At 42.3% G+C, this 72,089-nt stretch overlaps 2 protein-coding genes across 7 annotated transcripts; one reads left to right on the forward strand and one right to left on the reverse strand.

Moving 5' to 3' along the window:
- Positions 1 to 2,716: 2,716 nt before the first annotated feature.
- tead1b (TEA domain family member 1b) lies at positions 2,717 to 52,658 on the forward strand. Of its 5 annotated transcripts, XM_079997657.1 has the most exons (15): positions 2,717 to 2,866; positions 3,350 to 3,454; positions 13,810 to 14,062; positions 34,924 to 34,988; positions 38,539 to 38,601; positions 38,693 to 38,755; positions 40,718 to 40,729; positions 41,687 to 41,818; positions 42,593 to 42,639; positions 42,743 to 42,804; positions 43,678 to 43,802; positions 44,707 to 44,880; positions 47,002 to 47,142; positions 47,253 to 47,405; positions 48,841 to 52,658. In XM_079997657.1, exons 3-15 carry the CDS (start codon positions 13,906 to 13,908, stop codon positions 48,952 to 48,954), a joined length of 1,308 nt encoding a protein of 435 aa, XP_079853783.1. In that variant the 5' UTR covers positions 2,717 to 2,866; positions 3,350 to 3,454; positions 13,810 to 13,905; the 3' UTR covers positions 48,955 to 52,658. The 5 variants fall into 5 exon arrangements, with proteins under 5 accessions (XP_079853783.1, XP_079853784.1, XP_079853785.1 ...); XM_079997658.1 differs by lacking the exon at positions 40,718 to 40,729; XM_079997659.1 differs by lacking the exon at positions 38,539 to 38,601.
- An 11,215-nt stretch (positions 52,659 to 63,873) lies between these two features.
- On the reverse strand, positions 63,874 to 70,810 carry btbd10b (BTB (POZ) domain containing 10b). Of its 2 annotated transcripts, none has more exons than XM_079997059.1 (9): positions 70,655 to 70,810; positions 69,623 to 69,792; positions 67,785 to 67,978; positions 67,265 to 67,583; positions 67,036 to 67,138; positions 66,461 to 66,581; positions 65,796 to 65,993; positions 65,562 to 65,672; positions 63,874 to 64,947 (listed from the first exon to the last, which is right to left on the reverse strand). In XM_079997059.1, the coding sequence occupies exons 3-9, from the start codon at positions 67,933 to 67,935 to the stop codon at positions 64,616 to 64,618; spliced, it is 1,335 nt and encodes a 444-aa protein (XP_079853185.1). In that variant the 5' UTR covers positions 67,936 to 67,978; positions 69,623 to 69,792; positions 70,655 to 70,810; the 3' UTR covers positions 63,874 to 64,615. The 2 variants fall into 2 exon arrangements, with proteins under 2 accessions (XP_079853185.1, XP_079853186.1); XM_079997060.1 differs by having other exon boundaries at positions 67,785 to 67,981.
- Between the last annotated feature and the right edge of the window lie 1,279 nt (positions 70,811 to 72,089).

A 72,089-nucleotide genomic window follows, 5' to 3' on the forward strand; every position in this document is an offset into this window, starting at 1 on the left:
AAAACTATGAAACACAAATTGAAAAAAGGCGGAAAAAACATTAAAAAATAAATATCTAAATTATATCTATGAAAACAGTTAATGTAGATGAGAATCCATTAAATATAAGTGTTGACTCCCCATATGTATCGGTGTTAAGAGGCTCATCTCATCATGATGATTTACAGTTTGAAGAATCCAGAAACAAGCAGTGTGCAGCTATTAGTTTAACAGCAGTAATTAAAAACAAGATCCAGAATGTTTGCACATGGACACAATATGACTTAGACAATGTTTTGATTTAAGGAAATAATCTTTAACGGAATATGAAAAGTCTGGTAGAATACAAGATAATGTTCCAGGAAGAGATTATATTGCAGTAACAGAATTGCCAAGAAGACAAACTATCTTTAATACAACATTCCAAATAGCGTATGCTGATCCGTTTACTGGCTGTATTGGTGTAGATCACTATGACTCTGCGTTGTATAATATGCAGTAGCTATGCCAATTGAGCAATTCAGAAATCACTGTTAAGTAATGATGATGCATGCTTATTAACTATTTCTGGTTATACATGTGCAATTATCAAGCAGGGATCGAGGTAGGCAGTTGTTGATTCACACGCAAGGAGCAAAGTTGGACTTCATGAGAATGATTCACTCAGTGATTATGTAGCTTACTACAAGATTGAATCTGTCTCTCTGCATTTCTGTGATACCAATAATTATTTCAGTCAATGTCAACTGATATTTGAAATCACTGGACTACAGGTAGATGTTATTGACCTACAACGACAAGACCGAGTAAGTGAATACTACGAAGCATCCAGTAGCAAAGAAATATGCAGAAGACAACTATTCCACCCCACAGAATTCAAAGGTAATTGCGATAAGTACAATTCTGTGCCAACAACTGTACCAAAGTCATGTGGCAATATAAGAGTCCCTCATTTAGTGTCATTAGTGGCCATACTGGCAGTACTTTGCACAGCAAAGAAATAGAGTGCACAGATAGTAAGAGGAAACAGAGTGTGTGTAATGGAAAACCAGAAGAAGAAATTATTATTGGAAAAAAAAAATCATATTTAGCACACACAGTAAATACTTTGTAAATACTTCAAATATTGCTGATAGAACCAGACATGTAACCAATTTAAATTAAATAGATTTTATTATAGTCAATGATTATGACAACACGTTTTAAATTCCTTCATTTGACAATATATCAACAAAAGAAACTTTGTTTAAAATGTAAAAACTATCATTCGGATGATAATTTTAGAATAAATAAAGCTATAGTAATGAGTAACCATTGTGAAACAAAACCCATTGTAGCCGACGGTAACTGCTGCTTTCGAGCATTATCATTGCAATTAGTAATAATGAAGAAAATCACAGACAAATCAGACTTGTGGTGGTCAAACACATGAAAGAAAACACCAATGTTTACAGTAATTATTTAAATATGACTCCTTATCTGTTGAAAATTATTTCCAAGTATCACAAATTAAATATGTTTGAAGTTGGGCTTATGGAGTTGAAATGCAGGCAGCAGCAGATATCCTTGGTGTACATATATTTACACATAGTCAAAAAAGTGGTTAATTTATTGTACATCAAAGCTACAATTTAAAATGGAGACAGGGATTTACTTAAAACATGTCAATCAATGTCATTATGAATTTGTTAGATGTGTTAAATTTCGAAATCCAGAAGTTTGTGCTCATAATGACAACTCTGGCAAAGAAAAACTGTGAATACTGTAAACAAAATGCCATGTAGATGAACTACAAAGAAAAGCTATCGAACAAGAGCAATTACAAGATATAATTCCAATAATAAATAATCAAAGAACAAAGCAAACATAAATATGCAAACAATAAACAGCATCAGTTAAATGTGAGAAAAGTATAGTATAGACAATTAAACAACAACAACAACAACAACAACAGAAAAGTCATACAATATGATATAAATAAATACAAAACCTCTAAAGCTTATGTTGAAAATGTAAAGCTAGGAAATAAAAAAAAAAAACAGAAATGGAAAAGAAAGAAAAACAAGGAATTAATTAGGTTTGTTAGAGAACAATTTGAGGCAAAAGATAAGTACTGGTCCAGAATATGTATGTGCATTTTGCATTTTGCAGTCTGATATGATAATATATATAATAATAATAATAATAATAATAATAATAATAATAATTCTTGTTATTATTATTATTATTATTATCATTTTTATTTTCCAGCCACAAATTCCTCTGCTTTTATCAATATTATTATAATTAATATTATTGTTGTTATTATTATTATTATTATTTATTTATTTATTTATTTATTTTCATCCCTGTTGCTTTGATTTTATTCCAAACGTGTCACTTTTCCAAACACTAATTCCTCTCTTTTATAATAATAATAATAATAATAATAATAATTATAATTATAATTATAATAATTACTATTGTTATTGTCGTTATTGTTATTATTATTATTATTATTGTTGTTGTTGTTATTGTTATTATTATTGTTGTTATTATTATTGTTATTGTTATTATTATTATTATTATTATCATCATCACTTTTTTCCCTCGCCGTGTCCTGTGAGGTCACCCTCCCGTGTGGTGACTGTGGGACCGCGGTGACGTCGCGCAGGCTCCGCCCCCTTCTCCCAGCTCCGCTCCCTGCGTTCATTTCATTCCTGCTCTCATTCCGAGCATTCTTCGCATCTCTGTCAGCAAGCCTGCGACCCACGTACACCCAGAATCATTACATTAACTTAACACAGTTTAAAAAAAATAATAATAATCTATAAAATCACATAAAAAAAAAAAAAGAAAGAAAACAAGGGGGTGATTTGTATGAATGTCAATAACGGAGGTGTTTGAGGTAAGTTTCGATGTAGTTAATGATATGCAAACAGATTTTTTTTTTTTTGCCGACTTTTGGGTCATTTACCTTTGACAGTTTTGTTTTTGAGAAAAAGCATAACGATATACAATGTGCTGTACAGTTCACCACGGATGGTTATTATTATTATTATTATTATTATTTTGTCTAAGTAATTCCATCGGTGTGATGGCCGGTTTCGTGTCCGTGTGGCGCTCTGTCCCCCTCGGTGTTGCGGCGCACCGCACTCACACAGCGTCCGGGGGGGGAGAAAAAAAAAAAAAAAAAAAATCTTCCACATTTTTGACATTTTTTGGGAAGACGCCCGATCATAAGTTGACGCCCTGCGAACAACACACGACGCGGCATGTCGAGTGGCGGGACGACGGGCGGGAGTGGGAATCCGCGCTCGGTCCGCGCACAAACTACTAGTTTTGGACAAGATGACGGATAAACACAGCCCCGGTGTTCCCCTCTCCCTAGTTGGATCGAGTTGGAGGTTCCGCTGGAGGGAGAGCCGCGCGCAACGGAAGACTTGTTGCTCCGAACCCACCGGCCGCGATTTTCCCACCCGCAGCTGAACTTTGAGTGAGTATATTTCCCGATATTTATCCCCCGGAAAGATCCGTCTCCACGTCACGCTGCCCCCGAGACGGCTAGCGAACGGCGTTTCCAACTCCCCGTCTCCCCCCCCTGAAACTGTGCTGTTATTCAGGCCGGAGGAGAAGTAGCCTCCTACAGGTAGTTGGCTTCAGCGAAACAAGGCTGTTTTATTTTTATTTATTTTTTTATTTTATTTTATTTTTTTCCAATGGCGATTTCTAAAACAATAAAGCCGTGTCAGCCCGCTGGTTTCCCTCGCCGTGTGTGCTGTTGTAGTCTGTGTGCTGGTTTCCATTTTCCCCCCCTGATCCGCCTTATTTTGGGATGTGCCTGCTCAGCTGAACATGCAGGGGACTAGGTGTAGCTGGCCATTCGTGGCAGCCATGGCTTGGGTAACAAAGTTGGACTTTCCCGATTATTCGAGCGCCACTACGGATTATAGTTTAAAACAGAGGAAATGCCTCGCTGTGTGGCACCTCCAGGTTGGAATGTATACGCCACAGTAGGTCGTGCACTCTGTGGTTGTCACTCGGTGTGCAGTCCCGAAGCACCGGGAGTATGATAAGTTAGTCCAAGGCTGACGAAGAATCAAACCAAGTCCATAGTTCCATAGTTTGCAGACGTATGTTTTTGTAACATTTGTGTTGTTAAAAAAAAAAAAAAAAAAAAAAAGAGCCAAGGGCGATCATGATCTCTGCCTAATCACATTTCTAGTTAACCAAACTAGGGTTCTGTCCAGACAAGACAAGGCCTTTATAGTGTGCCGATGGTATTATCGGCTTAATAGCAATAACTAGTTGTTTATTACATTGTATTATTTTAGTGGCTCTAATCAATCCACTTAACAAGGGGACATGTGAATGCCAGTTCCCCAACTGTTGCTATAACAAAATCCACTCTTTCAATTAGTGTGTACAGCGTAAAAAAAAAAAAGCCTGCATAGGGCCAGCAAATTGTCCCGCGTGTCAAAACCAAACATGTTCTATTGTCGTTATTTGTGGATTTACCATTCACAGACGCGGCGTTGAAAGAATGTCACCTTTTCCTTTCATACCTTTTAATCTGGCTGTTATCGTTTATAGTAAAGCTGGGACTCCAATTAGATCCAACCCAGACGTGTCTCACTTGTAAGAACTAAATCTGCCTGCTGGAATAATCAAAAAGGAAAAAAGAAAAAAAAAAGGAGGAAAAAAAAAGAAGCGAGCAACAAGATGCTTTGTTTTCAGCTTATGCAACCGGCGGACCTGTTGGACGATGGCTGGCACAACATTTTCAATGGCAAGCATAGGATATTGTCTCAATTGACCATGAGTTTTTACTTTGAAAAGTGGGATTTGAGGTCCATCCTTGAAAACGACGGCTTGGTCCCAGTGTCGATGGACAAATGTTCCACGTTCTACATTGTAACATAGACATACGTTCATGGATTAGGAGCTGAGGATGACACATTATTAAATGATGTATTATCAGTTTTTATGGCTACACGTCTGTCTGCTTCTACCTGTTTATGACTTTGTCAATGAAATTCGCTCTGCAAGAAGAAATGCTGTGTCTAACAGGACTTGTGCTTATATAGTCTATACCTTGTGCGTGTATTTCAAACCGATATGCAAATCTACTGCAAAGTTCATTTGACGAGGCTATTTCTTCTTGTTTGTTTGCCTTCTCGGTTCAATCAGTTTTTTTGGGGGGGGATATTCCCAAAACATTAGTCTGTGCAGTTATGTTTCATTCAGACGCATTATTATTATTATTATTATTATTATTATTATTATTATTTTTATTGAGAGATATCAGTGTGAGCCATAAGAAAGAGCGACGTGGTAAAACCTTTAATACCACTGTGTTTGGATGCAAACTCAGCTGCCAAAATCGAACTTGAAGCTGTTTTGGTGTCATGTACATGTAGTGGTGGTGGCAATGGATCAAGATTATTAGGTTGAAAAAATCTTGACCTTGAATGTTTGGCATTCTTGGCATTTAATGCGTTGGCTTTTGGTATTGGGCTTGCCGTTGCTTTTTTATTTCAACTTGCTAATTCATGTAGATTCTGTGTTTTCTCTGACATGTTTTGCGCTTTTGAGCGTTAGGGAGTGTAATTCATTGTAGAATCAGACTAGACGCTTAGGAGGGGTCATGTCGGGCAGCATCAAAACACCAGCGCTTTTCAACCGTCAGGGCTGGTTTGTAAAGAGGACGGCCCTGTGTGCCTGCAGACCGCGGCTGCCCTGAGGTAAACCCGGGTCTAGAAAGGGAATTTTAGAGTGTGGGCTGCTGCTCAGCAGTTTGAGCAGGGCCCCTGTGAGGCCAGCGCAGAGTGCCACCAAAAAAGAAAAGCTGGCTCAAAGCCACTGACGTCATCTAAGTAAATCTGGTTCAGTACTACAGCCATAAAATGACTGCGAGCTACTGAGTGCACTTTGGCCTTTTCAGCCACCTTAGTGGTTAGAACTGCAATACGACTTTTTCCTCTTTCTGCTCTCATGGCAAACATGCTACGAATGTCATTTCCTCTCATGTTTTGACTCCATTCTAAGGAACCCATTTATCTCCACGGGGCCCGCAAGCACGTTTTATAGCGAGCTCCAAAGGTCGGAATCCTTCTTTGACCGTTTTTATTTCAGCAAACACCACCTCTGAATCTTCATGTCACTTCCTTGAGCCTTCAAACACACATCCCAGGGCCGTCTCCCACAGATCGCACATTAATCCGCCCGTTATGATAGAGAAGAGCATTTGCGGAGTTGTTTGGACGCTGTGATTTGTTAGTGACATCGCCTGCTCCTATTTGGAGGAAAACAAATGGAGCCGAGCGATGTCCTTGAGATCAAACCCAGATGAAAAGAAAGGAATATATAATCCATGTGTCATTAGATGAGTCAGTTTTCTGAAACCGCTGAAAAGTGTTTGGAGTTCTTGGCCACGGTCGGAGCGGGAAATCTCGGCTTTCAGGCGACTTCCCTTCCTAGTTTGGGCTGCCGCGGCACTGCTGCCGCCGCGTCCCGCTCGCACGTCCAGCGGGCGAAGCCAGCGACTGGCTTCTTCTGCTCAGACGGTTCATAATTTGTGGCTTGTATTTCAGTGCGGGCTCTGCAGTCTTTCTGGCACCATGCTCCCCAGTCTCTGGCTCCTAGTAGATCCCAACAAAACCTTTCATCGATGGCTGCGGTTTTGTCAGTATCACAGCCGATGCAGATTAACTCCCAACATTAGGATCGTACAAATTAGTTAGAACATCAGCTCCGCAAAGTGCTTCCTTGTTTTTGCATGAATGTATGTTTATTGGTGAGTATTGGGTTTGGAATATGATTCCATTTTATTTATTGACGTGAAAGGAGTACTCAGGTTCTTGGTGTCAGACAAAATTGAGCCCCAGTTGATTTTTATGATTTTCACCGAACCATATAGAATTGTGATGGGTGTTTGGAGTCATAAGAACAAAGGACATAATGATTGTTGTTTTTCTCCTTAAGTAAACATGCTTCTACGTGTCAAAAATTACCAGGGAATCAAGCAAATTTTTTTGTGTGTCCATGTTGTAGCCTGTCAGGCTGAAATCTGATACATTATCAATATCATCGCTAAATAAGTTAGTCTGATTAGGAAACATTTTATATTTTAAAACAGACTTATCCTGTTTTATTCTGACTTATTGTTGAGTTCACCAATGTTACAAGGGAGCAGCTTTGCGGACATTTGATTGTTTTGGGAGCACGCCTAGGTATTTTGTCAAGATGATTTCTCCTTAGTTGGACAGTGCTTATTTTTATTTTGGGTCGTCACACAGACGTACAGTATGTCATGCGCCGATGGCAGGTGGAGCCATTGTTCCCTCAGTGTGATTGCCGTAGGTCAAAATAAAAACATAAATATAAATTCCGCAGTTTCCCAGGTGTATTTCTCCCCTGCCGCGACCGCACTTCTTCACGCCAGGAGAACGGGGAGGCAGAGGTGGACAAGCAGAGGAAAGGAAGAAGTAGGGGAATGGGGAAGACCGCAGTGTGGGTTTTTGCAGGCGGCGCTGGCGGGGGCCTTGGTTCCCGTTCCCTGATTTCTTCCTCTTATTATATCTTTTTTTCCATCCACACGTTTTCTGGATGAGCCGGCAGCCAGGTCTGGTGCTGCTCATAACTGTCAGCGCACCCTTTATCTGATGGACCTTTATTTACACCTTTAATTTCCTGAGCTTTATGTCTTCCCCCTCTTTGCTCTACGCGCGCGTGCAGCCTAAAATGCACACGTCTTCTGAAAGAAGATGATTTTCTTTCCTTTTCACACATTCCATTCTGTTTGGAGGACAAATTGTTTAGGTTTATTTTATAATATATATCCTTTTTTGTGTGCCTCGGCAAACAACCCAAGGGTAGGTGATGAGGACGTTTCTCACTCTCTCGGCTTTGTTCATTGGTCTTTTTTTTTCCAGCGTCGTAAAGACTTAAACTGACACCCGGTGCGTCGGCCGTTCAGGCCACGTTGGTTCCATTCAGATTTTTTTTCTTCTTCGTCTTCTTCTTCTCCTTCTTCTTCTTCTTCTTCTTCTCCCTCTCCCTCTTCCTCTTCTTCTTCTTCTTCTTCTTCTTAGGTAGGGAGGGTAGGGAGGGCTTTGTGACAGCACCTGTAAATCAATCCCATTCACCCACAAACAAAGATTGATTCCAGAGCGGCCTGATGGTGGTCCAGGTTCTCTGGGATTTGAGTGGGATGATATCAGACAGATACATGGCATCGACGCTCGCCAGGTTAAAGAGGCATGAAATAAACACAAAAGCCTCCGCCGATAACAGAGGCGGCATTAGCACGGGGCGCGAGCTACTCCCATGGACCTCTTGGAAATTGGTATTGAAAAGCTTCTCCACACCCAGTTGATTTGCTCATGAAGGCCCCAGGGGGGGGAATACAATACCAGGACAATCGATAATTTTTTTGTAGTTTGTACGGCTAGACATTCTTATTTAGTTTTAATATTGGAGTCTTCAGAAATACTTACCCTATTTCGTGCACTTCTGCCGGGGCCGCAGCACGACAACTTCTGTATGTCCTCCGGATTTAATTGACGATCAATTTAGCTTGTTGTAAGTTGTCTTTTATTATTTTTTTATTTTCTTATTTTAGACAAACTTTCCCCTGAATGTTGCTTTCTTTAAATGAGTGAAATTCAAAGCACATCTCGGTAGATTCTTACATTAACATATTTAACATATTTTTGCATGAACAGAACAACGATTTTTTTTAAGATTCCTCTCAGCTTGTAACACCAGGGTCCTCGCGGGTGGATGTCTTTTTTTTTTTTTTTTTCCTTCTCCTCCTTTTATTCCATAAAGACGCTATTCCACAGTTAATTAATCACCAGCTGAAACTATACGTGGAATTTCAGCTATGCCTGTAATTAAGAATGCACATTATTTTGGGGGATGTATTCCTCCAACACAAAGTGGAATAGTTTTGGCCGGCGCTGCGATAATTAAGCTGAGGCCGGGATATGTCTTTATACGACACGCAGAGTTTTGTAATCGCACTGTAATTACAGTTTTTTGCCGGGTGTCGATTTTAACCGCGGCCGTGCCATTATGGGCTCCGCAAAAGTCATTCACAGAATCGTTACCGCACCTTCTGAGATAAGGGCACAAACAACCCCACATGATAAATTACATTTGGAGACCTCTCATTCTGCTATTTCATTACCTGGCTCCTCCGCCTGATGGGTAAAATGGGTTCCTCTTAATTTTAGGAAGCCGGATTCAATCTTGGCAAGGGGTTTTATGTAATCGGACGATTAGTCTGATCCCTCACATCACGGCTACTTCCCAAACCGGCCGACACGTTCACTTGTTGCTTTTGGATGATACCCCCATCCCCCAGCCCCCACACACACCGCACAGAGATGCATCTATTTCCATGGAGCCCAAGACAAGAGTATGCAATTATCCACTGGCCTTGTGTGTTTCCACGGGTGACATTCATACATTGGTCCCGCCATCATAATTTGTCCTTAGACTCTGGAGCACTTAGTGACCACCTTAATAGGGAAGCCGCTCGGGTTATTCACACGTGTCTCGTCTCACCAAGTCTCTATCCGATGCCACGGGTTACAGGAAGGAATGAATGTGGAACAGTTATCATCTAGTATTTATATAGTTATTATCATCACAGCCAGACGTGGGTGTGACGAAAAAAAGCAAGTCTTAAAAAATATATTGTGTTTTAATAGATTGACATTTGTCAAAGTATTGCTGTTGAAGAACACAACCTTGCTGAAGACGTGAAAACACTTAATACATCCGTAAATTTGGACGAATACGATGTGAAATTTGGAGAAAGCAGCGTAATTGAAAGGGGAATTGGCGACGGTCTGTGCTATAAGGTCCATAAAGATAATTATTAATCTCAATTTAACAGTCTATAGACTCAGAAGAAAAGATCTAGCGACCTAACCCCAAACTACCACAGGGGACACTTGGATGAGAAGTGCTTGTATCATAATTGATATTACAAGCCGCTAAATTAAGAGACACTAATGTGAAAAAACGATGCCTGTGACATCGTTAACCATTGTATCGGTGATCCAATATTCAACCTCAATGATCACATGCACCCGGTTCCCTTTTGTGTCCTCATATGAGCAGCTCCGTGTGAAGTTACCCACGGCGAAGGTTGTAGCTGTCCAGTCCAGTCGAAGAAAAAAAGAAAAAAACAAACGTATCGTGACGCGGGTCGTGATGAAAAGGAAGAGAGAAAGAACAAAGCATCCCGTATCCTGATGAAACGATACAAGAATACTGTCCAAAGTGATCGTTTCACCCTCAAGACCCAAAGGACACCAGGCCACAAAAATGTAATGAAATTCCATCCGATCTTTTGCAAGATAGGTTTTTTTTCACAAAAAAGAAAACTGACGAAATGGAAAGATAACAAAATACACTATATATGCATAGGACAGTCCATATAAGGTCAATGGAATTAGGGGTGATGGGTGACAGGTATTGTTATGGTCAGGCAGTTGAAATTATTAGGGCTTTGAGTGATTACGTTTTAGTTCAAACTGTCCATTCATCCAGAAATGTCTGAGTTGAAATCTCAGACTTTCCCCCATTTAAACGTCCGTAATACCACGTACTTCCTGACCTGAACCACCATTTATATTCAGCATCGTCATCAAGTGATATCATCAGCGATCACGATGAGCAGATAAAGGATTTAGAAGTTGTAAAAATGGTTTCCCCACCAAAACTATGGTGGAAATATTTCAACCTGCGCTGTCTTTATGGGGATTTCTGTTGAAGTGGCTTTTCCGCGTGGGATATACCTCAGCGTTTTTGGTGAGCCGCTCTTCTGTCCTGAAATAGTGGTTATAGTATGGCGGTAATGTACTCTGCTTCTCCGTGTGGTCATTTGTTTTGTGAGAGGGCAAAGGGGTGAAGTGGAGGGTTCAATAATTCATCGCGAGCATCACAGTAACAGTATTAATTTCCTGGTGTGATGTGAGAGGAAACCACCTGTGACAGCTCTGTCAGCGGCAAATAATATTTTGTTTATTATTTTGTCTATATTTATTATTTTATATATGTATATGTTTGTGTGTGTGTGTATATGTGTATGTATATATATATATATATATATATATATATATATATATATATATATATATATATACACACACACACAAATATATATATATGTAATTATATTTGTGTATATATATATATTATATATTAGTGTGTGTGTGTATATAATATACTGTGTAATGATCCATCAAGGTCCGAACTGCTAGTCAACCTCGGACAATGTTTAAAGAAGACTTTAAAAATTCTTCTTTAGAATTTAGAGAGTTGGCCATCTTTAGAATTAAAATGGCCAACTCTGTGCCGAGGTAAATAATTCATTTGAATCACAATCAAGATTTATTTGAAATGAAGTGCATTTTAGCAGCAGTAGCTCATCCGAGTGAAAATGGGGAAAACAAACAGGAAAAGTAAAATCTTTCCCTCTTCCCAAGTGAATTGTCGCGATAAATCATAATCCGGCGAAACAAGTTTTATTTTTAAAATACAACTCCATAGTTATTGCAAATGTTACCAAAATCCAGGTGGCTCAGTCTGCTAAAGGAGTGAAAAAGAATATTTTCCTGGTGTAACAACTCATTGTGTGTGAAATATAAGACTGGAAGTAATTACTGGTGTTGTTAATCATTCAGTGCAGTGGAGGGGAGCAGTGTCCATGCCTTTTAGTGGTTGAAATGGGAATTTTTTCCCCTCCCTCATCAGTTTGGGAGTTGGTTCTGCAGTGTCAGCAGTAAGCGCACAAAAACGGAATTCAGTAAAAGCTCTCTCTCTCTCTCTCTCTCTCTCTCTCTCTCTCTCTCTCTCTCCCTCCCTCTCTCTCTTTCTCTGTGGGAGTTTTTTTTTTTTTTTCCAACAGCTTGCTCCCATCCCCCATTGCCCCTCATGAATTGATATGCTAGAAGAAACATATGCTGCTATTCCCACTTCCCAGCAGCTTGTGCTGCTTAAGAAGAGCCGTGCGTGGCCGTGGAGGATGGAGCCGCCTGCGGAGGGAAGAGGCAGATTAAGTGTAGAGAAGATGCAGGAGAGTTTGAGGAAAAGCATAAACATGAGAATAGTATTTCCTCTCATTTTCATTTAAAGTTCCAGAGTTTGATGCCCTAAAAAGTACTGATTAAAACTTTTGTTCTACTCTCTAGATGACATACCTTTGAAGGTTTGATCGGGCAAAGAAATACATAATTGATCAATTTAATCTTGATTTTTGTGCTTTCAATCAAAAAGATGGCAAAAAAAGATAACAGATAACAATCTGTTATCTGAAAAAGAGATAACAACAAAACAACAACAACAACAACAAAAAAGATAACAATCAAAGACTTCCAGCCGTGGCAGGAAAATAAGCAATTTTGGCAGTTCCACGAAGAATGCCCATTTCAATGTGACGCAAAATAAAAGTGCTAATGCTGAGTTCAGACTACGTGATTCTGGCCTGATTTTCTGCTCGCCGGCAGGTTTTTGGACATCACCAAGCAAAGCCGCAGATCGCAGGACGGGCGTGTGGTGTGAATGGCTCACAGCGCACGGCATCGTGTCACTTTTCGTGTGTGTTTTGGTGACAAAACGTAGTTTGGAGGCCCGACAGAATTGCCGGGGATTCTTCCTGGTGAAAAGGCTCGTAACTGTGACTGCCTGTCGCCGATCATTCATAGAGGGTGAAACCACAGCGACTGCAAGATTCCCGATCACAAGACAAAGTTGTGTTGTGTGAACAGTATAGTGACCTCACGACTCTGAAAGTTTTTAAAGAAAAACAAAAAATAATTTATAATGACTGTCAAAGGTCAGTGCTTTTGACGATGCAGATCATTAAATTCTCAGACAACAAATCAAGGCTGAAAACCTTCAGCGGACCTTGTAGAACTTTGACAGAAGAATAGATGCCCAGTGTTAAAGAAAAATTAAAAACTGGAAAACCATTTCAAACAGTATTTGACATGAATGGGGTTGCTTTGCCATTGTTATTATCACTCCTCTGATTGTCCAAATGAACTTGTTGTCGGTGGCGACTGTCAAGATGTAAAATAACTGTTATTTTAGACCTGGATTTCAAAGGTCATTGAATTACAAAGTGGCTGCTGCTGGGCAGCCACTTAAGGTAGTTTGATGGTGACTTTTTTTTTTGTTGTTGTTTTTTGAGCGATTGACCCGAAACCAAATTTCTTATAAAGAACTGGAAAGCGATGTCAATGACTTTGGCCAAAAAAAACCCCATCATTGTCAATCATGCAGGGCAGACAAATCAAAGCAATTTATAGATTAAAATCCCCTTTCATCGGGTTCTTTTCACCACTTCATTCAGCAATCTATTCACTCTTGACACAAAATCACAAGGTCAGAAAAAGTGAAATGTAGTTTGTTCATACTCTGTCAAGTGCATTGCCAATATTTTGTAATTTATAACACAAGAGTAAAGGCTTTTATGTTTCTTTTCAAAATACAACCCATGGGTACTAACTCATGTAAGTCGCCTGCAGCATCACTTAAAGAGGAGTTTGTGAGGCCTGTAAAAGATGATGCTGGGATTAGCTGAGGAGGAGGCTCCACTACTCGACAACTCAAAGTGAGGCGACAACCGTTATTTAAACCTTGGAGCATCCCTGATAAATCAGCTTGACGAAACGCTTGGCAAACGCTCCCGGTGTTTGGCGGGGTCTCCTCCATGTTGTGCCGTAGAGCGGGCGGCCGTGTGTCCCGTCTTGTTTTTTCCTGGAGGCGGATGACTGTGTGTCCGCCATGGAGAGTGACGGGTGGCTTCTGTCTGTTTTTGGGGAATTCCAGGTCTCCCCCTAGTCCGCTCCAGGCCTCGGCTTGGAGAGCCCGACCGCCACCATTGATCCCAGCAGCTGGAGCGGCAGCGAGAGCCCTGCCGAAGACATGGAGAGGATGAGCGACTCGGCGGACAAGCCCATGGACAACGACGCCGAGGGCGTCTGGAGCCCTGACATCGAGCAGAGCTTCCAGGAGGCTCTGGCTATCTACCCTCCCTGCGGGCGGAGGAAGATCATCCTCTCCGACGAGGGGAAGATGTACGGTGAGTAGCGCTGTTATGTAGGTTTTTTTTCTGCATGCGTACATCTCAGTTTTAATTAAAAACACCAGAGTTTTCTTGTCGCCGAAGACTGGTCGAGATTTCCTTTCAAACTCCTTTAAGTTTTAGTCGTTAAACATGTTGTATAAACGCGGTAGCTGGCTGAAGCTCCTCGCTCAATGCTGGATCAATTGAAAAGATTCCGATGCCAATCGCTCCGGTTGACTCCAACTGATCGAAATATAAGGCTCAGGGTAAAGAATACCATATTTTTTCCTTTAACCACCCCTCCCCAAAAAAAACAAAAATAATATTGAACCCACTAAAGATGTGCGGGGCTGCCAGTCAGGCTCAAGCCCCCTCCTGGCTCACTGGCTTCCACCACTCGTCTGCTCCACAGAAGTTCAACGCTGCACGGAAAGCAGCATGGAGCTTTAGTCGGTAGCAGATGGCGCTGCGGCTTCTAGCAGCTGTAGCCCCTCGCTCCCATTCAAAGTCCCAGATTCCTGGCTGGGTGATGTCATGGAAAGACAGAATATCTTTTTTTTTTTTTTTTTTTTTTTTTTTGCCCCCAAATTTTGACCGTCTCACAGCAGAAAGCCCCCTCTGGGCCTTTGCTCGCAGCTGTCATGTGACCTCTCCGGCCAAACAAAATGTTAATTCTGAGTTGCAGTGAAGCCAGAGACGGCAGTCGTCCCACTCACTCACTCACTCACTTGCTCGCTCGCTCACTCACTCACTCACTCACTCACTCACTTTGGAATGACGCGGGAGTTTTGCTGCAAAAATCCTGAAAGGACATTTTCTTGTGAACTAAATAATGAATTCTACCAGTGGAAAGATGTTTATGGTGTTTAATATGCACTGCTGATCCATAATTAATAAGGACTACCTTGACAGAATGTTCCATAACAACCCAAGCCATTTAGCAATTCAACTCGAGATCCGTGTCCCAAATGTGTTTAAGTCCTCTGTAACACAATCGTAATATTTTATCAGCGCACGCCTTTGAAGATATTGGGATTTGGGGTCACTGCAATAGGAATCTCGAAGTCAAATTCCATGGGCTTATGATCTGCGCTGCTTGTGTTTTCGTTGGGCGTTGCAGGGAAGGGAAATCCAGACAGACAATTGAGTTCTTCTTGATGTGGTTTTGGTATTAGCGGGTTTGATGTACCTGCCAGAGTGGAAGGCTGTCCTGCCAGATGTGAAGGGGATCTGGTTGCAGACTCCACGGTCGTTCCCTGACTCAGGGAGACTGAAGGGTTTTGCCGTCGACAGTCCAATGCTCTGTGGTCGTAAGGTCCCCTGCGCTGAGAGGGCTGAACGCATTGAAAAGTCTTCCCATGTCTGAGTACTTGTTCCGCGGGTGGGTTGTTGTTGCTCAGCCCTGCAGCTGTTACCCGCTCCCTGTGCTGAGGCCATGAGACCATGAACTGTGACCGACCCCCCCCCCCCCCCCCAAAAAAAAATCCACGGGGGCTTTAAAAGTGCTTTAGGTACCTCTGGAAACGAAAATTTGGGCGACATTAAAATTTCAATAGATGGATTCAGTTAATTTTCAGTATGAATACCTTATTCAAAAGCAGAGTAAGAAATAAATTGGAGAGATTAGAAATGCACTGTACCAGCAGAAATGCATCAGCACAATACACTGCTATGCTGTCTTTTCAAACGTGGCGTATTATATAGTTTAAGGCTTGTCATCTAATGCTAATAACATTGCCCACTCTGTACTTGTTGCCGCCTGGAAGAGGGATCCCTCCTTTTATGGTCCATTCCCAGGAATTCTTTATTTTTTGGGGTGTTTTTTTGGGAGGATTTCCTTTGCCTGGGTGGAGGTTAAGACTCGGGGATGCTGTTATATTCTATGTGAAATGTGAACCTGGTGAAGCCCTTTGAGACTGTACTGTGATTAAAGCTATAAACTTGACTTGACTAGATATGACATTTTTAAATGTATTTGTTCTGTGTATGTGTTTTATAGAATTGCTTGTTGCAGCGTATGTATTACACCAATACCATTTTTTTTAACCAAATACCATTGGGAATGCTGACATTTTCAGGTACAATAATAGTGTATCTTGATTTGATAGTATACTATATAGTGTAATATTGATTTGAAGACAAAGACTGTTTACAACTTTCTTCAATTCATTTATTGGTGGTTCTTTTCAACATAATACTGTTGCTTTGGCTAGGTAAAAGGACATTATGTTGGTATGTATGTATTGTAGTTTATTATGAGTATTAAAAGTATATGTATTATTGTATTAGTATTAAAGTAGTAATAGGAGCTCACAGCAGGGTCAGGTTGAGTCTCATAACCAGCAATAACAGTATTATACTGCTGCTGCTTCGTACATCTGTCCGTACAAACAGCGCTGCTTTGTTTAGCATGTGTTCCTTGCTGCATGCATCAGATTTCCATTAGCCAGGGGCTCCTTGGTTGCAGGGTATCTCTTCAGAATGCCATCAGAGATGATGAGAAAGCCATGAAGTGGTCCTCCATACTCTCACACCACACTGATTTGTCTAAACATAACAGTGATCCATCTTTGAGAGAGCAAGGGCTTGATTAACCATGCCTTCTAATCCAAGTCCGTGGTTTTCATCAGCCGCGCGGAGACAAAACCACTCATGGCATCTGACATGAAAGGAGGGGAGGATGGGGAAGCAGCTATTTTTTAGTAGCGGAACCCTAGGGACCGTACAGTGTTCCTTGCACACTGCTCATCACAAGAGCAATCGCCATGAGTGCCCTTAAGCCCTTTGTTACCCTGGGGCAGAGTGCTGTTAATTAGCAACAGTCTCTATAGCAACTGACATACAGCACAAAACAATGTCTAATTTCTCCTGCTTAGCTTATTGCGGTGTTTACCTGGAGTGTTTTGTGATGTCCTGAGACTAGAGGTAGCTGGCGCAGTGCCCGTTTGCTCAGCCTAATTGGAACTTGGGAAACACCACAGCTGCCTAACAGCCACTGCCCAGCCTCCGCCATGGCCCCGAAGTTTAGTTGGGATTAGATTTGAAGGCAAAAGTGGGAAGTCGCCAAGGACCATAAGGTCCTGCACTTACATAATCCACCTGCTGTGCAAGGCCGCATTTATTTATCCAAGAAATTGGTTTGATCTATGAAACAACACGATTCACTCCCATCGTATGTTTATTCATTGTTATGGATTTGCACACTCCCTCCAAACTAAATAGCATTGGCAATTTAAGACCTGTTACTGTTACAGTTAGTATTGGAAAAATGACAAAAATTGCATATTTATACTGTTGTATTATATTCATCTAGAATAATGAACACGGATTAATCAAAACAGAATAACTTTGCCATGTTTTGTATGCTCTTAAGTTTTACATACCTTTTTGTCATAACAACCTCACGGTAGACAAAGCACCATTTTAGCTCAAATAAATCTATTTTAATATTCAACAGATTTAGGCTTGGGGTTTTTGTATATTGTAATGCAACAGTGAAGCAATCCGTTCACAACATCCTTTCTGAACAGTTTGTGGCTGTGCCAGTCCGAGGCCTAGTCTGATCTGGTTTTAGATATACAGTTTATCCAGTTTGCTTCAGCGTGTTGATTTCACCTCCAGTCAGACTATCGCCATCAAGCTAATATGTTAACCTCATGGGCCGGCCTGCAGCCTGTGGTTTTCAGCCGGTGTTATGCCTCTGTCTTCACATATCTTTTGATGTAAAGCTTTTCCTATTATCTCTCTGTGGTTGCTCTGCCATCTCATCAGTGATCCGGCGTAGACCCCTCCTGTGGGGAACTAAGTGGCACTTGGTTTGCAGGGATGCCAAGGATGAGTTAGATATAATGAGCAGGCCTGGCTTGCCCCAGATGGCCCAGCACCGCGCTCCTCTGGGGCTGGTCTCGCTGGGCTGAGCATGCTTTGAGCCAGAACGAGCGGAGCCGGGGCTCCCCGCTGAGCGGATAATGAGGAATTCTGGGATCAGCTCAGACTCCCCGAGTCACCTGCATTTACTCCGAATGGAGTGAGGAACTTCAGTTCAGGAGAGACATCACACCCTTCCAGAATAATCCCTCATTTGTTCCCTGCTATTGTTGTCGCCGTAGCACTGCCATGTTTTCACACATGTGCCGGGGGGTGGGGTGGGGAAATCCAATTACTTCATGTCTTCATTCCTTGTAGGAGTTAATGTCGCCGTGGATGGAAGCAGGACGACGGTGGAATGGTGAGGGAAGCAGGGGTTCATGATATAGTGAAAGGTGGAGGTAGTGACAAAGGTGGTTATTTACAGGTAAATGGTGACTCCGTACTACTTCTATTCTCCTTCTGTTCTTTCCTTTATGCTGAGGTTTTGTTTTCAAAGAGACTGCACTGATGCATTATCAAGTGCTCAATGGCACATGGCAGCATAGCTGGTAACATGTTGATGAGGTGCGCCATTTTCATGTGGTCTTTATGCTGTCACTTAAAACAAAAGGTCTTACTGGAGCTTTCTGCACCTGTTGTTTGTCCCCCCCGCCTCCGCGCCAAAGAGAGAGAATCAGAGAGAGGAGCTGAGGATAGAACCGGCTCTCCATCGGCTAATGAGCCAGTGGTAGGTTGCTTGGACGACTGTTCTAGAAACTTTGCGGATGGCCAAATAAAAGTCAAACATACTTCTCCATAATTGTTTTGAGCCCTTCATTCTTTCCCGATATCATCGGCTGATTTTCTCCGTTTCTGTCTTGTTGGCTGAAAAAAAGAAAAGCAAAATAAATGACAATCGGAGATTAGATTCGGGGCTGCACTCTTGCTGAACAGCAGAATGGACCTTTAAGTGCATATTATTTTATAGGGGTCTTCTGGGGGTTGAATATTTCAGTTCCAGCATCTCTCCAGGTCTAAGTGACCCAAAATTTGTAATAGTCAGCCCTGCTGCCGCTCGCCGCTCCAACAGGCAGCTGCTTGCTGCTGCTTGTTCAAAGGACTCTGGGCCAAAGCTCCAGCATTTCAACTTTCATACTTACTTAGCAAGCGTATTACCATTAACAACAGCCCAAGGGGTACACCACACAACATGACTTTTTGTATTACTTTTACTTTGTGTTTGTATGACCTTTTCTTATATTCTTCTGCTTCGCTGCATTTGTCCCCAGCAGAATGAAACAGCGATGTTCATTCAAGGCAACAATGGCATGCTTTTTAAAATGAAGTGTATTAAAAGGTATAGAACAGAAACTTCGACGAGCTCGGACAGACATGCAATGCAAACATATCCCGCAGAAATCTGTTTACATTGTGTATTTATCACCGTGTTATTTCATTGGAAAGTTAAGAAGGGGTACGCCACAAGTGTTTTGCGGAGACGCCTTCCTATCCGGTGTAGTCTCTCATCAGTTTTAGCACATTTCTGAATATTCTGTATTAATAGATCATGGTTATCCGAACAGCAGGCCAGGGTTGCTCTCTGTCTGAATGAGCAGCGTACGGGGTGTGTCCCATTGCTGAGGTCTGTCTGAGGCCCTGGTAGCTGAGCTTCTGGTTTCAAGTTGCACGGCCCCGATTGGCTGCCTTTGTTTGACTTGCACACAGTTGAACTCTGGGCTTCTTAAAGATGCAGTGTCACTCCTGTGACGGTTTTCAGAATCCGTCCCTTTCACAGCGATGACATCCTGTTCTATTGGGGAATTGCTTCTATACCGACCGGGTCATTTCATACTGATGAAGCCATTTAGTAAAATCAGCACGGGGATTGCCTCGAGCTGACAATTACTTAATCATTTGGGGCGACAGCGAGTGATGGTGCCCTGTACTTGTGTGCTGGGCATTGGGAGAAAATGCTCAAATCTGGGTAGAGCCTCTGTCGAGGAATATATAACTATTCTTCCTATAATTATCAGGGCGACATTGGTTATGACAATGGCAAATGGTCTGTCACCAGATGCGATGCATGGCCGGCCCATCTTGACCACCGAGGTCTGACTTTTCATTTCTACATATTGGTCACTGATAACACCTCTTCCTTTGTGCTCGGATGCAGGATTGATCCTGAGAGATTGAAAATATTGATTCGACTCGGTGTCTTACTTTTGTTGCGGGGAAGGCAGAGAGTGTACCTTTCTGCCTGTCGGCGTCATGTTCACACATTGGACCCGCTGCACGGTCTCTTCCTCGGGGGACTCGTAATTACAGACGTCCTCTCAGATTAGCCCAACAAGCTGTCCAGCTGCAGTCTGCCTCTCTGGTTATTTATTCCCTTCCTCCTGAGAGGCACACCTCAACACAATGACCGGGCCGGCCTCTGCAGTAATGTATGTGATGATAAACTCAGCGGCTCCTAATTGATAGAGTGATTCAGACGAGGACTGGCTGTGCAAATTGCTCCCCTGTGAGCGCGCCGCACAGAACTGGAATCGGCAGGATTTCTCCTCCAGCCTCGCCTGAGGACGGAGGGGTACCGGGCAGGGACGAGGAAGAGTGGGCCCCGGGCCACTGAGTGATGAAGGGGCCGCCTGGATCTCCTTGACCCCGCTGTCGAAACATCGGCACGGTTCAACAGGGGTCCGCAGCCGTAATGTTCCGCACGTCTCCGGGAAAAGGACGGGATTAGTGACCCCGTGCTTTGTGATGTCTTGTAGGGTTTTGAGGGAACAGCTCACCTCTCACCCCCATGCTGTGCAACTTACACATTACTCAGCCGCCCCAACCCACACCCCGCAATAAAACCTTTTATCCCGCTCAATAATGTCATTTCAAGTTAAGTATTGATTTCTCATGGTGTCCAGAGGGGGTGGGGAGGGAAGATTTTTTTTTTCTTGAAGTGTTGTTAATTGCAATTAGAGACAGCATTACACAGATTCATTCATTTCACGGCAGATGGATTTCTCAGACGCAGAGTGAAGATTTGACTCGTGAATCAACTTCGTCATCCAAACAAGTGTGGGTGGGGTGGGGCTGTGTTCAACGAGTTATAAAAGTGTGAGTGTTTAACGTGCCACTTGGTAGACGGTGAGAGCGGTCACCGAATACGTAGCGTCCCTTTGAGCAGAAAAGATATGATTCTACTGTGTTCTTTGTTCTACTTGGTATTCGAATGGAAAAATGCCGCACGGAAAAAATAATAGCTCTCACCCGCCGAGGAAAGCACCGCTCTCCTTTATCCAATTAAGTCAGTTTGAGGAAAGACCAAAGGGGATTGTGAGCGAGCTTCTTAAAAGCAAAGAAGAGGTCCTTACGCAACAGCTTTGCCACCGCTTATAAGGGTTACACTTTCACGACGTGGGAAATCAAGTGGATTTCTTTTATTGGGCACAAAACTTTGATCGGAATCAGACTAAGAGACGTTACACAAAAAACTCGAGAATATAACCCTCTTTAAATATTTCCAACAAAAGGAGAGACGGAGTGCAACAGGCAGCAGCCAGAAACGCACAGCATTCCTATTTTATTTTTCTTCTCAAGGTTTTTTAATATATTTCTTGGTTAAATTCTGCTTTTATCATTATTATTATTATTATTATTATTTTTTAAATGATCAAGAACCCTCATCCTGTCCCACGCATGGTATAGCGTCATTTCCGGTGTCACTTGTCGTGTGTGAAAGATCTTGTAATGTGGGACCCGCTGTCAGCAATCAGTCATGTCGTTTGCAAACCACAAGACAGATCACAAGACAGAAAGTTGTGTTGTGTGAACAGTACAGCGTTGTCGCGACTCTCAGCAGTGCGTCCATTACATCACATTACACTACATGAGAGGCTAGAAACAATAAAAGCATACATCGACCAGTGGAGCCACCTCAAACTCAAAAGTCCCTGTATAGCAACAATAAATATGTGTTCTGAGTTTGTCACACCAAAGAAAAATGTGTTATTAACCACCCAGCCAAATTTGAATGATTACAAAAATCGACAAATATATAAAATTGGGTTTGAAAACTGAAAAAAAGGCAGTTGCCTCTGTTATGAGACGCTGGGGGTGTGTCCGCTGAAGGCGCTGAAACCACGCCAGATCGCGTTAACCGTGTAATTATATAGAAATGTTTACATTGGAGTAACTTCCATTTTTTAATGTTCTGCTGAAACCAGTCTCGCGTTTCTAGTTGCTCGCCTCAAAGCGCCTCTGTCTGGCTGCCGGATTCGCCGCTCCCCGTTGCCCCCTGCTGGCTCCTCCGCAGGCCAGGTCGGGGCTCCGCGGCCTGCTAGCATGCAGCTAACGCTAACGTAGCCAAGCCCCACACTGTCAAACCAACGGGACGGTTCTTTTTTGTTCTGGGCGTCCGTGGCATGAGTTCACGGTGTGTTTATTCCCAAAACAGCGTTTTTAATCCCAAACTCTGTTATCTTAGATTATTTCACCACTGACGGTCCGACCTGGTGTTTAGGTATCGGCGCCATGCTGAGTATGACCACTCTACATCAGCGAATCATGATTTAGCCCCGCCTCAAAAGATCCAGGGCACAAAACAGTTGAACGGTCAAGATAGTTGCACGGGAATCAGAATAAAATATTGTTATGTTGTTATTAATTACATTTATATATATATATATATGTATATATATAGATATATTTTAATTATTTTGAAATTTAAGATCTGACTTGGAATGTCAATCATCTGTCCTTCATCTCGTTTTATGAGGGAGGATGGAGCTGTTGGAGTAGCAATGTCCTTTTTTATAACAGAATGTTGGAATCTACTTGGGCTAAAATGATCAATTGATTCCGCCGTCTCACAAAGAGCTGTCATTCCGAGCCTCAAATCGCAGATTCTTCTCCTGTTGGCGAGCAGTATTTCCCTATTGATTTTTTTTTTCGGTAAGTAAAAGGTTGTCCCTGTTCCCAAACCTGGCAGTAGGGACCCTCCTGCTAGATGCCTTTGCACTGTTGCTATGGCCCATTGTGATGCTAATGTCTGCCTGAGACCCTGGAATCATCCATCACAAATGACAGGAAGGCCAGGGCCATTGTGTGGGCCCGCCACTCTGGACACAAGCATATACACACTCATATACACGCACACACACACACACCCACACACTCATACACATGCACGCACACGCACACACACGCACGTACGCACGCACTCACACATGCACACACTCATATACACACACACACACACACTCACACTCACGCACTCATACACACAGAAATTCAAGGTATTCCACATAACATTTAGGAAGATAAAACTAAACTTGTTGCAAACTTGCTGGACAATTGCATTTCTCCAGTACACAAATACCGTATATTGTATATTAATGAAATGACGAATGATTTGAGTTTACTTGAATGACTCTGAAAACTTCGTAAAAAGTGATATAATCTTCAATCTTCGAAACAGGTGCGTATTTATCTTATCGATGTGATTTCTCACAATTCTAGTCTAATTCTCTCCCTCCAAATACACTGTATAGTGTGAGATGTAACCTGGCCGATGTAACCGGAGATTGAACACGATTGACTGACATTGATCCATTGGCCCCTTGACAAGCGCTAATCGTGGCAGGATGTTGAGGAAAGAATTGATGCGAGGCTAATAGATCGATATTCTGCTTCAAGTGTTTGTGTCCGTGCTCCGTCTGAGCTGCACGGCTGAGCAGAGCAGCCGACTTTCACAACTGGATGTAAGTGTCGGCGCAGCGTGCCTGTGATTTACACGTCCATTGTCCAAACCACTGTTGTGGATAACAAAATCTTGTATTAATCTGAATTTACACTTTATCTAGGATGTAAATCTTTTTTCAGCTTGTTATTGTTTTTTTTGCCATTAATCACCAGCGCCCTGGCCGCTGAGCTGCAAATGAGACGTGCGAGACGAGGGTCCGGTGCATGACAAGGACTCTGTACGCACTGTGCATGAAATGGAGTTTAAAGATTGTTCTTTCTTAGACTAGATTGAATGCTCCTTTATTATTTCGGGCAGATGATGAAACCTGTCTAAAGTGGCGCCTCTGAAGCATCAGAATAAATGATCACAGAGTGCACGCGTGAAACCCGTTAAAGTTACTGTGTAATGCTTCGGCGTCCTGATAGATCCCCCGAGGTGTCTGGCACCAAGACGTCCACAGCAGATCCTTCAAGCCCTGTATGTTGCGAGGTGGTGCCCACCAAGGATCGGGCTTGTTGTTCCAGCACATCCCAGGGATGCTCAGGTCCTTACGCTTGACCAATTTTCCTGCTTCCCACACACCAACATCAACAGCCGACTGTTCACTTGTGTATATATATATATATATATATATATATATATATATGTGTGTGTGTGTGTGTGTGTGTGTGTGTGTGTGTGTGTGTATATATGTATGTGTGTGTATATATATATATATATATATATATATATATATATATATATATATATAATATTTTTTTTATATATATATAAGTGTATAATACAGACCAGCCAGGACTCTCCTTGATGTATTTTGTTGCTATTGATAACATGGAGTTAATGGTGGGTTGCCTTGTGCTCTTTTGGTGCTTTGGTCACCAGAGCAACTAAATCCCAGTGATGAATGGCCTTTGAGATGGGAGCGGAGACTTGAGGTTTGAGCATCTTTCGCAAAGTCTGCAAATGGCCTCAAAGCAATCCTCTGGTTCGGGTTTTTAATTTGGTTTGAAAGCAAAATTCTGCCAGATGGTCATCGTCGTATCTTGTTTTGCTTTCAAGCTGTCCTCTGTGTTCTCCCTGTGAGTTGACTGGTGTAATGTCAGTACTGTAGGTAGTCATTTGATCAGTAGTTAATACCCAATTTAAGAAATATGGGAAAATGATATATGAGGGCAAATTACGAGTGATGACATTTTATCACCAATGGTAAAAAGATAAAAATATGTAATATACTCTTTTTTTTTGCAGCAACAAGTCTTAACATGGAAGGGGGGTTTGATTTAACATGTCATCGTTGTCATTTGAAATGTTTTTTTTAATAGATATTTCCCCTCGTGTGAGAAGGTATCGTGTTGTTTTTAGGAATAATAATCATATTAGTACACATCTACACAGCTTGACAGAACTGGAACAAAGTCCTGTCGATCACTGCGGACCTGAAGAGGTTGGGGTGGGCGGTGGGGGGTGGGGGACTTGACTCCCAGATCTGTTGGAATAAGGATTTTTGGATTTAATATTCCCATTCAAAGCCGCTGGGTGGAAAAAGTCCATGAATCGTGTCAATGGAAGCGGGCCGTCTGGGCCCTGCGACGCTCCCAGTTTCGGCAGGAGGGGCCGAGCGGTGGCAGCCACATGAAAGGTCCGCTGTGCGTCTCGGCGGCCAATCTGATGTCAGATTTCCACCGAGAGGCTTTTTAACGTCCTCTCACATCACAGCGGAGCGCTTGGCCGGATGTGGCCAAGGCTGCGGCTGTGCCCGGGTTCGACTGGGCCGTGCTTTAAAAAGGGAGGAGACAAAAAAAAACTCGACTCGAACAAAGCCGAAACGTATTCCCTCCATTCAGAGCATAATCAAGGAGATTAAGGTGTTTAATATGTCGTTGCTTTAACAAGACTTATTGTTGCGCTGCCGCTCGAGATTTACTGCTGTATTTATATTCGAACATTCAGTTAAAATGCTGCACTAAGTCATTGTTTGTTCTTGCACACACAGTATGACATTTCATCAAATGCTTTGACGTCACAAATAGTTTCAAATCAGATTTTAGTTTAATGGAAGGTTAGATTTTTTCCTTCTACAAATGCTATTCCAATAAGTAATTTACTAGACACACGCCGAGATGAATCACCTTCTACTTTCTCAATGATGAAAAATAATATTCCACTGAGGTGTCTCCTTTTTTTTTTTTTTCTTTTTGTTTGTTCAGAGGAGTAAAAAAGCAGCCGGCGGTGGCGGCAGCAGCACAGAGAATAGGTGTGAGAGTGGGAGTGGGAAGAGCTGGTGGGAGGGCGGGGAGGCTCGGTGGGAGGGAGGGGTGGGAAGGCTCGGCGGCTGAGTGGAGGTGGAACAGAACGGGGACCAGCAGACGCAGCAGCTGTGCAAACTTCACCATTCCAAGGATGGAGGATGCACAGGGGGCCACTGCAGCTGGGCTGGATAACCAAACCCGCCCCTCCCCTCCCCCAATCTACATATGTGCATAGCTTAAAAATTGGGTGTGCGCCTCACCTTGAGAACTGATTTTAACTTGGATCAAATCAAGCTGCACTGTTCAATACAGTGGAAAAATTAAAGCCTTGACATTTCCTTTTCTGAAATTCAGACTTAGATCCTAGGGTGCTCTGATTGGGCGTCCACTGACGGAGCACCATGCTATGCCGAGGCCCATTGTTACGTTATGAAAGAGTCGCCCCATCCTGGGATCCTTGGGAGGACGCCGGAGGCCAAATTGGATTTTCAGACTGAATGAGGATTCAGCTGCTGTAGGGGGGACAATCTGTGAGAGAGTTGAGCCACCGTCTCACTGTGGGGGCTGCTGCTGGAGTGCCATTCATCTGTCCTCAAATCTGCAGGGACATTGAGATGCGGGCGGGGGGAAAAACATGCTTTCTCCAGCTGCTGAGCAGCATGGATCTTCTGAGAGGTCATGTTATAAATATCTGATCCTTTTCCTGCTGCTTTGAGTGACAACAGAACCTCCCCTCAAAGAGTTAACTCAGCGACTCCCCGCCACAATTACTACTTTACTCAGCCCTGCTCCGTGCCCAACAACAGCACAGGCTTTCTTTCAAACTATTAATGACAGAAGGATATTTTTAGGGCTTCCCCCAAATAGTCAACCAAACGTGAGTCGACGAGGAGGGTCTTAGTCCACCAAGTTTTTCATTGCGCCTAGTTAAAATTAACCTTAAAACCTAGTATGGCTGGACCACTAGAAGGCTTTTAATTTGAAATAATTTTTTCAGTTCAGTCTCCTTGCTGATTGTTCTGACACATTCAGAAGAATAATTATAGCTTTTGCCGGTAATTAACATGCGGTCGAGTAATGGCTTGAACTGACAAATAATTGTCGACTGGGAACATTTTTAGTCGGACGCAGCCCATATATATTTTACACACCAGCAAGGTGGAGTCCAATCAAAGACTACAAAAGACATATATGCAGTCATACACAATTTAAAAGTTTAGGCGTACAGATGGTTTGGGCAGCGGTGGCTCTCACTGCGCTGTACTAACTTTTAGAATCCATCAGTGTTTCGTCCAATGTCCGGTTGAATAGTTTCAATCTTTTCAAACTACATAGAATGTAACTCACTTGATCTTTGTCTTGTTGTGAAGGCTGAATTAGACTAAAGCGCATTTTTTTACATTTGAGTAGAATTTCCAGTAAGCTTCTGTTTTTTTTTCTGTACTGTAAGTTCGGTGTTAAAGGATTTAGGCTAAATCTGCTGTATCGTGAAAGGATCTGTGGTTTATGCAACGTACACATTGTTCCTCTATACTCAGTAGGCCAATATGTTTACATACAGCACAGTAGTATGGAGGGTTGAGGGCCTGCTGCAAGAAAGAGTAAGAACAAGAGAGCTACAGTACAAGAAAGAGTTTTCTGGTTGATGCCGCATTGAGACAGATTATGCTTCTATATTGATTTTTGTTTTTACATCAGTTCGATTTGCCACCAGCAGATTGCGGCCGATGCACTGATGTTCTAAAGTCTGATACATAATGACACGGACAGCACACATCCATGATGAAATTGCATTTTGATCAGAATCTTTGCCATATTCGTAACTAAAGCTGCATATACACTACTGACGGGGGTTGTAGATCCTCTATGTTGGATGTCATTTTCACATGGATTCATAGAGTAACTTTTCTCTTGCAAAGTTAAGCAGGATATCGGCTGTACGTTGCATGTTTTGCACTCTGAATGCAATCACTCGTTGTTTTTTATATGTGCCAAATGTGTCCGGGGGAAATGCAAAAATGAAAACAAGGAGTGCAGACTAGCCAGTTCAAAACAACCTTCCTGGTGAAATAATAAATAATGCCGCAACAGTAAACAAGCTTTCAGCCGCCCATTCGTGTGCTTTGATCTGGGAATCAGGCGTTTGCATGAATGCTTTTATTGTCATGCTATGTGTACACAGTGTTTGAATTATTGAAAATGGCGTAGGCCCCCGAGCTTGGTCTGAAAAAGTTGACGCTGCCGGACAAACTGAGCAACGCGGAGTGCAATTGTAAATCCCCAGATGCTGTGTGTATTTGTCTAGACGCGTTTGTCACATGACCGGCCTCACCTGAACGCGAAGCCCGAGCGTCCCTCGGGTTGCCACCTTTTACAACATCCAGCTCCTCCCCCATCACAGCGACTCGCAGCAGAACAACAGATGTCAAGGTGTGGCGGAACATGGCGTACTGCCAGGTGTTAGACACAAAGAACACCATTTTTTACGAGTTATGTTTTTGTCCTAGTAAAATACCTTTCACTCAGAAATGAACCTTTGCTTGCAGATAGGAACTATAGGCTTTAAAGTGGTAATCCGTGAAAAGTAACGCCACGTTTGTTATTTATCCCTCATTTAGCTGCCACTTTAAAAGAAACAGCCATTCAGTGTATATTTATTTATTTATGTGCTCCTCTATGTGCTGTTTCCATTGTCGGTGACTGGGTCCGCCTTTCTCGGGTATACCTGAACCACCTCAAGTGGTGACCAAGAAAAAAAAAAGAAATCAATCTTTTAGAAAAAGGCAATCTTTGGAGAAAAGAAAGTGACCGTGTTCGAGCAAAGAGTGAAATGTTGTCGTTTTGAATGTGATACTGAGACTTGTAGTGTAATCCACCCAACACAACCTCATGGATTTCTAGGGCTGTGCCTGACTCAGAATTTTTTCATTTGAATCAGATTCGGGTGGGGGGAATGGAGGAATGGGGCGCGAGTGCCTAGCGTTGGGTACCGACCGACCCAGTATTAAACGGGCCCCGGGACTAAATTATTAACCATTACTTTTATTACCGTAGTATTGATAATCTCCAAGGATACCTGTACTGTCAACAGTGTTGGAGAATGTAAGAAAATAGATTTTCTATTTATTTGCGATTCGACTCGTCGACTTTCAGGGAGCAGCCCTATGGATTTGCACTTTAAAGAAAGTCATGTGAAGCGGTGAGTTTGAAGGAAGAGTTAAGGGTATCGCCAGACAATCCCTCGTCTGTCGACGTGCGATGGGCACTTCGCTTAAGAATCGAATCACTACCCAGATCGGCCCTGTCCTCCATGTTGTAGAAGAGGAGTTACACAACCGCCGGAGCCCCGAGGATTGTTGTCCTCATGTTCCTATCGGACAAAAAAGTCGGCACGCTGCACATAACTCGGGACTATTTCTCAAGGCGTGTGCATCCTGCAGATGCCTGAGTTGCACTCACATGCAACTCATTTGGAGACATAAAACAGCGAGAAATTATTTGATTCCTCTTAAAAGAAATACCTTGACTTGAAATGACTGATTACAAGAAATACTTTTGTTGAATATTTAGTGTACTTGTTCAGGGGTGAGGCGTTGAAGGTGGAATGTTTTTAGAAATAGGGGGAAACGGGTAGGATCTCTGTGTTTAGGAGTTTATAGAGAGTGTAAAGCAGCTCTATGGCATTTGTTCAGCTACAGCTGGAGACATAATTAGAGCCTCCTTACCTATCATTTTTGTAATACTTTTGGGTTGGCGGCATGTCATTACCATATGAAAAGGCTAAGCAGGGGTCATTGTGCATCGTTTTTGCAATTAGAGCAGAGCTAAGGACACAAGAACGCTGGTAATTGGGAATCTCTACAAAGCTATGCTTTGATTATAATTTGGTGAGAGCAGCTCTGTTATACACAAATACGTCTCCGCTGCCATTATTTTTTGTAACAGTATGAATGTCCAGGTCTGTTTCCTTTCACAGTGCCGGGGCTTTGAAGAGAATGGAATTAAATTTGATTAATTTGAAAGGCTGCCGCGATGCAAAGGGTTTTCTTGGTAATGTAAGAGAGTATAGTGGACAGGTTTGTGTCACATGAAATTGATTTACGACCCTGACCGAGTGACCGAGTTGAGAGGTCAAATTTAAGGCTCATACAATTGCGGAAAAGTTGTTATTGGAATTTTAATGGGTTTTTCACGGGATTTTGACGCTCCTGAACGAAGTCATCCACCGACAGCGAAAGAAAGAGTGCTACAGATGTCAAGTCAGACGCCCCAGGCAAGTCCAGCACGGCCGTTTGTCGCCGGCTGAAGAAGATCATGCCGAGAAACATTTTGATGAGCTCGTCACCCTCATGTTGACCCCACCGTTCATTCCTGCACTACACCAGATCTCGACAAAGCTCAACAAGTCAGTGTGGCGGACACAGGGACGTGGTCAAGCAACCGCTGCTGACGACAGCACGGTTCCCTTTTCCCGCGCCGGAGCCCCACATTGGGCACCACTTGTGGGGGTCTCTCCCCACAGGTAAGGGTTTCGGGAGGGAGGGGGAGTCTTTCTGGCCGTGGTGCGCCAACATGGCGGGAGTTTTATTGTTCGTTTCAATCATTGGTGGCACGCAGGCCGCAATTATATATATCACTGAGGAGTCTTATGGTAATCGTGGGTAATAATAGTCCTCTCAGGCGTAGGAGGAATGGTGTTCCTCTGCTGGGCTGCTGCCGATCTCCTCTGTAAGACAAACAAAACATTAAGAAAACGTCCTGCATCGAGTCGGACCAATCATCGCCGTGCCGGCGCTGATTGGTCCGATTCGCTTGGTGCTTGGTGGTCGCGGGAAAAGGGAACCGTGCTGTCGTCTGCAGCCAGTGCTTGCCCACGCTCCTTTGTCCGCCACAGTCAGTTACCCCAGCCACAATCCAAGGAGCAGCGGAGGCTTTTATTTATGATTTCAAATGCTTTCGTGACCTTTGGGGGGGGTCTGAGTACGATACCTTTTACCTTTTGGCTCAGCGGTGAGGACGTGGAGGAGGAGTTTCAAGCGTAAAAAAAAGCTTTGTGACCCCTTCCACACTATTATCCGTTATTATATGACCCAAAAGATTGCAGTTCTTTTAAGACGGGCTATCGCCGAAAATGTAAAGGATGAGGATCATTTCCACTCTTTTAACGCTTCGATTATATCTTCACGACGGACAGAACATTGGGTGAACATTACTGATTTGAGCATCTGACGAATCCCATATCGGGGCACGACGGTGAACCCGTGCTGAAGCAATGTGCGTAATCCCCGATAATGACTTTTCATCGTATTTTCTCCTTGTCAATGTATGAACTATTAGACTGAAGAATCAACGTACAATTAATATCAAAAAATTCGAGAATTTAAAAAGATGTAGTGTCGTGATTGATGGTTGATACACATCAATACAACTACATAAACGTTAGTGTGAGAGGTGAGCGTATCGTTTCACACCATGTCTGTTTGGTAAGGAAGGCTTTTTAAAATCCCAACCGACCCGGATCTTTCGCGGGGTTAAGACAAGTTACAGGAGGCGGTGGAAGATGAAACGGGGAAAGGTTGAAGGGGGTGAGGTGAGGGATCGGCTGGCGGAGCAGGATGCTTACGCTTTACACAAACCGCCGCGAAAAGTGTTTTCACCTCAGACTATGTTTCGGTTCCAGGCCGATCTGTCTGACATGCAACAGATTAAAATACCTGCGAAGGCTCATAGACATTTTTTCCCAAAAAAAAAAAGCCTATGCAAGGCTTTGAAAAACACGACGGGGGGGCGGGTGACCAGGGCGTTTCGATCCATTTTTGCGGAAAGCGGGATTCTTCTCAAACTGCAGACGGATGAGGGCAAAGCATTTTTCAACAAGGCATTAGGTCATCTGTTAAAGAAGCATAACATTACACATTTTGCGACAGGGAGCGATTAAAGCGTCCGTTGTCGAGAGACTTAATAGAATGTTGAAAGGGAGAATATACCCCCAAAAAGCACCCAACACTTCATAGACATTTCGGATCAGCTCATGACGGGGTGTAATCACAGCTTTCACAGTAGAATTAAAAATAAAACCGTCGGGAACTGACCTCAGACCTCAGACACAGCATTTGAGAACTTGACGGTATCTTTCCTCTCCTGCATCGGTCGCCGAGCTTCAAATTTCATGTCGAGGACGTCGTAAGAGCTAAATACAGTATACTGGAGTGTTTGATAAAAAAAGTCAGCATCCTACGATTAAAGCGGCAGCTTGATTGGGAAAAAGGTCCCTTTTTCCATAATGTGCCTCGGGCGTGGGCCTCCTTGAAGCAGCTGACGAGTGTTCACGCAGTAACCGATGAGCAAATAGCTGAAAGAACTGGAACAGTCGATCAGAAATTGCCCTCGGACCATCGATGCATGCCACATCAATGGAGGGTTTCGGGTAGGGCCTGACAGAGAAAAACACCGTTGAGTGAGTTATAAACTCCTTGCTCCAGGATGAAAAGCGCAGTAATAATTTTCGTTCATCCGGATCAGTAGCGCGGTGCTGGTCGTTCCACCAGATAAGTACAAAGTCACATGGCTCGACGACCCCGAGCTGAATCGGACCGGACAATTTGATCCCCTGGCGTTGTAGCGCTCGTCAGATAGGGTCCACTCGCGCTCAGACATTTCCTCAGTCTTCTCTGACTGTCAATGTCGTACGACATTGGCATTTGCATGTGGGTGGGGCCCCTCATCACGTGGGTGGGGGTGGCGCCCCGGAGACACATTTAAACAACACATGGGAGGTGCATTGTCGGCCTGAAAAACCCATTCAAAGTCCAATAACGACTGTCCCAAAATTTTATGAGCCTGACCTTTGACCTCTCAATTAGGATCAAAGGACACCTGTACCCATTAACAACTTTCCCACAATTTTATGAGCCTGACCTTTGACCTCTCAACCTGGTCACTCGGTCAGGCTCGAAAATCAATTTCATGTGATACAAACCTGTATCACACCTGTATCACTCTTCTACCGCTAAACTCTCTCACTTGTGTTCTTATTGCACCATCAGTTATAATCTAAGACATTTTTCTCTTTATAATGATGATAATTAATGCAAAGAAAATCCATAGATAATCACTGAGGCCACAGTATATGTACAAACGAAGGAAAAACTTCAGAAAAGGAAAGGAAATCACTGGTCGTGTCATCACCCATAGACTGAATACAGATTATTCACTACTTTTGACCAGCGATGGACACTCGTCACCAGGTCCCCGGGCGCGTCCACGAATGCTGCCCACTGCTCCTGGCTGCCCCTCCATAGGAAGGACAAGTCAGGATGGGTTAAATGCAGAGGCCTCATTTCACCGGCCACCATCCAAAGCATGTGCGTGTGTGTGTGTGTGTGTGTGTGTGTGTGTGTGCATATGTTGTAGTGTGGTGTTCTGTGTGACAATTAAAGATTCTTCTTCTTAAAAAAAAAAAGTAAGAAAATGAATAACAACAGAAAGTTGATATCTGCCAAGCAGCCGACAATGTGATGTTTGGGCCAGTGGCAGACGTGGGGGAGGTTTACAAACTGGCGAATGGGGTCACAAACACACCACATACGAGCTCTAAACACAGTCTGTTTGTTCTTTTTCTAATTCTAAAAAGTGGCTTTTTTTTATTACCAGAGAAGTTCTGTAGGTTCTGTACCTTTATATTAGAATAATCCAAAATTAAAGCACAATTGTCAAAAAAGCTTAACAAAAGAATTTAAAAAATGATAAAAATAATAATAACATAAAATAGAATAAAACAATTTTATAAAAAAAATAATACAATTATAATTAAAATAATAATGTAAAAATAATAAAAATATACATTTAATTGTCAAATATATACAAATAGATAAAACAATCAATTCAGAAATATTCAGATAGACAAAATGAAAAATTATGCACAGGATAAATAAATTATTGTTATGGGTATATAGGGTATAAATTCTAAATGTGAATTTTACTATGTCCGAACTAGATTATTACAGTATTTACAGTGTAATACTAGTGTTATTGCAAGTATATTATTGCACACATTGTGTTAATGTGTGAGAGTGAGTGGGTGAAAGGAGGGTGGGGTGGGTGATTGAAAAGTGGGGGCGGGAGGGTTGTGATTTGAGAGTTGTGTTTTTAGGTAAATCACACAAAATATGACAAATGAAATATTAACAGATACTCATGCATTCCTACCAATTCTATGTTGTTAATAAGTCAGATCCAAATGTATTATTTCAGAATTCATAATTTCCTCAACAAACATGATGTATCATGATTAAACACGGTTTATCACTCTGGATCAGATAAAAATTTGCATATTATAAGATTCCTCTTGAAACCAAGTGTTGAAATTGCATCAACAGTGATACTAAAGACATCCCTCTGAACGTGTATTCCAGGAGAATTGAGCTGAAATTGAGTTTTCTACGGACAAATCTTGTGGGCCCACCTCTTGTGGGAGGTGCCATTAGGTTTGATGACGTAGAATACATAAATAAATGGTAAACGGACTGCATCTTATGTAGAGCTTTTCCAATCTTGCGACCACTCAAAGCGCTTTACAGTACATGCCTCACATTCACACAAACTGCACGCTGCCGGGGAGGAGCCGGAGATGGAACCGGGAACCGTCTGATTACCAGACGACCCGCCCAAAACGATCCGCCCAAAAGACTAATTTGTCAAATAAAGACGGTCAAATGAGAGTTTAACAGTCAACAGTTTAGAGACAGTTTAACACTTTAGAGAACAGTGTTGCCACCTCTCACCTCTGTTTTGTCACCTCTCAACCAATTGGTGATGTTGGGTCATCGTTTGCACTCCCATCAAGCCTCTAGAGTGGAACATATCCCCGAAAAAGTGAACGATACGACGGGGGAGGATATGCTGAAGCTTCTCTTGCTGCATATATGATGTCGGTTCCCCTGAGGAATGGCTTGGAAAACCAGAGAGGAATCGTCTAACTTGACTATTTTAAATGTAATATATATTTTTGTTTTCCTTTTTTTATTTTTTTTTTCCAGGACGAAATGAACTCATAGCCAGATACATCAAGCTCCGGACCGGCAAGACGAGGACTCGGAAACAGGTAAGACCCAAAAGTTTGGAAGAATTGGCATGGAATGAATTTTAAGCGACGCGGCTTACACCCTGCTGCTGCAGAACAGAAAGAAATCCCAAAACACACACACACACACGCTCACACATGCGCACGCATGCAAGCACGCTCACACATGCGCACGCACGCAAGCACACACACACACATGCAAGCACACACACGCGCACGCAAGCACACACCCGCTGTCAGTGAGTGTCGAGCCATAAGACGAATCACTGCATGTCGCCAGTAAGAGGTTCAAAAAGTCTTGCATAAACAGATATTCACGAATAACTGCGATCAAACCAATGTGTCATAGATATTTAAAACGTGCTGTGACGCGACGGCAAAATGTTTGATCATAATTAATTTAAAGCAGACATATTTATAAAGCATTTAATTTGCTTTATAATCCATTGATTCCACCCCCCAACATGTAACCTTTTATCAGTCACTACCTTTCCACTTAAAATGTCACATTTTGCCGTTACTCTCAACCATAAATGACAGTTGCATACACACAGAAAAACAGAATTGAAAGGCGTTGAAAGAACAAGGATGGAAAACCAGATTCTTTCAGGCGGATGAATTGAGGTAGCGCACTTTCCTCGGGCGGAGGCTTTTCATCTGCGAGCAGGTGGAGGCACAAATAGAGCGCCGGGCTGTCGCTGATCACACTCGTAGAGCGGCGACGAGGATCTTTTCTTCTTTTTTTTTCTTTTTTTTTTCTCTTTTTGTACTGCGCTGTAAGTCAGCAATCCAGAGTGAATCCCCTGGTGCGCACGTCCTCTGGAAACACCCAAATTGCCAGCCGCCGCTCGCCACTCCAGCTGCAGTTCAGTTCATTCCAGTTCAGTTTAGTTCGGTTCAGTTCGGTGTAGTCCGGTTTTTTTTTAGCCTGCGTCTATGGAAGTCACTGGAGGCACAGTGTTGCGTGTTATTATTATGTTATTATTATTATTTTCATGATCCGTTAAAATGGGAGATATTTACAGCTCTGCCCGAGACAATCTGCAATCTACAAATTTGATCAAATTAATTTGCGCTGTCTAAATTCAATTTGTGGGTTCAAAAAAGAAGAGAAAAACACTACGAAATCATATAAAATCAACATAGAAATCGTTTAAATTTACAAATACGTGTATTTTTAGATTTTTTTTTGTCTTTATTTTACCAGGTTAGTCCCAATGAGATTCAGAATCTCTTTCACAAGCAAGACCCGGGCCAAGAAATTGGAAGAAAATGTTAATTAACACACAACATAAAACATGTAAAACACATAAAAGACAAAGCAGTACAGTATAAAACGAAATTAGGCGTACACATTTTCGCATTCATATAGATTGATATGATGACAGATAGATATATACTTTATTAATCCCTGTAAGAAATTGCAGTGTCTGTAACAGCTTTCCTAGAAAATAGATAATAATAATAATAATAATAAAGCAGTGGAATAAAAAATAAATGAAGAAAATGGCAATAGATGGCAAATGTGGAAATATACAATGAAACCTTGATAGTTGACTGTACACAATAAAACACGAAAATATACACTAAACCTAATGATAAACAACAAAATATGGAATAGGAAAAAGGAATTGTCCTGCACCTAGTAGTCGTTATGGTGATAAAGTGACGGTGTGAGGACCACTGAGTTTCCGGTCCTCTTCAGCTTCTCACTCCTCACACGACGACTCAGCTCTCAGGACAGTGATGAAACACTGCGTCGGCGCAGACCTTCGATCGCTGCAGGTGAATGGATCAGTCTGGACCAGAGCGGCCATGTGGCTTGTTTTACTGTAACTCTGTGTCTGCTCTGAGCGGACGGACGCACAGAGTGCGCTGCTCAGACGGCCATACCTGGTATGGTAGCGTTTAAAAAAAAAAAGCCTTAAACATAGTATTTGTCATATATTCATGTTAAGTTTAGGCCTGATTGTGTTTATAAACACATAAAGTGTGGATTTTATTTTATTATATATTTTTTATCGTTGCCTATAGATAAAACCGTCTCAGTTATTTCGATCTTTTCATGAAATCGTAAAATCGGGGATTTTGAGCCAATGTGTGAGGGACTGTTCCGTCAGACACAGGAGTTGCAGGGAGATTGAGGCCATAATTTGGATGTATTGGTCAAAAAAATATAATCAACTTAGGATGGTTTCCAAAACAAGTGCAGGGGGAAACTTAAAAAAATTTAACTTAAGTATGATAACGCTAAAAATGAGGTCAAACGAACCGAAACAGGGGTTAACGTAAAGACAACTGGACACACCAAACGGACCTGACCAAATGAAACAGGAGGGAACATATATAGGGACATACATAAATATCGGAAACAAAAATGATTTAACTCTAAATATTATAAAACAAGGGACTAAATAACACAAGTGTCCATGTTTAAATAAGTGCAAAATAAATGCTAAACATTAATCTATAAAAAGAGATGATTGTTAAAGTAAATACAAAAGAAACCCTCCCCCGCCATGGGGTCGAACTAAATGGACTCCTCCACGGCACGTAAAGCCCTGCAGCTGTGCAGTTCTTGTCCTTTCCAGCAGGGGCAACAAACTTAAATCCCAGCAATAAAATATGTACGTTATATGGAACAAAGCCTGTGTGTCATTATTATGTGTTTTAACTTTTTATGTGCTTTATGAATGGCGGGTGTAAAAAGATCAAATTTTAACAAACAAATATATAAGGCCGGTAAAAACAAACTGTGTTAGAAACGACGCAACAAATTAAACTCATTACTGTAGGTGCGTTTCCATCAGTTTTTTATGTTTATGTTTTTATTTTTTTTATGTTCCAATGTCCAATGTCAATCGGTTTCTCTTCTGCGATGGTCTGATAACATGTGTTGTTCGATAGCGACATCAAATGAACAAAAAAGGACACATTACATTGTTGATTGCAATTATTCGCATGACAATTGATCGGCAACTGCATTTTCCCGATTGCCCGATTTAAATCCCCGATGGTTTAAATGGGAACTCCCATCACACCGCGCCACCGCGGTGTCACGCGCCGGATCGAACTTGCGCCGTCCATCCCTAAAAACCCCAATTCGCGGCCCTGGGCATTTCGCACCGGGGGCGCGGAATGAAATGATGGCGTGCAGTCTTGACCTTTCGTCGAATTTTGCCGGTGAACCCGTGCAAACGCCTCCGAATATCAGGGTAGCGCGCGACTGATTCCTCGCACAGCGGATCCCATCTGTGCCGCCTGCATCCTCCTTAATCACCTCACTTAGTGGCCGCGACAGGCGGCGAAACACTTTATTGGCTGCGGCTGTTTGCTGGAGAGACGCTGCCGACGCGCGGCTTATCTCCCTCGAGTGTGATTATCTTTTCTTTTTATTTTTTTGTTTTATTTATTTTTTTAACAAAGACATTCGTAATCCACTTTTTTTTTTTTTTTTTTTTTTGGTTTTCTTGTTGTCCCCCCCCCCTCCCACCCCCTTTCCCCCCTCCTTTTCTTTTCTTTCCTTTTTATTTTATTTTTTTCCTCCCTTCTTTATTTTTATTTAATGGAGGTGTCTAGTCACATACAGGTCTTAGCAAGAAAGAAAGTTCGAGAAATCCAAGCGGCCATTAAGGTACGTCTGGCTCTGGCCGGTTGCAGGGGGGCTTTCCGTTGCCATGGTTACAGGCTGTCCCTTTGTTTTCCTCCCCTCCCCGACCCCACAGGTGTCTAGTCACATTCAGGTTCTTGCCAGAAGGAAATCTCGTGAGTTTCATTCCAAGCTGAAGGTATGCGCTTTTCTGCTTCTGGGCTTGTGGGGTGGTTCTGCCTGTGCCTCTACTGACTACTTCCTGTTTCCCAGGGTGACGGAGTGAATGGCTGCCGCTCCCCAAACACCCCCCAACCCCCACCCCCCACACACCCCCGACTAACCCAAATATTCCTGTTTTCCTCTTTATCGTGTGCTCTGTTTAGAATTTCTAACCCCCTTCCTTCCTCCCTCCCTCCATCCCATCCACCGATCCCCTCTTTCCTTAACCCTCGCTCGCTCCCATCGTCTTGCTCGTGCCGTAGCATTTCTCCAAATGAATTTCAAGCACCTTGGCTTTGAGATCAACGTTGGCTGGGCGATGTTAACTTAATTAGCACTGTTAATAACACTGTTTGATTAAATAATAATTATCATTACTAATAATTAACGACTACAGAAAAATCATGTTACATTTTTTTTTATCAAATTAAAAGCGTAAAAAAAAAAAAAAAATTTAACTACATTTAAAAATAAATGGATAAATGATGAAATGAACAATATTCTTATTTAAGAAAAAATTCAGTCAACATACATTTGAAAAATTAAAAAAAAAAACCCATCTCAAAGCAAATGGTGCCAATCCGTACAGTTTGGCGCTCGGCCTGACGGAGATACGGGCGTGACACCGGACACGGGGTGTGGGTTTTTTTGGGGGGGGGGGGGGGGGGGGCGGGGCATGCTGGCAAGGGGCACTGGCTGCTGGTGAGAGGCTGAGAGCTGAGAGCATCACTTACATCTCTTCCCAGGCAGGGCCGCGCCTCGTCCAACAGCTTTACGTTTCAACTGTAAAGACCGGGACCACCCTGCCCCGCCCCTTCCACGGGGCCGGGAGACAGGCGGCTCGGCCCCCTCCGCTCTCCGTCCGTGGCGCCCGAGCCCATTTCGGGTTCATCCAATCCGTGAAACACTTGCAAAAAAATAAAAAATGAAAATAACACTTATCAAGTGCTCCGCACTCCATTGTGAAGGAAGACATCTTGAAATGCGTTGACCTGATATTCAAGTGGCCTTTAAAAGAAAAACAAGGATTGTATTCTAACCATTTCCTCGACCATGGGACATTTTGAGTTGTCGGCGGCGACTGTTCCTGTTGACTTCCACACTTTTTCTCCCCGCCCCTCGAATTCGGCAGAGATTAATGGCCCTCTCATTAGTTTGTGTGTGTGTTTATATGTGCGTGTGTGTGTGTGTGTGTGTGTGTGCGTGCGTGTGTGTGAGGGGAGCCAGATAGCGTCGGCCAGGCAGCTCGCCATGAATGCCTGATCTTTCGGGGGGCGCGGGCGACTGTCAGAGTGGAAACAGGCGTCTTTTGTGCGGATCTCTGTCTATTCTCATCGGAGGCAAATTAGAGCAGTGCGGCGCGGAGGAGCCCGGGCGCGCGCTGCCTTTTCTTTTAAGGGCCATTGATGAAGACGCGCCGCCGCCTCCGCCCCGCCACGTTCTGAGTGCAAAACAATAACCGTCATGTCGGTTCACGTCTCCGATGCTGGAGATTATTTTTTGCGATTATTTCAGGGGGAAAGATTCTTTGCAATTGTACAGTACATTGGACTGGAGATGTGACTGTAGCCGTTGTTTTACGGGGATATCAGGGCAGTAAATCTACTGTCGGTTTACTGTCGCGGCTCTCAAGTGATATGTGTGAAATCTGTGTTTGTTAAACATGATAATCCTTGTGGTAACTATACAGGATGACATGTTGCTGTATAAGATGTGTGTTAATATATCTGTGGTCATGTTGTTGCAGTACAGCGCCAACTATTAAACTGTAAGCATTCCTGTAGTGTTGGACTGTTAGCATTCCCGTTAGTTAGCATTCCTGTTAGTTAGCATTCCTGTTAGCGTTAGCCTGTCAGCATTCTCTGAAGTCTCAACAGAGGGATTGCAAAAGATGTTTACAATCAATCCTTGTTTGTTTGTTGTTGTTTTTTTAATCTAGGTTACGAGTATGGTAAGTATTTGTTTTGCTGTCCTAGCTCTGCTTGACCCAACCGCTAGTTAAGCTTCTGCCATAGTGTTGGTGTTGGTGTTGGTGGTGTTGGTGGTGGTGTTGGTGTTGGTGGTGGTGTGGTTCCTTTTGCACTTTGTCAGCATCCCCGTGTTTCATGTTAATAAGCTAATTTTTCTGCAGAAAAAGCTCTTGCCCGCATGTTTACCTGCAGCTTCTGCCTGCAGGGATGTTCCTGCTGCATTCAGAACATGGATATTAATGAAGGACTGTGGTCCCAACGTCTGTGGTTTTGAGCGACCTTTAATTTGCGTCGCAGCAGTTTATAGTTTGTCTTTAAAAAGACCATTCGCTTGAAAGGTTCACGTTGAAAGTTTAACAATATTAACAACTGGCGGTTGCCCGCATGCAGCCTTTTAATTTAAGACCTCTCATCCAAGGATAAAAGCGAGCAGCTAAGGGCTGCAAAAAAATAAAAAAATTAAAAAAGCCTCTTTAACCAAGTGAGACGTCTGTCCTTCGCTTTCACTTCAGCAAAATTCTCGGCATGATGTTTAGACGCCATCCCGCAGATGAACAAAACCTTGATCGAAGCGGCTTCTCTGAATGAGATATCGGAAAAAGGAATGGGATGGACCTGGAAGAGGCGGGAGAACGTCGCCATTCCTTTCTGCCAAGAAGCATCTTCGGCGGTGGATTAAACAACAAACAAACTTTTTAAAGTGCATACCAGCCCTCGCCATTGTACCACGGGGAATTTTATTGCCATTGTTTGGCACATTCCTCCCTTCGAAAAGTACGCTTAAATGGCTGTGGCGGTCGGCCTTTTTACCTGCTCGCTGTTTACTATTGTGGGAGAGAGGTCGCCGTGGCTTTGTGCGTGTCCCTCAGAGTGTGTTTATCGCCGCTCCCCCTCTGTTCTCGCGCTGAATGCTGAGGCTTTTGTCGTTGTTGTTTAAGGACCAGACCGTGAAGGACAAAGCCCTCCAGAGCATGGCCGCCATGTCCTCCGCGCAGATCGTCTCTGCCACGGCCATTCACAACAAGCTGGGGCTGCCGGGCATCCCACGCCCAGCCTTCCCCGGAGCAGGGGTAAGAGGACCAGCCATCTACCCACCCATCCACCCATCCATTCATCCAACCAACCATCCATCCACCCATCCATCCAAACACCCATTTGCCCATCCATCCAACCCTCCATATATCCATCCATCCAATCACCCATCCATCCTCCATCCATCCATCCAACCACCCATCCACTCATCCAAATACCCAACCCATCCAACAACCCATCCATCCAACCACCCACCCAACCAACCAACCATCCGTCCAACCAACCAACCATCCATTCATCCATCCTCCAAAACATCCATCCGCCAATCCAACCATCCATCCATCCATTCATCCATCCATCCATCCATCATTCCAACCATCCATCCTTCCATTCATCCATCCATCCATCCATCATTCCAACCATCCATCCTTCCATTCATCCATCCATCCAACCATCCAACCATCCATTCATCCATCCATCTCATCTCACCCTGGCCTCACCCTGGAGGGGGAGAGCCACGGGGGCCCGACCACCCCGGCACCACCGCCAAATCCCATTACACAGCACAGCCCTGCACCACCGCTCCCATCTGATAAGAGCGGCCGCAGAAGGAATGGAAGTCGAGATAAAACACTTTGATCCAAAGTGCTGCTGATAGAGAGCCTGTTTTTGTTTGTTTTTTGTTGTGTTTTTTTTTTTTTTTGTTTTTTTTTGACTCGTGGTGATATACAGCCGTACCAAAGGGCTTTGTGTGTTATTGGATCTTATTGTCATTTGATCCTTGCTGTTTATTGACTTATCTAATTCTCCAGTTTTGGCAGGGCATGATATCCACGGGTCAGCCCGGATCTTCGCAAGAGTAAGTGAGGAAAAACAACTTGAGTCGGAGAATCAGCTTTTCTCTTCGCACATAATAAGTCTGTTCAACAATCTCTGCCAATTTTCTTATTTTTCTGTTTCAGCATCAAGCCTTTCGCCCAACAGGGATATCCCATCCAACCAGCCGTCACAACAGCCATTTCAAGTGAGACTTTATCATATACACTCAAAGATAGTGCCCTTCTTTTTCTCAATGTTAGTAGTTCCAGTCCAGCTGCTGTGTATTGATTGAGGAAATCCCATTTCCAGAGTTTGAGATTTGCACACTGTCTTAACTTGCAATTTAAATATTTGTTGGCCAATAAAGCCACTTTTCGGTCAGAAAATTTTCATCACTGCTGACATTTCTTCATTGACTGACACATATTTGAATTAGTGTGTGAAGGAGAATTTAACATTCTAAAGCATAACCTGATATTTTAACTCACGTGTTGATGACATGGATCTGGTTGCTGTCATTCTTCTAAACTAGTTAAACTAACTACAATAGTTTACCGTTTCAAGCTCATCGTGCTCTTTTTGGGTCTCTATGTTTTCTTCGTTTTCTTTGCATTTACCTGTACCAAATGCCAGCTTCTCTTTTAATAATTGAAATGTGTTGATAAAACGAGAGCGCCACCTCTCCAAGGAGCGATGCTGTGGCTTTGCATTTGGACTATGTTTCCCATAAAGCAACACGCCTAATGCAAAGGTCCAAACTCTGAAGCCTGTCAAAGCTGTTTTCTAGTAACGTTTGTTTATGATAACATATTATAGTAACATATATAGTTTATAATTTAATATCATTAAAAAGTTGCAAAAATCTTGGATCAGGAATCAAGTATAGACTGCCGCCGCCGTGGCAGGAGAAATATAGAGAAACAAAAACCATAAGATGCTCATGTACAGTACATCCAGTGTCATGACATATTAATAACAAACCTCTACTCACAGCAATGATCATGGTGTGTGTGTGTGTGTGTGTGTGTGTGCGTGTGTGTGCGTATGTGCGTGTGTGCGTGCGTGCGTGTGCGTGCAGGTTACGAGCCCTCGGCAGCCCAAGCTCCCACAGTGCCGGCGTGGCAGGGCCGCTCCATCGGAACCTCCAAACTGCGACTGGTGGAATTCTCCGCCTTCCTGGAGCAGCAGAGAGACCCCGACTCGGTAACGGAGCCACAGAGAAACAACCAAATTATTTATTTCCCTTTATTGCACGTCATCATTCAGTCCCCTTTCGAGATTTACACACAGCTTCCCAGCCTCTGCCGGGCCTGAGCCGTGCTACGAGCTTATTTCACCGCCGCCAGAACGCAATGCCGCACCTTTTTTTTTTTTCTTTTCTTTTTTTTTTTTTTTACCGCTTGCTTTAATAAATGGGAACGATTTGTCAAGGTTTGCATTCGGTTTATTGAGATATTTTTTCCCCCATGACGTGACAGCAGGCATTAATATTGTGTTGGGCGGAATATTTGGAATTGTTGCATTCTCGTGAACCACGCCCGCCGGCTAAAAAAGCCTCTTTTAAACGAACGGATCCCATGTTGATGTTGGAAATAACCCTCGTAGAATCACAGGAACGTACTTGAGTGATGAGTGTTAAACAGGACGATAGATGTTAAATGTTGTCAGATAGACGGAGTAGCCGGCTTTACAAATACCTCGTCAGATATCCATAAGATCAAGAATTTAGATTGCATCCATTCATCAAAGTTCAATTTTGGAGACCCGGTTCTAGCCACAACTTGTTTAAGCGTCCACAACCTTTTATTTGTATTTTGTATTTTTAGGTACTTTCCAAACTCCAAATATTAAGCTGTGATTGCCGTGGTATGGTGTGTGTGTGTGTGTATGGTGTGTGTGTGTGTGTGTGTGTGTGTGTGTGTGTGTGTGTGTGTCTTAGCAAATAAATCCCACATGAACGATATTGAGCACTTAATCGTATAGGTACGAGGGTTTGTGCCATTTTAACCAATTTTTTAATCGAAATGCATTCGAACAGGACTCATGTTTGGTTGTTATTATTGAACGTGAAAATTGTTGTTCAAAGTTTGTTCTGTATTTTTTTCAGTACAACAAGCACCTCTTTGTGCACATTGGGCAGACGAACCACTCCTACAGCGATGCACTGCTCGAGTCCGTGGACATTCGTCAGATTTATGACAAATTCCCTGAGAAGAAAGGAGGACTCAAGGAGCTGTTTGGCAAAGGGCCCCAGAATTCCTTCTTCCTCATAAAATTCTGGGTGAGGCTCATGTTGCTGTGAAATACATTTAAAATGACTGTATAATCATTGCATGAAAATATCGGCAAACAAACCCGAGACAATTGTGAGACATTCATAAAGACCTTTAATTAAAAAAAAATCACTTTACAGTTTGAAATAACACATTTAAAACAGCAAAAAACAATGTTTTTGAACATGGGTTACATAATAAATGGGTCATTGGCTCTAATATCTTATAGGCTTTTGTCCAGTTGTGACGGTACATCAGTAAACATTTTGCAGCAGAGCCCTAATGATGTATTCAGCTCCTTCTTAAGTGAATGGATGTAATCAGAGTGTAAACAGAAGATCTGTATTTGGACTTGCATAGCAGGAGAGCTCATGATCAAAGCCGTCTCTAATTCAGTCTAATATCTGAAAACAAAAGGCTGACCTGGTTGCACTCCTAATGGCTGTTTAAGCATCGGATGTATTTTCTCCCCTCATGCAAAATGCTAACTAGCGGCAGTCAACAAAGTGGACCCATATGCACTTGGACCAAGTCCCCCCCTGAAATTTCTTTTCAAGTGACCGACCAATCTAAATTTCAAATGAAAGGCAGAATCTGCACAATAATGAAAGGAAAACTGCTTTGCTTAATGAAGGAGAATGATTTAGAAAGATCTCTGCTCTTTTTGTAACTGCGATGAATAGAATTTTGGGGATTTAGAGAGGTCGCCCGCTGGACACAAGGCCCTTTCCAGGGGCAAAAAAAAAAACATGAATCAGCTTTTATAAAACTTAGTACAATCCTCTTTAGAAACCTGTTCCCTTTAATACGTAGATGTGTATGTATTCAAATGCATCATTGGGTATTTGAACATTCCCCTGGAACACCTTGTAATCATACACTCATACAATCATTCACAAGCTAATAATTAATTTTGAGTTTCATTTGACATCTATTCTTCAAAGTTACCCAATTATAAGTTCCTTTTCATTTGCATTGATCATTTGCAATAATGTGTTTTTTGGGTTTATGGGTTCCCTTTTGGGAAACCATAATATGTTTCTATAAAATCTTCAGATTCTCTATTCCAGACATTTTTTCCATCATATGAATTTGAATAATGTGTTCAACAGTTTGGCAACACATTTTAGGCACTATATCAGTTTTTCCACTAGAGGGCAGTGTGATGCTAGATGTGCAGTGTAATTCCACGGGCTGTATGAATGAATGGAAAAAAGAAAGGACATTCTTTTGTTTTTTATTATTAAAAATTAAATGTGTGTGTGTGTGTGTGTGTGTGTGTGTGTATACGTGTATATATTTATGTGTATGTGTGTATATATATATATACAGGTACTCCTCACTTAACGACTGAGTTCCGTTCCTAGGACCAGGTCGTTAAGTGAATTGGTTGATAAGCGAGGACTCGTGTTATTTCACGGTAAAGGGGGCGTGGCCATTGCCAACGCTAGTGTAGTGAATACTGACAGATTGTGGGAACGAGACTGAACAGTGATGAGATGAGATGTATACAGTGTATATAGTATATATAGTATATTTAGTGTATATAGTGTATATAGTATACATAGTGTATATAGTATACATAGTGTATATATTGTATATAGTGTATATAGTGTATATAGTGTATATATAGTGTATATAGTTTATAAAGGGTGATGCACGATGAGACGCTTGATGCTGAGACGTCGCGGTATTGTACAATACAGACTGGTCAGAGAGATGGTCCTACAGTAAGTCTGTACGGTCGTTAAACAGGTTGGTTGTTAAGTGAGGAGTACGTGTGTGTGTGTGTGTGTGTATATATATATATATGTGTGTGTGTGTGTGTGTGTGTGTGTGTGTGTGTGTGTGTGTGTGTGTGTGTGTGTGTGTGTGTTGTGGGTGTGTGTGTATGCATATATATGTGTGTATATATATATATATATATATATATATGTATTTGTATGTGTGTGTGTATATATATGTGTGTGTATATATGTATATATATGTGTGTGTATATATATGTGTATGAATGTATGTGTGTGGATATATATGTATGGATGAATATATGTGTGTGTATATGTATGTGTGTATATATATATATATATATATATTTATAATAAACCAATTTTTGGTTTTCTGGTCCACAGGCAGACTTAAACTGCAACATCCAGGACGACGCGGGCGCTTTCTACGGCGTGACAAGTCAGTACGAGAGCTCGGAGAACATGACCATTACCTGCTCCACCAAGGTCTGCTCCTTCGGCAAGCAGGTGGTGGAGAAAGTGGAGGTAGAGACCCCGCACCCGTCCCCGTTCTGACATTAAGGGAAGAAATCTTAACCGAAGAAATGTCGTTCCCCGACAATCGTTTGATCCATTCTCTCTCTCTCTCTCTGTAGACGGAATACGCTCGGTTCGAGAACGGACGCTTTGTCTACAGGATCAGCCGGTCCCCGATGTGCGAGTACATGATCAACTTCATCCACAAGCTGAAGCACCTGCCGGAGAAATACATGATGAACAGCGTGTTGGAGAACTTCACCATCCTCCTGGTACCCACAGCTCGCTTATACCTCTATTTATTTATTTTGAGCGGCAAGGACCCTCCCTCCATCTTGCTCTTCGGGGTGTGTTTGTGGGGCTGTGGAGGTTCCTGCTTTCAAAAAGATGATGGAGGGAAGGAGGGCTGTGTGTGTTTCTGTGTGTGTGTGTGTGTGTGTGTGTGTGTGTGTGTGTGTGTGTGTGTGTGTGTGTGTGTGTGTGTGTGTGTGTGTGTGTGTGTGTGTGTGTGTGTGTGTGTGTGTGGAGGGGGGGGGTTGCTGTATTCCTAGCATTCCTAACATTCCTAGCATTCCTGAAGAAGGGGAACGCAGGATGAAGAGCCTCATTATCTGCAAAGAGAGGGGCCAGGAACCGAGGAGGAGGACGGGGGCGGGAACCCTCGCTATGAGCTGTCAAGGGCGGTGTCAGGGTCTTATTCTCCGCTGACGGGAAAGCAAAAGACAGAGGAACGGGGGCACAATGTCCCATTTCTTTCATGCGTAACATCAAAAGACATGTATGTGCGGGGTTAATACTACCGTCGGTGCCCCCGACCAAGGCACCGACGGGAGTGGGTGGGTCAAATGCAAAGGACATATTTAGTTGGATCCTGCTTGTACAAAGACGAACATATATTCTATTCTCTATGTTCTTGGAGCTGTCGTAGCTCTTACATAATCACCCGATCGCAAGTGTTTGAGCCGACCGCGATCATTTTTGGATAATCATTAAGCTTCCACAATCGTGCTTTCGTCCAAACTGGAATTTTAAACCAATGTTATAAATGCCTGCAATAAATAAAATGTTGTCGTGTTTTATCAGCCGGGTTGAGGGAAATGAACAACCCTTATATTCCAGTTTTTAATGTCAATGAATGTCTCTTCTGTAATTGCTAGACGTGTATTATGGCACTGTTATAAACATACTTAGACTACGATAGTGCCTCAAGATGAAGGAAGAAGACAATGTCATTGCTTATCGCAGCGCGTCCAGGTCTCTGTTCTTATTCTGTTGTCCCAAACTTTTGAATTTTTGCACGATTTTTTTTCCCCCCTGAACCCAGCTGATGGGAATGCACCTCATTCACATCTTATTTTTTGCAGCATTTCTGACACTGGCTTATAATTCCACTTAAATTTGGATGGAAACGTTTGATATGTGGAATCTCAAGGACCATGCTAAAGGATGGTGGTCCGCTCAAATAATTATATTTATTGACATATTTATAATTATGTAATAATTATGACAGCTCTAAGGAACATATTATGCTTTAAAATAAACAGAACATTCAGTTTCTGTCTTTTATTGTTTTGTTTTAAATGGGTCACTGTCTGGGCTCTTACAGCCGTACTTTTACGAAGCCCTTCTCTTTGCGTCAGTGTACACTGCTTGTCCCAGTGTGTCGCGTCCTGATGCTTCGGCCTCTTGTGGCGTTTGTTTTCCCAGGTGGTGACGAACCGGGACACGCAGGAGACGCTGCTGTGCATGGCGTGCGTGTTTGAGGTGTCGAACAGCGAGCACGGCGCCCAGCACCACATCTACAGACTGGTGAAGGAGTGACGCCACGCCCCTTCACAGACTCTATCCACCCCAAGATGAGTGGCAGTGCCTCCAACTTAAATGTCACACTTGCTTTTTGTTTTATTATTATTATTTTATTTTCAATCTTTTTTCAATCCTTTTCTTCGTTTTGATGTTTTGTTGTTTTTGGACTGCGGCTGTGAATTGTGGTACAGATTCACCGAGTAATTCCTCGTTTTGATGTGTTGTTGAGTCAATCAATCCACACGGATTTGCTGGTTGAGATTCATTTAATTAACAGAAAATGTTGTGTCCACTAAGGTAAAAAAAAAAATGGGTCCTTTTTTTTTTTACCTTTTCTTTTTTTTTTCTCCCTCCCGTGGGACGACGCGGTGTATTTATTGTGAGCAGGTGTGTTTTCGTACGTCTGGTTGTTCACTTGTAATCATACAAACTGTAGATACGCAAACACCCACAGCTGATAGACGTTCCAAAGACACAACAACTAGAAAACAAGGATCAGTAGGAACAGTGGACATTATTAATTAGGAAGTTAACGCTATTTCTAAAACACTTTTAACTTTTTGGGAAGTTACCTTTCCCCCTTGAAGCACTCCATGTCTTACGCGCGAGAAACAGTAAAAAAAAAAAAAAAAAAAAAAATAAAGCACTGTGAAAAGTCTAGAAACTCAAACAACTTCACCTGCATCTCTTTCTTGATCTCGAAAAAACGTGTTTCTCCATAACAAGTCATGGAAATCAGCTGTCTGGCAATTTCACAGTCACAAAAAACCAATATGTAAATATATGAAAAAGCACTACTCAAATTACTCTGATTGGACTCTATTGCACTTTGTTGGACAAGCTGTGGGGTTTTTTTTTTAATCAAGAATCCTCTTAATATTGGACGATAGATCTGTCGCGTTGCGTCTGAAAGATGCGTTTTCAATCTTTTTCCCAAACGACATTTTATTTCTTCTTCCCTCCCTCCTCTGGCCGTCGCAGTGGAGTTAGAGCCAGAGCATCACTGCCTTTCCCCGCTCTCTCTCTCGCTCTCTCTCTCTCTCCCTCTCTCTCTCTCTCTCTCTCTCTCGCTCTCTCTCTCTCTCCCTCTCTCTCTCTCTCTCTCTCTCTCGCTCTCTCTCTCTCTCTCTCGCTCTCTCTCTCTCTCTCGCGCGCCGCCCTCTTGTTTTCGTGGCCTACGCCCGTTTCCGAGCCTTAAACATGTTTCTCAACTGTGTCAACTCCAAAAGACGCCACTAAAGCTGTGATCTCTCTCTCTCTCTCTTTGCTGGAAGACTGTCAACGTGTTTGCATCGTCACAAAACAACCTGCCAAAGTAAAGTATGTGTACAGTGCCTTAGAGTATATCGTGACGTCACCTGTACTTTTTGTTTTAAAGTATATCAATCATTTTGTGTGGATGATGGAATGGTCAAAAAAAATACACAAATCACCCAGCAGTATGGTCTGTGAGACGTAACGAGTTACCTTTAAGCGATGCATTCTTAAAAAAATAAGGGTTTTCAGGTGGTTCCCTCTCAATCTGTCGAAGGGTTTAAACCTAGAAAGTGCTAATTTACAACCTTTTTCTAAGAGTGTACCCACACGCAAGAACTGACTTTGCCTTTCCTTGATGTAGAAAGACCAAAAAAACAAAAAAAACAACAAAAAAAAAAACCACAGAGAAACAGTCCGTCTTGCGTCATGTCCTGCGCCGTAGCAAGGAAGTGCCTTTCGGGTTCAGATTTCCAGCTTCTTGAGAAAAAAAAAAAATAAAAAAAAAAAAATAAAAAAAGTTCAGCAAAGTTATGGATGAGATGTTGCTCAACCAAATGACAAACCGAGACAGAAGTGGAAGCAATCACCACATTGCCTTTTTCAAAAGGTTTATAATCGACGGAACAAAATATACACGCTATAGGAACACGCAACGACGAGATTTGTCAGTGATTTATTGCATTGTTTTCAGAACTGATTTATTTAAAGTGAAAAACCTTAATGTGAGATTCTTTTTTTTTTTTTTTTTTTTTTTTTTTTAAGGTCAAAGTGCAAAGTTTTTTCTGATTGGAGTCCGATAACAAACATAGATGCTTTGCAAACACTTGCAGTTAATTTATTTTTTATGTTTCAAGGGTTTTGGTGGCTTTTTGGAAATTGCTAGATATTCATACGGTGTGAAAACCACACAATACTTTAGATTGGTATTGCTCCTTAAATTATCACTGTCAGTGTTTACAGATTAGGATCAGGAGGTACTGTAGGTAATGCAGGGATCCCATGGTAATTAATTTACACTATACTCATCTACCAGCCCAATATCCATGAAAATATACAGTGTGTGTGTGTGTGTGTGTGTGTGTATGTGTGTGTATAGGAATATATATATATATATATATATATATATATATATATATATATATATATATATATGTCGCACATATATATATATATACATATACACAATGAAAGCTAGAAAATAAAATCCACTGGCCTTAAAATTTTTTCCAAAACTTCAGACGTAGTTTTGGAAAAAAAACTGAAAGTCAAATGTGTTGCCCCCCTTAATGTGTAATAGTAATGAACAGAATAAGCCACAGATGTCACATATTTACTGCTTCTTTCACTGTGACCACCTACACGTATCCAAATTTAAGAATTTCTAAATATTTGTGGAGGAATTGTTTCCCTGGTGAATGCAGACCACGTTTGCTCACTCATTATATTATATCAAGTATTTTGCTACAGTCCTATGGACGCTGTGGAGTTCTAATGGGCTGGGGGTTTTTTGTTTTTTTGTTTTTTTTTGGTGTTATGTTTACCCTGTGTAACCGTTCACATTTATTGATTACTTAGTGAGATGTTCCTGTTTTCCTATTGTACTTGTATATCATTGTATTTGGTTGTGTGATGGCATTGTCTGTATATTGCGAGCTCAATAGGACGATAATGATGCTGCTGCTGGACCTGTCATGTGGACCCTCAGGCAGCGGGCTGTACGACCCCCGGAACACGGGAACCAAAACGTCTGGAGCCAACAAACACGACACAGACACGTCGGGGTTGAGGAGTAATGACACAATCAAATCAGCGGTTTAGCTCTTGTTATTTGTAATTTTGTCTAAATGTAGGTACTGGTATACCTTTTTGTTTCATTATCATTTTGAGATGTTGGCTTTAAAGTTATCTTCATATAGCTCAGATAGTATCATTAAGACACTTTTGTGTGCAGATTTTTTTGTAAAAAAAAAAAGGTGCTTTGTAAAAAAAAAAAAATCTATATATATATATATCTTAGCTTTTTCTTGGTACAAAATTGTGATATACTTTCATATCAAGGATGGAAGTTAATTATGGGAGCAAGGGAGAGGAAAAAGAAAATGTTTGTGTTCTTATACTATGGTCTTGTTTTTGCTCTGTAACATTATGATGATGCCTTCTCGATGATAGATATTTTGTAGCTTTCTAGATCATTTGTATGTATACAATATTGAAGTTAAATAAATCTGGAAAATGTTGTTTTCTTTTTTTTTATCGTCACTCTTAAAATATGAGTTTACAGCTTGTTTGTTGTGTGTACTCAGTCAGCCGAACAGTGACCTGCACAGACAGCTCATAACCAGCAGGTGGCACTGCATGCTTTGTTGTCATGGTGTAAACACATGTTGCTTCACAGCATTATAGTTCTGGACCTCACCCACAGAGGGCTCAGAATATCAGAATAAAGATCCTTCTACTGTATGTCTCGGTCTAAATTGATAATCCAAAATTAAAATTTAGTATATTTATTCATATCATTGAGTGCATTTTGCTTCTTTCTTTGTTATTATTATTATTATTATTTAGGGGTCCAGCCCGTAGGACTGGATCCCTAATAATAAATGGTTCGACATTACAAACCATGCGTTTACGTTTATATTTATATACCTTCTTACCTGGTAGATCTCTGTGGATCTGTTTGATTTATATTTTATCTCCATGGTCCCCGTTACTGCGCCGCATTCATGAAATATACAAATCAAAAGTAGTCCACAAAAACTTGCAGCCACGTCGAATCGAGTCCATCGGAATGTACGACTTAGTGATGTGTTCAAGTTCCAGCGAGGCGTCGGAACAAATAGAAGCCGCGCAGCGCTAATAACTCACGGAAATACACCACAGTGTTCTTCGTATTTCATGGAAACGTAACTTATTGAAAAGGTAATTCAAGGAAAAAAGTCACCACTAAAATCAGGTAAATTCGACTACTATCGTGAATCTCTTTAAATACGTAAACCGGCGTAAATACGTCGTCATTGACATACACGAGACACGTCACCTTCACTGAGACTGCACAGCACTTACACTCAACAAAGTAAGTTATAACAATGAAGTAATCTATCAAATTGAATTTTAATTATAAAATAATTCATTTTATTTTATTTGAATTGTATATTATTAACAGAAAAAATACAACGAAGTAATAATTAAAACTAACATGTCCAGCCCTCAAGGTCAGTCACAATATTTAAAAAAAGTACTGGACAATGGACATATCTTCACGATATTTGTACATTTAGTAAATTTTGATGCATTTCACAGAAACCAATAAACTAACAGGTACCTAAAATTAATAAACTGTAAACCTGTGTATTGCTGCCTGCAGCTATAGTCATTATTATTATTAGTAGGAGTATTAGATTGTCTTCAATTCATTTAAAGCTCCATGTTGTGTATAAAATGTGCCGTATAAATCAAGGTTATAATAATAATAATAATAATAATAATAATAATTATAATTATAATAATTATAATAATAAAGTTAAAAAAAGTCCATCCTTTTAAAGTAGAATATTCTCAATAACTGAATTATTGGAAGACATTTTGCCTAGTACAGTATTTATGTGGTTGCTAACAGTATTTAATATGTTGTTTGCCTAAAAAGAGTCTTAAGTGTTGTCTGTATTAAAATAGGTGTGTGTGGGAACAATATAAGATAATGTATTTTTAATTAAAGTGTAGTAGTTTTCAGCATTACAGAACTCTATATGACATCATACTATATTATCCTCGGACGCAGAATGCTAAACATCAATGCCTTCACTGTAAAAAAAAAAAAAAAGTTACTTTAGATTTTCCAGGAACGAAAGAGTTGCAAATAAACTATTGTCAAATTATAGTAATGTGATGTGAAAATAATGACGGTACTGTATGAAGTATTGTTAAAAAATAAAAATAAAAATAAATATATATATGTATTGTTTTTAACTGAAAGGTTTTTAATGCATTTCTAAGCAGAACAAATACAGTAAAATTATATCAAATTATGCACAAGTGGAATACTCACTTGTACTCGATTAATTACAGAAATTACCTGGCAACTTTACTATAAATCTATGGTAACTTGTGACTTTGTGTTTTTTTACGTTTCATGGGGCTGTTTTTTGTTTGGTTGTTTTTTTTTCTATTGAGAGGAGTTAGGGCCATAACATATAGTTCATAAACATATAATATGGACTGCACTTTGCAGTTTTTGGTACTTTGTGACCTGGAGCCATGTGATCAAAACAAGGGGCAGTCTTATTCTGAGCAGAATGTGCAGCCTCAGCATCAGCAGCAGTCACTCCCAAACTGCAGAGGGAACTCTGATGACGGGCGTCACTATTCCACTTGTGCACGCTTATCGGTTTCAATCCACTATGCCGGGGGAGGAGGAGGAGACCCCGCTTTTGGGTTTGTCCAAACGCGGGGACAGTGTGGAGTTTGTGTTGGTTCAAAAGGAGGCCTTTTCTTCACCCTGGACCGGCCACGGTGGAGCCCGGAGCGCAGAGGCCCGTCTGGTGCGCAGTGAGGGGGTCTCCGGGCGGTTTGCAGGGGGACCCCCCGCGGTGGTCCCACTCGCACTGGCGAAGCGGCGACGGGTTGTGAGAAAGGCTTTCGGGAACCTACAGAAGACGGATAAGGAGAGAGCGCTGCAGGAGACGCCCAGTGCGGAGGAGCTGGAGACCATGGTTCGCCTGGTGACCTCTCAGGACCACACCATCCACCAGCAGATCCACAGGATCGGAGAGCTGGATGCCGAGATTGAAAGGTATGAGGCCGTGATTCATACCGACAGAGTTAAAAGGCATGGGGTGAGTTACGTGCAGGATACATATTTGACGGATCCACCCTCCACTCAAGAGGATGAGACAATGATCTCTGTGGGGGTCGCTTCCACCTTTGAGGAGATCTGCAAACTCCAGGAGGATCTCCGTGAATACCAAGCACTGAGGGAGAGCATCACTGCAGAGATCCAGGGGGAGTTAGACCAAAGGCGGACGAAGAGGAGGCAGGAGGAGCTTTCTTGCAATAACAGTGAGTCAAAGACGGGGGGCGGCGTACAAGACGGTCCAGTCCCCAATCCAAGCGGAGGCTCCTCGTTGCCAGAGGCAGTGGGAGGTCCACCAGAAAATGAGTTTCCTTGCGGAGGATCGAGGATTAGAACTCAGCCCGACACCAGTTTATACGCGGGACTTCGCGATTGAGAGCGATTTGAGTCCGACGCAGGAGATTAAAGGGGCGAAGGACAGAGAGATGAGCGATTTACTTCCGATGAACGATTTACTTTTTCATGTCGACGAAGGACCGTCGAGCTTCGAGGAACGTAGCCACTTGACGTACAGGGGAAGGAGCGACGCACACCTCGGGATTGAAAAGTGAGTGGGCGGAGCCAGCGAGGCCCCTCCCTGATGATACCGATGACGATCCGGACGCCAGACCGAGCTCTCTGCGCAGCCACGACTCAGATCCGGTGTGCGAGTCGGAAGTATAAATCAATGTCACTTATCGGAAAGACCCTCATGCAGCTGCTTTTCTAAGCCTCTTTAAGAGACTTTAAGCATTTTGCCATTAAAGTGGTAACAGCGATTTTATGAAATACCACTTTAAAGTGTTGAAATGTCAAAAAGTTTAGTTTAAAGACAGTTTAGATGCACTTACCATGTCTTTATGTATGTCCTATGTAATAAACATATGAAAAGATCGTTTATGAAGGGGTCGCTTTTTTACTGTTTCTGAACAAAACATTTCAATAACGTGGATTCCCTTGACCTTTTCTGACGGGTTCAAGGGTTTTCAAGGGTCAAAATATACTTTCTTAACAAAATCTGTCGCCAAACCCTGAAATAGAACGATTGTTTTTCTTTTCAATTTCAATTTGTGATGCTCTTACAATATGATGATATTCGTGATTTTATTTAAATGTATGTTTTGCTGTTTTTCTTTTTCTTTTTACTTGAATACACAAATCAAAAATTCACGGGACTGCTTGGATTCTTTATGAGGTGGAAGGTGCAGTTTACTTCCAAAGCATTAACACGTTTTTTTTTTTTAATAAAATTAACATCTCAGGCACAATCATTTGTTTGTTATATATTTGATGTATTTTGATATATTATACTGAGATATGTATTGTGGCATAAGAATTATCGTTTTGAATTAAAACCATGAAGTGTAAACATGGTGGTCCTGTTAGTTGGAAAGACGATCACTTCTTGATGGAAATCCCTCTCCGTCTCAATGCGATTAACAGAGGCAGGTTTAACAATTAGGGACATTTGGTGGTTTAGTGTTACTCCTGCTTGGATCATCTTCTCTTAGATGATACATCCAGACGGACGGCAGATGGACGACTACACAATCTGTCCCTGTGAGAACAATTTCAAGAAGAAATTGTTGAGAGGTCATTTTTCAAAAATACTTAGGAGATGATATCATTTAACAATTACCTTTTGATTGCGCTCTATAAAATCAACTTGCCTTAGCCTGCCTATGAATGAAGTTACAATAAGTTCATTTCAGGTTGTGTGAAGATAAGGGTTATTACATCACCCATTGTTTCCCCGAATCCTTATACCACTTTTGAAATACCCTTCATGTGGCAGCGTATAATGTGTGCAGATTGGGTGCCATGCCATTGTTCCAACGGTCCATTATTCCTAAACCCCAATAGTCTGAAAAATGTCCCATTGGACTTGGACAACACCCAAACCACTTATCCATCTCCAACCTTATACCTAAATTTAACCATCTCTAACCTTAAACCTAAACTTAACCATCTCTAATGTTATACATAAATGTAACCCTCTCTAGCGTTATACCAAAACGTAATCATCTCTAACCTTATGCCTTATAGCTTTTTAGTTTATAGTGGTTTTGGAATAGTGGGCGGTTGGAACAATGGACAATCCTGGTAAACTGCTCACATTGTCAAAAAAAAAGACCTTACATACCTTTATTGGATTTTTCATTGTTGAATATTGACTTGATTTTTGACATTGAAGTCTCAACACAAATAAATCAAATACTTCTAATGTTGGTGTTTGCTTGCAAGCATCACTGTCATTAAAATACGAGTTTGACTAAAATAGCCTATTGTTGCCCAGATTTCCTTATATTCTGGAGCCCATATTCCATTTATTTACCTCATTATTTAACCTTGGTTTCTAGAACACTGTTGGCTTTAGGAGGAGAACATCCTTTGCAGTTTCCCAGTGGAAGGAAATTAAATTGAACAATTTAGCCAGAACGGTTACCTAAGCCATTTTGTTTTTAATTTTTTTTTTTATTACACCATGTCCTACACTTCTTCAAAAATCTGACGGTAGCATTTTGGCTCTCAGCGAATGTGAAATGAATTCCTAACTAATGCACTGCCTTGCTTTAAGCCTACTTTAACAGGTTCTCTGGGAGAGACATAAAACGGATGGAAGTAAAAGGAAGGGAGAGAAAGAGAGATAAAAGATTCAAATTAGCACCAAGGACACTTCCCTGAAGGCCAAATCCCTGCTCTGCTCCACCCCCTCCGCCCCCATATATCATCCAAAAAAACGCTACAGAGACAAGGAACTAGCAGGTGTTGCTTGATGTTTCTTTTGAAATGACAGGTTGTACGTCTCTACAGTTACAGCGTCTCTTTCTGGTCCAGTGTCAGCTGTCTTGGGTCTAGTTAATTGGGCCCCGGGATCAGTGGTGGCTGTGCACCTGTTGCTTATCAGAGCAATCGATGAGCATGGGTTGAATCACCCATCCCAACACACGCATGGGGCTGCGGCTGATTGTTTCATAGTCCGGTCTTTTATCGTGTTGGGGTGTGGGAACTCCGTTTCAGAGTCCAAGCATTTTGTGGCATTTTTCGCGTCCTTTTTTCTCTGCTCAGGGGGTAGGTTTCCCCACTTTGATGTTGGGGGTATGTTGTGTGGGGATGGTGTGATTTAAGCAGCCACACCTGTCTAGGGCCTAGTTAATGGGGCCCGGGATCGGGGTGGCTGTGCACCTGTTTCCCATCAGAGCAGTCGATGAGCGCAGATTAATCACCCATCTCTGCTCGCGCACTGGGGAGCATTCGCCATGACGCCATTCCGTTGGCTCCTAGCGCGTTACATCTCGCCAATAAACCGGTTTGTCCTTAACCATCACTGCCTGTCTCTGTCCCGGCAAGCGCCAGGGAAAGCCACTTACTCTAGGTGGCGTGCGGCGGACGAACCGCTACCACTGTTGAAAATGTAACGGCGGAACTCCAGTTGCTCACTTCACTTCTAAAATTGACGCAGGTTGGTGGATATAAAGAGACACTAAAAATAAACATCGGTGTAAGTTATTTGATTTATTTTCATCACAGGCTCATGAACACCAAAGCAGCCTGCCGATTGCAATAAAGGCTTGCGACTCAACAGGTTGCCAGTTCAAATCCCCAGTCTCCGACGTGCGTCACCTTCGGCATTTCTAAATGACAAGCATCCTTGAAAAAAAAAAAAAAAAAAACACTCACAGCTGCGTGGCTCAAACTGGACAGCGGGGATTTTCAATGACCAACAGTCACACTTTGTGTTCATAAAATTGTTGACGGGAGGATGTTCCTTTGAGAGAAACAAATTAAAAACAGTGTCACGTGGCAACTCTTTTGTTAACAGAGACATGGATTAAAAAAAAAAAAAAAAAAAGACCAGCTCTCATCTTCCTGCTCAGAAAAGAAATACACCAGCAGGATTTCCTAACAGATAAAATGTCAGTCCTTGGGGGAGGTTTTTTCGGTGGCCGTGCTTGGATCCATGGGTGAGAGGAACAGATGCTGATGCTGATGCCGCAGCGCCCCTCGGCCCCGTCGCTGTGGGGTCAGAGGCTGACGGTTGGTTAGTGCAGGGAACATTGTAGTGGGGATTCTGACTTCTCATGAGCGAGGCACCATTGTCCTGCGGTCTTCAGTGATTTGGAGGCCCCAGGCACGACCGACGTGAGGCTCTTCACCACTTTACCTAATACAAGCGTGGTAAGTAAACAGAAACTAGGGAGCTCCCTTTAGAGAGAATTCTAACTGAACCATCCCAACGCTCTTCACTCAGTTACAAGAAGACAATGGGAAAAAATATAAAAATATATTAAATGCTATCTCCAATACTATATTTAATGAGTCGGGAGTCACTCCTGTAAAATAATCATTTGCCAAAGCGCCGAGAGCCCCGAGTCCAAAACAGAGGCCATGACACCCGTAAGGTTTCACTCTGAACACAAAGGCGTGTTTTCAGGAAATGCTCAACAGCAAATTCATCATGGTTACTTTACCAAAGGAAAGGACATTTTGAGGATTGTGCAGATGAAAAAACCTTAAATCGTTTCTGAAACTTCACACAAGTGTCTCCAGCCACACTTGTGGTGTGACGCGGTGAAGCTCATGAGATCCTGTTCATCCATAACTTCTTATCACTTAGTGGGGAAGTGTGGTTTGGGTAGACACTGATCGTGTTTCAGTGTTTCCATAGATCACGTGGGGGTTTCCGGGGCTCTGATGTTTCATCTTCGGTTTAAACTAAAATCCACCAGTGGATGGGACTTTGACCGTTCTACAAGGAGAAAGCTTCACCCACCAGATTCAAAACACTTTTATTATCAATCAAAACTTGTCTGAGTCAAGGACCCTTTGGCTCCTGTCTCTCAGACGTGGATCATAAATCTTTTTTCACCCAAAAACAACCTCTCAGAAAGAATGGCTGCCGACACAAACCACACTACCTGGTATTTTCACAGCTACAACAAAACCCATCAGTGTCAATAATGAATGTTACATATTGATGCCTATGGGGTGGAAAAAAAAATTGATAATAGTCAGATAATGGCTGAAAACGTTTATGATGTTATGTTTGATTGGCAACAAGCTCATCTAGGTTTTTGAGTTTCATCCTGTAGATCATCATGGACGATAGAGAATGGTTTTTATCGCTGTTGGATATAGATGTATCCCTGACTTTCTCAAACAGAAGGAAATTGGGTGCAATGATTCATTTTTAATAATGATTAATTAATTTCCCCGAGAGCACTTGATGAAGAGTGAAGTTGAATAGAGATGACAGTGATTACACTAAATAGATGCCTTTAAATACTTTAAACACATTTCACATACCGCATATTGTCATATTCCATTTCTTCAGGGAGCTACTGGTACTGGTGTCATTTTATTGTAGGTAAGCCTTGCGTTGATTGAAAGGACGCTTCTTGCTCTTATTTCTTGTTTATATTCCTGCTCTTGTTCCCTTTTACTTTTCTTAAAGTTTACCCCTACAAGTAAAAAAAAAAAAAAGACAAATTAAAATCAAAGGCAGTTTGTCCCTAAAAAATACCTGTCCCTTGGCTGTATTTCAGAGCTGATTTTGACGTATATGTTTTTCCCGTATGTGATAAAATGGCACGACGGCCAATAAAAAAAAAGAGCAGATGGAGCGAATTAGAGGAATGAGGTATCAGATTGCTGGTTCACATCCTTCAGTCTGAAGAAGAATATTGAATTAGATGATACGAGAGCTCGCAATTACCCAGCTGTGGGGGGAGAGAGAGAGAGGGAGAGCGAGAGAGAGGGAGGGAGGGAGGGAGAGAGAGAACGGTCTGTCTTTAACATGTCTGTCTGTACCTTTTCAATATGTCACAATTGAATAAAATGTGGAATCAATTATTCAATGGTACACGCTGGTCTGAATGGCACGAGCATAGCCTCGTCCTCCGTTTGAGCGTCGCTCTCCACAGTTTGTCCTGGATTACGCAGAAGTAGAGCGGGAGCTGTGCCAGTGACACTAGCTTGACCGTCAATTTTCTTCCGCTGGTCAAAGGCTGAGCGCAGGGTGTCGTCACGGGACCGCTCGGGTGGGAAAATCTGCCGTGGGGCTGACCTCAGGAGCCGGCGTGCTCTTCCCAGGAGGCCCCTCAGGCTCCCTCCCCTGAAACGTCTCGGCGGCCGTGGACGCGCCCCCACCAACCTCCCTAACCAGTCTATTAAACCCGGGCCAATCAGTCACTAATACCAGCGGGTGCGTGTGGCAGGAGCTATCCAGTTCCACAGGTACTACTAGGTACTTGTGAATATCCCCATGCAAACACCTTATCTCCACCCAGGGCCCCGAGTCGAACTAGGCACTGGTGGATTAGGGTCTGTGTACAGCCTGACCTCAACAGAGCCTGGTGTGTACGCCCTTGTAACCTTACCCGTATACTATACCTCCCCTCCCCGACCGGGAGAGGGGGCCGGTTTGACCCTATCGACCTGTCCCGCCTCCATCAGTGGACAGTCCCACTGGTAGTGTCTGGGCCGATGGCAACGCCCGCACCCCTGTCCTTGCATCTCAGGGGCCCCCTGTAGGTCTGAAGCAGAAGGACTCTGAGGTTGAGCCCTGCGGGAAGGAAGGGAGAGAGGGTTTAGGCCGCGGCATGGGCTGTTGTGGGGAAATTATTTGGGAAACAAAACTGGGTGCGCGTGTGCAGGGGGCGCTCTCTGGTCGATTCCAGCCGTTGTGGGCATGGGCACCGACGGTGGCTGCCGTCCATCTTCCTGCGGGGCCCCGAAGAGGGCGGGACAGACGATTCTCCGCCAGGGTAACCGCTGCTTCCAGGTGGGTGGGCCGGCGGCACTGGACCTGGTCCGCCGTGCCCTGAGGGAGGACGGCAACCAGCTGCTCCATCACGACCTGCTTCACCACCTCCTCGGCTGATTGGGTTTCTGGCCGGAGCCAATGCCGTCCCGCGTCCAGGAGCTGCTACCCGAGGCAGAAGCAGCACAACCTCTACTACCGATTTCATGGATCTAAATTCAGACGCAGACTAGATTCAACTGTAAAATACTCAAATACACTATGGATACACGGTTGGCTGAATGAGTGTATGTCAAAAAGAAGTTATGTATAAGGGGGACAATGGTCATCACAGTCACGCCAGAAATGAGAGAGTTATGAATAGATTATTTCGCTAGTAGCTTCTGTCTAATTGCCCTTTGACTTTTTTTTTGATTATTAGGGAGAAACTGGTTAAGTTATTCATCCACATCTCCCGCATTTTTAACTTCATTGCTACCTAGAACCTGAATTCATCCATGTCCTTTCCCTTAGACAATATTGCATGTGCTGGAAAGTTTGTTATGGCAATTGGGGAGGCTATTTGACTGGAATAACCGCCGAATGGAAGAAACAGAAGCCAAAGAAAAGAAAACCGACTCCGTTTTGTATGTCAAACCTCTAAAAACCTAACCCTAATCTTCCCTTATCGCCTGAATGGTCAACATAAAAAAAGATTCAAATGTATTCACGATATCTTGAACCTGGATTCGGTTGGGTTGTTATCCAAAACAAGGCTCCGCGCTCACACTGTCCCAGCTGGCCCTTAAAAATTGTCTGCAGGACCTTTGGTGTTGGCCGTACCTTGAGTTTGGCCGCCTGATGGAAGTACGCGGCACAGATGCACTTCCTGATGATGTCCCAGTCGGAGCCGCAGGAGACCAGGTTCATCCTCTGCTGCACCATGATGTCCTTCAGCTGGGAGCGCACCTCACGCACCTTCACGGCTGAGAGCAAGACACCAGGCCGCTGTCGGATGACTTAGGCGTGGACTCACATCTAATCACTCTCTTGAGTTTTTTGTTGTTCTTCAAATTTAAATGATTTGTACATTTCGTCTTTGAAAATAATTTACAAATGATTCCCTGTACTTTTTACCTATTTCAACAATTACGACCAAGACTATAACACTACCAGTAAGAATATATACTTGAGTCAAGAAATCATGAAATAATAATAATAATGCATACTTAATTGTTCAATAAGTCATTGATGTATTGATTGCCATTGTGTATTTCTTTATTTATTTTTGTATTCATTGATGGATTTCCAATTTTTTTTTTAGAGAGAATTTATTAATAAATCACGCTGGGTCCTGCATTATCAGTGAAGGCAGTGGTGTACACACACACACACACACACACACAAACCAGTCGTTCTCCATAATTATTCAGATAAACTTCCAAATCGTGATTGAGCAACACAAATGTTCAGTGAACACAGAATATAAAGTCTCACTTCCTTCCCTATTACATATCATCCACTGCTATTGTATTATTATGGATAATGCAGGCTGCATCAATTTAATTTTTGAAGTGTCAAATTTGAAATATGGACAGATTTCACACTCATTTGCTGTACTGTATGGCCACCTTGTGGCAGGAAGGATGTAAAATCACTGGTTTCGACTTTTGGTATAGTCCTGAAAGAAACAAAATTCCTTTCACAAAGAATGTGTGGACGTCTTTTCACGGTCCAAAAACACGACATGGAGAATTTTTCTTGAATTTGTGTGTCCTCCAAACGTCCAACAACAAACCATCGTGTCAAAGCTCGAAGGTTGGTTGGAATACTCTCTTCCAAGCCCTTGGAATAACTTCCTTTTACCGTATTACTTTAAATTCTTTGAAACATCACACATTCTTCAAATGTCAATAAGGAACTCCATTAGGTCCAGAACCAGATAAGTAAGTCTATGGTTGAAAAAGAGTTGATTGAATCAACCTCACCAATATTTTGTTACGAGCCCTTAGATATTGAGATAGTGACTCAATAAAATGGGCTTTTAAATCCTAATCAAATATTCCACAAGAACCATGATAACAATGTGTTTTTTTATTTAATGATTTAGAACTTTATTTTTAAAACAATGATTTCAAGCTTTGAACAAAAGAATTCTTACAACAGCCCGTCTCCTGCTCCACATCTGGTCTACGGGAAGAGCAAAACGTGGCAAAAATCAAATTCAGCCAATGACGACCTGCTCCGTTACTAGATTCATAAGACACCGTGGGCGTGTTGCATTGGTAATCACAACTGAGTGGTGACGGCAATAGATGTACTCCACGGCCAGCAACCAGTCTGCTGCTGTTCCCCAAAGCACATTCACTAGTTAGGCCTCCCAGATTAAGAAAAACAAGACAAATAAAATAAACTCTGGGAGAAAAGACAGCAACACTACATTGAGTGTACAGGCCAAATCCATCAAAATAAAAAAAGGTATTAACCACTGTAAATTGTAAATAACAATAATAATATTAATAACCGTTTTCTGTGTTTACTTCAAATAAAAATAAATTCCTTTGGTCAAGTTAAAAAACAAAAATAACATCCTTTCACCAGTCTTATGCCCCTCTTTTAACTTATGAATATTTTTTTTTCCTTTTTATTTTTATTTTTTTTAATGATTTTTATTTTATTTTATTTTTTTACAGTCAACCAGGTTCTTGAGGCTCTAAGGCTGCAAAGGAGGTGTCAAGGCAATATGGTTATGGTGCCCCTGGCGCTCCATGCTGCAGCATGCTGGGAGGATGGGGGACTGGTAGGGGGAGGAGAGGGGCTGAGGCATTGACGGAGGACCGCAGGCGTCCTCAGAGTGCGGGCGAGGGCGTGTCAGGGTCTGGCTCGTTGTTGAAGTTGTGGCTGTAGTGGTTTCCGTTGGTTGGTTGGTTGGGCAGGATGTCCAGTTCGTCCACCTGCGGCCCGGGGTGCATCACCACCAGCTGGTCCTGGGGGATGTCTGCCGCCGCCGCCGCCAGGTTCGTTATGGACTTGGACTTGACACACTGAAAGTCCACGTGGCGACTCTTGCCCTCCTCCTTCTCCCAGGACATCCGGATGAAGGGCCTCTGCACGTAGTTGTAGATGACCTCTGGACGGCCGCCCGGCCGCTTTTTCACCTTCTCCTTGTAGGTGGGGTAGCCTGCCCGACAGAAACGACAGTGATGGCTCAGTACGGTTCAAACTTTTTTAAACTACATGTGGGTATGTGGCTTCCCTCGGGGTCAACTCCACAAATGATGAGGTGTTTTTTGTAAAGATAACTTTTCCTCACCCCAACTTGCTCTTCCAAGTTGGACATTGCCTTAAAAAAAAAATTTGGGAACCCCCGAACAAGGACACCAAAATCAAAAACCACGAGTGGAAATGGAAACAAGCTAAAGAAAGTGCTTGAAAGTGGGCAAGTTGCGCAGTCCTTTTGCTACTGCTGTGTGAAAAGTGTTGGTTTAGATTAAATGGGTCTTTAGGAGAAAACAGTGAGATGATGATAGCATTCAGGAAGGGTACTTTGTTTTTGTTATTTTTACTTTTGTTCAAACAAAAAAAAGTGCTGCAAAACCTTTCACACTGCCAGTCTGTTTGATTGCACTTTTTTTTTTTTAAGAACTACAGTGACTCAGAGCTATAAAGTTCTTAGTCATGGCTTCCCTAGTCATTTCAAGTTGAGATGACTCCTCATGACGAACACATGGACTGGTTTACGAGAGGGGAAAGGGAGATTTCGGGCTGGGTTTGGTGTACGATGACGCAACTCACCTTCAATACCCAATCGGATCTTCTTCAGCCCCCGCTCTTTCAACACTGACTTGGCGACATCTCTGTTCTCGATATACTTGAAAAACCTGTACAGTTTTGTGCTGTAGATGACTGTGGAAAGAACAACAAAGTGGAGGGTTCCCGTGAAACAAACACTCCCCCAATGCTTATTACCGCTTGTTTGGTACGTGGAGCTGGGTGCGCGAGTTACATTTGATAAATCCCCGCACTCACTCTGTGAATACTCCTCTCCCATCTGCGGCGGGTACTCTTCGTCCCAGTCCACCACGTCGTCGTCGGTGAGCACCACGATGTGACACTCTCGCTCCCCGCTCTGGGCGCTCGCCACCATTAACGGCAGCACCATCTCCTCCAGGTAGAACTCAAATTGCCGTCGCGCTCCATCGTTTGACAGCTCGTGCATGAGGGCACCTGCGGACGAAAGGAGACGGGAGTTGGTTCGGTGGCAGGAACTAGACACAGAGTGGGCGGTGAACCCCGCCGCGCAGCGCAACTCGGAAATAGAAAGGGGCCGCATCGAGAGGAAAGAACACATGCACTTACATCACATACACACCGACTCTGGCTGTCAATAAGTTATTTTGGTTCTGTCCGAGAAAATCCAGATGAACTGTTTGCTTCTGCGTATCAAATGCTTAAGAGGTACGGCGAAATCCTTACAGATTTGCAATCCCAATGTACTTGTGTTAATCATTTAGTTGAGAACTCTTGTGAATTTGACTTCAAAATTGATATAATGATTGATAAATTTATGGATATACTTTTTTTTTTTATCACTTTTTCCACGAATGGTTAGAGAATTACAGTCACCCCAACTTACAATGGAACTATTTTTCTTTTGACTGTTGTATTTAACGTAATGGCTAATTTATACTCACTCAGGTCTCTGCACTTGATAGTGCTGTAGTCAAAGGATATGCACAGATAGTCACACGCCTCCCGCAGCTCAGGAATGGAGATTCCATCAGGGCAACGGATTACACCAGATTTGTAGTAATCCTGCCAATTAGACAGAATTTACAAAGACATTTCAAAAAGGGGCGTTTCACTCTTTACATTAAAAAAAATACAACAAAAAATAAAAATAAAAACATAACTGCATGTCTAAATGTAAGATCCTATCACTATGTCTTTGGTAAATAGTTAAAAAAAATTAAAACTACTGACTGTATTGTTGTATTGTATCTTTTGTTGGGGGGGGGGGGGGGGGGGGGGGGACTAAATAAACATATTGTTATAAAAAAAAAAAAAAAAAGAAAACATATCCAGTACAAAACACTAGCGCAATATAGTAAATACTTCCAGCACCTATTATTCATAATGTTTTGTGAGGTTCAAAATGAAATGTTATTAAGTTCAATTAAATTTGCAGCAAAAAATATATAAAAATAAATAAAAATTAAAAAAGGAATAAAATAAATAAAAGCGGACATGGCAACACAGGAACACTGACCAGAATGGCTCGGAACACGGTGGAGCTGATTCCTTCGGCAACTTCATACTCTCCCTTCTCATTGGGCCGCGTGAAGTTATGCTCCCGTCCAGATCCAAACATCCTGAGGGACGGCAGATTTTGCTTTTATTTCAAGCTTTATGTTGAAATAACTTGATAAAAATAAAAAATGAAAATAATGATAAAAAAAACAGGATCAGTCTACAAAAGCTTTGAAGGTGTGTGTTACCTGCCCAACATGGTGTTTGGTTGTGCGGTGAAGATGGAAGGGTCGACAACGAAGCGCGTGTTGTCCACGATAAGCGTGACCCTCTCCGACGTCCTGATGCTCCGGGTTCCCACGCCGGCGCCGCAGCCGCCCTCCTTCGCGTTCACGTTCTCGTAGACGAAAACCATCTCTCCGGCCGCCAGGCTCTTAAAGGTGCCTTCCGTGCTGGACAAGCTGCTGTTGCGGCTGCTGACAACGCCGCTGCTGCTGCTGGAGCCACTGGGGGAGATCCTCTGAGGCCGAGGGCTGCCCGGCCGCGATGGCGGGCCGGCGTCTCGATCTGGAAACAGACCAGTGAATCGATAAGGCGTGGGGACGAGGTTTTCCACAAACAATTCTAGACAGTGAAAAAATATGAGTAGTGTCTTTATTTTAATTTTATTTTTTTTTCTTTAGTGTCCTTACAAGATTTTTATTACCACATGATGTCGGTCAAGCTTTTTCCGAATAATCAAGTATTGATTTTCCACAGCGTGCTCACCAATATTGTGCTGGCGGGTGGGCGAGGTGACGTTTCGGATGCAGGGCGTGAGCTGGCCTTCCCTCTCGTGCGAGGAGTCCCGGGAGCGGTCACTGGAGCGACGGCGGTCACGCGATCGGTCACAGCCCCCACTGGCACCATGTAGGTTCATCTTCCCCCGGTCGGCCTCCACTCGAGACACACAGGCCTAAGTGCTACTGATAAGACGAAGAACGTGCTTTACATTCCACCAAATGTATTCCCTTTACTTGATATAGTGACTGTAATTCATGGATCTTTGGGAGGTTGTGACGTCATCTTGACATATGGATGCATTTAGCGCTTGGGAGAAGAGCTTACCGGCTTTAAATCTACAACATATGACTATCTGGGTTTGAGGATTTAATTACCAGATCTACCAGATCTTTTGAGCAGCAAACATATGTGAGGAGAAGTGCTTGTAAAGAGATGACAAATCTCTTTTAGTCAATAAATAATTAAATTTGACTTAATTTTGATTCATTGAGAAGTAATTAAAACAGATCCATTCATCAACCGAGAAATCTGTGGCAGATGATGAGCGGCAAGGTTAAAGTCTTGGCAGAATGAGGAATTGATTGGGCTTTGGTGGATGGATAGGGGGTCTCACATATCCAAAGTGATTCCGAAATACACAATCAAGTTAGACTTTAATTCAAGTATTATCAATGTCAACAATATTTATAATATTAAAAAAAGAAAGAAATATAAAAAATGGGCAGTGTCAATAAATACTTATTGTGTCAAGGGATTTTTTTCCTCTGAGGACCCTAGCCAGCTAGCAAGCCAAAACAGTGAGGAAATAGTTAACAAGTAATGTGTGTTTCATACATGGCTATCAGTTACATCATGTTCAACCCCAAAATAATGAGATGTTTTTAGGCTTTGCTATTTTCAGACGAGACAAGCCTGAATCTGTACAGTGGACTGCCCAATTGACATGCCCATTAGTCTCTACAGCCTTGGAGGTAAACAAACATTTCTAACTCTGGAATTACCAGTCATCATTCATTCCCGTGCAGTGTAATTGTGTACACTGCCATTTTGAAAGTGCATGACAGTAGTTCTAGTACATGCACAATTGTTAAAATGTCCAGGATGTTTTTCTGAAGTCAATGTAGTCAAACCTCATAAACATACTCATCAGGGGAGCTGATAGCTATGGCCTAAATAATCTATAATAGGAAAAGGATCCACAAAAAATGGAGCAAAAACTAATTAAAAAAAAAAAATAATAATAATAATAAAAAAAGACATTCCTCCTAATTATCCACTCTATTCCAAACATACAAAAATACAGAGGATCTGAAGTTCTATGCTGTATTACGCTATAGGAGACATTGTTTATGTTTTGATATTAGGTGCCATTAACGTAGACATTACATGTAGAGCTAAACACTAGGCTATATTGACATATATATATCGATACATTGCTAGTAAATAGCAAGAATTACCTATCTAAATTATTTAATGATAAAGCACAAAATGTTGATTAATGAAAAACTCAAAGTATGATCCGGTCAATAGTGACAGAACAAAAACCCAAACCAATTCAAATATAAAATGGCTAAAATTAACAATACTAACAAAAAAACAGGCTTGATTAGATTATTCAATTCACTGACAAATTGACAGCATAACTTGCTCCCGATTACTTTCCTTTCAGCAGCTGATCTGGGTTAAACATTACATAGCCTTTCTCAACAATGTACAATCTCACACCAAGACCAGGAGCAAAAGTTAATCCGCGTGCAATCGAGCGGCGAGAGCTGTACCCACAGCGGCTGTGCCCTGGAGCCCTGGTCCACAGATGTACTCACCTGGAATGCTTGCAGGGCTGGCGGGGTTGGCGGGGTCGGCTGCCGCGGCTTCTCTGCTCTGCTCTGCTCTGCGGTGTCACTGTCACTGGAGTCGCTGTCGTATGACGGGAAGCGAGCTGCCATCACCCGCACAGAGGGGACTTCGCTCTGGATCTTTCCACGGTCATAATCTGGGGGAGACGTCCAAATCAGATATCAACTCAAGCTATTTTTTTAATTTAATTTTTTTATCATTGCACTTTGTCTTCCATAGAAAGTTTGGAGGTGTGCCCAATGGAGGAACGAAGGAGGCCGTGACTAGTGTGAGGATTGTATTGAGATTTATTGGAGAATAGATTGGAGTAGTTCAGACTAATCATTTGTGACCAATAATTCAAAAGAAATAATAACGGGAAATGATTCAGGTTCTGAATCAGTTTCGGAACTGAAGGAGAGTGTTAAATAGAGTAATAATAGAGTTTGTGATTCAAACTTTGACAAGCACTAGGTCGGTCGATGTGGTGTCAGCCGAGGGTGACTCAAGGAATTAGTCAAGAAGGGGCGCAAAGCTAATTGTGAACTAATTACTTGAGAATTGCTCTGGTTAATCCATTGAAAAGGGCCATAAACTATTGTGAAGATATGAGATATCTAGACACACACACACACACACACACACACACACACACACACACACACACACACACACACACTAATTCGCCACCTGATCGCAGATATATAGAATAATGAGTCTTTCCTCTGTTAAAATGTGATCTTGGTACAAATCACAACATTAATGCTACTAACGCAACGTTGCCGAAAAGCTCCTAGCAGCTTCCTTTCTAGATCACCTAGCTGTTAGCCGCCACTGCCATCTGGAACATTAGCTGTTGTTCCCAAACTGTGAACAAGATAATATCACATCACAGGTTTGAATGCGATCCGACATATTCTACACGGCTTTCCAGCGAATGTTTACCGTGTCGAGCCCTTTGATTAGTTAGCTTCTTAGCCCGTTAGCTGCCTGTTCATAGAGCGTGAAGCCTCACTCACCAAGCTGTCGTCGAACGTGACAATGGTCCCCCGCGGCGAACGGAGCTTGGTAACCAGCAGTTAACCAGCGCTAACAAGTCCCGTTCCCCGGGGATCTCCGTGGATCCAAACACTTCGACTTCAAACCGCCCGTGGACGCTTCTTGGCTTTTCCCTATTTAGGAAATGCAGCTTTGTCGTCTCCTCCTTCGCGTGTTTCTCGGGCTGTTCGCACTGAGTCACTGTGCTCACAGTGCCGCCATCTAGCGGCGGCGCGGAGGAGGGCTGCAGGAACGTTAACATTTTTGAACTTTCAAACTCTGTCCGTCTGTCTATCTATCTATCTCTCTATCTATCTGTCTATCTATCTATCTATCTATCTATCTATCTATCTATCTATCTATCTATCTATCTATCTATCTATCTATCTATCTATCTATCTATCTATCGATCTATCTATCTATCTATCTATCTATCTATCTATCTATCTATCTATCTATCTATCTATCTGTCTATCTATCTATCTATCTATCTATCTATCTATCTATCTATCTATCTATCTATCTATCTATCTATCTATCTATCTATCTATCTGTCTGTCTATCTATCTATCTGTCTGTCTATCTATCTATCTATCTGTCTGTCTATCTGTCTGTCTGTCTATCTATCTATCTATCTATCTATCTGTCTGTCTATCTATCTATCTATCTATCTATCTGTCTGTCTGTCTATCTGTCCGTCTATCTATCTATCTATCTATCTATCTGTCTATCTATCTATCTATCTATCTATCTATCTATCTATCTATCTATCTATCTATCTATCTATCTATCTATCTGTCTGTCTCTCTGTCTGTCTATCTATCTATCTATCTATCTATCTATCTATCTATCTATCTATCTATCTATCTGTCTGTCTATCTATCTATCTATCTATCTATCTATCTATGTCTGTCTGTCTATCTATCTCTCTATCTATCTATCTGTCTATCTATCTATCTATCTATCTATCCATCTGTCTATCTATCTGTCTGTCTAGCTATCTATCTATCTATCTATCTATCTATCTATCTATCTATCCATCTGTCTATCTATCTGTCTGTCTAGCTATCTATCTATCTATCTATCTATCTGTCTATCTGTCTATCTATCTATCTATCTGTCTGTCTGTCTGTCTGTCTGTCTGTCTGTCTGTCTGTCTATCTGTCCGTCCTTCTATCTGTCTATCTATCCGTCCGTCCAATAATAATAATAATAATAATAATAATATTGTGCGGCTCCAATCAGATTGGCATTACGTTGATTAACAAATCGAAAAAGAGTCAAACATTTTTATTTAAACATAGGTTTCCATGGTGACGGGCGATTCTCGTCGAAGGTTGAGTAAGTGAAAAATAAAAACGTAAAAACCACTTTCCCCAGGGACGATCGTCTGTTCGCTTTCGTCGAGACTTCAAA

Source organism: Zeus faber (genome assembly GCF_960531495.2).
Source record: "Zeus faber genome assembly, chromosome: 3".
In the NCBI taxonomy this organism is placed as follows: Eukaryota; Metazoa; Chordata; class Actinopteri; order Zeiformes; family Zeidae; genus Zeus; species Zeus faber.

Bases quoted from the DNA above. Each gene is read 5' to 3' on its own strand.
- btbd10b (XM_079997059.1), bottom strand. From the start codon at position 67,935: ATGAACCTACATGGTGCCAGTGGGGGCTGTGACCGATCGCGTGACCGC. The intron at 67,139-67,264 runs GTAACACACACC...GCCGTCCCTCAG, and splicing joins CCAAACACCATGTTGGGCAG to GATGTTTGGATCTGGACGGG. The intron at 65,994-66,460 runs GTGAGTATAAAT...TTTCGTCCGCAG, and splicing joins TATCAAGTGCAGAGACCTGA to GTGCCCTCATGCACGAGCTG.
- tead1b (XM_079997657.1), top strand. From the start codon at position 13,906: ATGGAGAGGATGAGCGACTCGGCGGACAAGCCCATGGACAACGACGCC. The intron at 41,819-42,592 runs GTAAGAGGACCA...CTAATTCTCCAG, and splicing joins CAGCCTTCCCCGGAGCAGGG to TTTTGGCAGGGCATGATATC. The intron at 47,143-47,252 runs GTAGAGACCCCG...CTCTCTCTGTAG, and splicing joins AGGTGGTGGAGAAAGTGGAG to ACGGAATACGCTCGGTTCGA.